This window comes from Larimichthys crocea, chromosome X (assembly GCF_000972845.2).
Source record: "Larimichthys crocea isolate SSNF chromosome X, L_crocea_2.0, whole genome shotgun sequence".
Lineage (NCBI taxonomy): Eukaryota > Metazoa > Chordata > Actinopteri > Sciaenidae > Larimichthys > Larimichthys crocea.
In genome coordinates, this window is record NC_040020.1 from 24,036,397 (window position 1) to 24,108,485 (window position 72,089).

The window sequence follows — 72,089 nt, forward strand, 5'->3', positions numbered from 1 at the left end:
TGTACTGATTAAACAAATTAGGTATCTTGTGTAGTGAAGTTTAAACATGCTGGAAGGTGCTTTGTTTTTACCTTTGGACAGAGCCAGGCTAGCTGTTTCCCTTTGCTTTCAGTCCTTATGCTAGGCTAAGCTGCTGTCTGTAGCTTCATATTTATAAATATTGATATTTTCATCTAACTTTCTACAAGAAGGCAGCATATACTTCCAAAATATTAAACTCATATACTCATTTAAGTCACATAATTGCAGATTCTATGAAAAATAAGTAATGTGGATGTGTAGCAACATCTCTAGTTGAATTTCAAGAGTTCAATCTAAATGTTGCAGAGTTGTCGTACGCTGTGATTGAATTTAGTGAATACAGTGATTAAAGTGACAAGACTGAGTAAAACTATACCGAACCCAAATCAATGTTATTGTAGATTTGACTAAAAGTCAAATGACGGAATTATTCAACTGTCACTTTTGTTTATTTACATGTCAACCATCAAATTAATCCCAGTCCTATGCTCCATAGATGGAAAATTGGCCAGTATTGTAACGCAAGATTTGCGAGCAGCTGTAATGAGTGCTCTGCTTCATCTTCTTTTGACAGCTAGTGGAACTTTTGGGGTCAATTAGGAAAAACAAATACTAAGAAAAGATAAAAGGGTTATATGTGGCCTTGACTGGCAGAACATTTCTGTGGAGCAGCAGGAATGCTAGAAAATAAATGAAAATCCAAACTTGAAGCCAAGATCTTAAATCTTTAAAAAAATCTTCTTTTTCCACTTTGTTTTTTCTCACCATTTCCCTCAAAAATGCTTCATCTTAGCTGGAATCGAAGCTTTGGAACAATAAAATCCAAAGTTTGAATTTTAATCAATTTCAGTCTTTGGTGAACCAGAATTAAAATGACTCAGTCCAATGTCCATTATTTCTGCTGCATCCCACTTTAAAGACCTAAAGAAATAACTCTTGAGTGCACTGTGAGCCAGTTCATTTTAGTTGGTTGCCATAGCTACAGTAAATTAGTGAAACACACAATACTATATCAAATGAAAAATCAACATGTCTGATGTTGTACACATCCCTCCTCCTTCTCCTCCTTTCCCCTCGATTTCTCCCCCCCCCTTTCCTTCCTGCCAGGTCATGTCAAAACCTGCTTCACATCTGGCCTGACAAACACCAATAAAACAGGGCCCTTTGTTACAGGGGTGGCACTTCAATAACTCAATTGGTATGAATCTGATGAGGGGAGGGGAAAAGCCCAGAGGCTTACAAGATATTTCCTGAGGCAGGAAGGGAGAGAAGTCATAAGAAGGGAGGGAGAGATAGCTCAGAATGAAAACTGATAGGTAAGAAAATGGATAAATGTTGATGCAACTGTAGCTGAAACGACTCTGTGAGCCTGAGAATGAGCAAGATTTAAAGAATGTCTCATGCAATTAAATAAAAACATACTGACTAGAATGACGTGAGTGAGAAAGAAAATTAAAAGCAGCTTAGAGGGAGACACAAAAAGGAGAACGATAGAAAGCAAGTAATTAAATCCGACAAGGAGATGGGAAGAGTTACTGAAAATAGCTAAACACTCCAAACACACCCTTTCTTGTTGCTATAAGTGAGCATAAAGAGGCCGGCCATGGCCTTTTCCTGCCAGCGGTCAAAGGTCACCTGTTGAGAGGTGAAAGGTCAAGGGGAACAAGCCCTGCAGCAGTTAAGTGTTTAGAGAGGAACTTTGTAAGATGGAAAGACTTTAGAAACATCATGAGAAGTTCTGAGGGCAACAGTTTGATGAACAATAAAGAAAAAACGAGTCAGACAAATCTGTCTATTGAGTATCAAGTACTTACCACGTGCAGGAGTGAAGGCAGCGCTGTCAAGTTTGAAGCTCACGAGCTTGTAGGTCAGGATGGTGGATGTTACATTCAGAAGATCAGAGTTCGCAACTGCAGTTAAGTAGTTTGCCTTTTTATTAACACTTAACCACAATCATTCCCTTTAACTTCAAACAAGTGTTTTTGTTGCCTAACCGTAATTAACCATAGTTTGTTTGCCAGAATCCTAAATTTTACCCCATCCTAACCCTAACCTAACCATGAAGGATATTATAGAAAGTGGCCAATGTGAATGAATGAATGAATGAATGAATGAATGAATGAATGAATGTCATTGAACATAACCCAGTGTTTGGTGGAAAGTTAATGACCTTGTGTGGCAGTATGACTGTATGAAGAGACAATAGTGTGACGTGGAAGGAAGTGGTTGTGTAATGGCTGTTTTACCACAAGCTCCAAGTTCCTAGGCCACTTAGTCTGCTGAATGTATCTTATTTTAACTCGTGTCCATAAACTTAATCCAGTATTCTTGTGAAAATCACGATGCAACATGTAAGGGAAACTTGAACCATGATTTTCTTAAACATTCATAAGTTACAACATCATAAAAGGTGATCCAAAATCAGTCTAAACACGTTCCATTAATGATCACAACTTCTTCTGTGTCCACATACACTTAAAACTGCCTTACGGCAACAAACTGTTTACAGTGACTCAAAACAAAACATCAGCAACTAGAAATGTAACCTTATCTTCAACCACTATTGAACATACACACATAGATAATATCAGGACATAAATAACATATCAGAACAACATTTTTTACCAAATGTGACTTAAGTGAGAAAAAAAATCTAAAAAAACATGCCAGCTTTCCTAGGCCTAAGAGAAGCACTAGTGTTTTCAACTTGGAAATAATATTATAAAGAGTACAGTCTAGACCTGCTCTGTAAGGAAAGTGTCACAAGATAACATTTGTTATGATATGGCACTATATAAATAAAACTGAATTGAATTGAACTTGGACAGCTAGCATTTTAGAGTTTTAGGTATTAAACATGGTTTAATTTGACCAACTTTTCTAAATCCATTGAATTAAAATCACCAAAAATGGAGTTCATGCATGTATGATTTTTGTCTCTTGCACATTGTATGCATGTTTGCAACATATGGTTTACAGACCTCATTGTGTTGTATTATTAGTCTCATCTGTTATGCTTTGCAGGGAAGGCCTGAAAAAGGTGCAAGTCTCTGCTCTGTGCAGTCATGTCATCTCCTATCACAACATGACCCTGCCTGGCCCTGAGGGTCTATTGTTGTGCTGCAAAAATACTGGAAACCCACAGCCAGTGCTCCAAGGGGCAGAGTTCACTGCAACAACACTCCTCCTCCCCTCAGATGCCGTTGTTCCTGGTTTCATCTTTTTTGCCCCTTGCTCTAGTTTTCTTCTTCCTCTTCTTCTTCTTCTTCTTCTTCTTCTTCTTCTTCTTCTTCTTCTCATACTGCAAACTTTTAGCAAATGATTTAGTTTATTTTTGAAAAGACGATGACTATTTCACCACAGACATGTTCAAATTCCTTTCCCTTCTGTTATCATTTCTGCTTTCTACATCATCACATTTCATTTCTCCCATTAGTTACAGTAGATCAAAAGATGGCAAGAACTCCAGTCCACATACTTTTGGAAAATGTTCCAAATCCCAAAATTTCAAAATGTTTGTATCAACAGTTTCAATGTTTAGAAAAATGTTGGTTGGTCCTACATTGTGCTGTGTTAAAAACTTTTTTTTTTCATTTAACTTAAAATTCTGCCTCAGAGAACATGGATGTCATTAAGGGCCATGGGTAAGAGGAGACTTTGAGCTCTATGGGCAAATGAATGGCAATTAAAGTAATTTAATTAAACCTTGTATTGCATTTCAGGGAGGAAAAGAGCCTTCCACAGCTTTATCCACTGTGTTTTTCTCATGAGAATAAGGAATATGAGCTCACAACCCAGACAGGCTGGAAAGCCATTTTAGAGAAACTACAAAGTGAGCCTGCACTGTGTCTTGATTCAGTTCACCTCTTTAGGTGATTAATTCTGTAAAAGCAGCAGTCACACTGACACTTACACTTACACAACACTTATGTGACCATTAGTGTTCCTGTTCAATATCAAAGGTAAGTTAAACTGGACATTTAGATACAGAAAGGTATTTTGCAAGACAGTTCTTTTGCTTTAATTCAGTCTCATCCAAAAGTTTTGGGTTATTCAAGACCAAAGTTAGTTGTTACATCTGTCAGAGCAAAAAAAGTAACAGTTTGTATTACTTCCATGAATAAAACCAAGTTATGTCTATTTTTCCAGATCAGAAATGCATTACTTCAATGCATTACTTCCAGACTTCTCTATGGCTCTTACCCCCAAACCCATGGTTCCTATTGAAGACCTTCACAGTGTGTAGTGTGTATATTTATAAGGATGTTTTCCTCAGAGTATAACAACCTGGAAATAAGGATTTTTATATTTTTGTTACCTTAGAATGAGCCTTTTATATCTACAGAGGGAGCAGGTCCTCTTACAAGTAGTCTGCCATGTTGAACGTCTTGTTTCTACAGAAGCCCAGAACAGACAAACCATAGTTTCACCATCACGCTTGGAATGGTAGGCTGGTAGGGTGAGGCGGAGGATTTCCACTCGGTTGCTGCAACTTCACAACTAGATGCCATGAAATTCTACACACTGGACCTTTTAAAGCAATAAAATAAAGAAACAAAACAGACAGCTCTTCATTTCCTGTATTTTTTTTGTTGGTGTTTGTTTGTTTTTTACCATGACTACGGTCATTCACTCTAACCTTTACCAGATATACTGTAACCATGACAACGAAGGAACCCAATCATTTTAACCCAAACCACAATGTTTCCTTAACCTTAACAAAGTACTTATTTTAACCCAAACCACCACTTTCCCTAAACCATAACCAAATCTTAACAATAGTGTTGTAATGTCATAAAACTGATTTATTTTATCAACAGAGATGAAAGATTTTCTGCTAATTAGGGCACAGCATCAGGAAATGCCTCTATGTGTCGTTGTAGATGTCATGGACAAACAGCATATTTTGTTTAATTAGGAGGACTTGTAGGAGGATTAACTGAGACTGGGCCAAAGATGAGACACCAGGACATAAAACTTTAGTTCAGAAACTCCTTTAAAGATTAGAAATGCATCCCGGAAAAGGTCCATAGATCTGTGCTATAAATGAATGCCAAAAGGTTTAGTGCAATCGTAAATGATTTTAAACACTCCGAAGTATGTGATTCTCTTTTAACTGAGACATCCAAACTCTTTGTGCCAGAATTTGCTCTTCAGAATAGATCAACGTCCAAAAGATATAAACCATGCTTTTCGTGTGCTAGCAGCTGTAGTAAACATACTTTCTCTATCTCTCGTTGGCCTTTATATATTACCCAGGTATGTCAGCATTAAAAGATATATTGCAGCACAAATCGGCTGCATATGGAGTTCATGGCTGTAATATGGTAAGTTAGGTACAGTATATACACAGAAGTATATATGCACACACACACACACACTGAGCCGGGGGGTTAAGAGGTTTGTAGGGTCCGTTTAAACCATTATCAAGTCCAACAATCTGTCTGCAGTCGGATTTCACCCCATTCACTCTTTCCTCCCCTCTCTTTTCTCCGCTCACTCCATCTATCCACCCCCAGCAAGCCCTGGCTGCTTTCATTACAACCAGATTGTTCAAATAAATCAAGCCTCTCCCCACTCCCATGCCTTTCTTTTTTCTCGCCGTCTCTTTCTTTTCTCTCAGCACCCTGCAGCAGTCCATGGAAGAAGGTCTTTAAATGAAAAGCACATTTTGGGGGTTAAGGAGGGTGATGGGCTGTGAAGTTGGGGTTTGTTGGACTCTTTGTTGTTCCATAAAGTATGTTGTGCATGTACTGACTGCCTGTATTGGCCAAGTTTTTTGGGTTTGTCGATCCAGTCCAAAACCTGAGATTTAAATAGAACAGTGTGTAGGATTTAATGTCATCTAGCTGCTAATTACAACCCTATTGCCTTACCTTCATCTTCCAGATATGAAAAAAATTAGTTATGGAATTTGTGAAAAGCCCTATTTAGAGCCAGTGTTTAGTTTATCCATTCTGGGCTACTGTAGAAACATGGCAGTTCAACAGGTAGACTGTGAAAGAGGAGCAGCGGTGTCTGTAGATATAAAAGACTCCAAGGCAACAAAAACATAATTAATTGTATTTTCAGGTGATTATACACCAACGAAACACATAGTTATGCATATTATATTCCATTTCTGCCATGTTCTGGAAAGAGACACCCCTAAATCTGACACACCGGACCTTTAAGCAAGTGAAAGCAACCACTAATTGAAGAACCATAGCTTAATGTACGACACCTTTAAGTGATGACCCAAGGTGACTAATAAGGACTATAGTGCTTATAAGTTGTCTACTTTTGTTTCTAAAGCTTGAAAAAAAAAACAGCAGTTTATTTATTTTTGTATCATCTGTAATCAGTTTCAATTTCAGTCAATTTCAGACAAAGCCTGTAACTTTGTTAGCCAAAGTCGCTGAGATTTTTATCTCTCACCAACTGTTATCTCAATGCGTAATATTCATCTATGCCTCTCCAGCCAATAAACAGAAAAGAAATTGTGCCATTTTTGATTTTACACAGGTGGTAATCCTTTAATTTTACTGTAATCCACTGATAAGCCACAAGTAGAGAGCTGTCCCTGGGAGGAGTTTGTGTCTTCAAATTTCTTTGAATTTTAAGAAATATTTAGATCGAAAGAGAGATGATGTCCTCTAAAAGTGCTTTCCCAGCTCATCATGTATCGTGCCTTTGACAGGTTCAGACAGCATGACATTGAATGGTATCATGTTACACTGATGTTTCTGAGGTAACACGCTCTTACGTGCACTGATTTATCACTGGTAAAATATGTTTGGCCTGGATAGCTTTTCAAGCATTGCCCATCAGGAATATACTGTTTTTTTTACAATTTTTTAAAAAAAGAGAACAATTCTATTTTATTCATTTCTTCTATCTATGATCAGCCCTAAGAGGCATGTGTTTATTCAGTGTTTTCATCAAGGTTTATTTGGCAGTCGAGAACCATGGGAAAGAAAGTCTCACTTATTTCTTTTACCAAGCAGTCAACCAAGAATGTTTCCTTTTATATCACTCTGTACTATTATGACATTTTATTAGGTTTATATTTACTTTTGTATTCACTACCCACTGTTTTTGCTGAATCCTTAAAAAAGAAATCTCCCTATCCTTACAGCCACAGTTATAGTATGCCATCTGAGGCCACACCCTTCGAAAGTGCTTCTTGTTTTAGCAAACGCACAAAACAACCAAACAAAAATGTTTACCCCCTAGTAATTTTCTGAGGAATTCACAACGATGATCTAAAAAACCCGCACTGTGAACCGCAGTGGCTGCTGTTGGTCCTGCAGTTCTTTAAAAAAATCTCCTTCATTTTAATCGCCTTTTCATTAGAAGCTTAAAGGGTGTAATCTGTGAATATATAATTAAGAATTTGTGTCAACTTTCTTGGTATGTTCAACTGGAAAACTGTGACGATTTAGACCTCAGTAGTGGGTTGTGTTTAATTAATTCTGGGTCTGATTAAATATATCTAAGCAACTTACTATTTTAATCAAGTTAAATTTGAGGAGGCTTTAGAGTAGAAGTACTGCTCTTTTTATCTGTGTCCAAATGCCATATTACCAACAAATACAAAATTTATTTCAATTCACTCTGACAAGCATTGACGCAACCATTGCTGTTGCCGTCATACCACGCACAAAATCAAGTGATTTTACTGTGTAACCGATGTATTGATTTAATTGATTTCACTGTGTGATACAGAGATATGTCAGGTCCCCCTTTGTCATTTTGCAATGTATATTTGTTCTGTATAGACATTTTATACATAGTTTTACTATGAAGAACTGAAGTAGCAAAAGTTAGCGGCACACAAGTCTTACGCTCAGTCAGCTGCAGGCTATGCTGAGGAGAGGTGTGCATGTGTAAACTTGGTCATGTGAAGTTGCTGTACTGTTTTTTTTTTGCGTTATACAAAGAATAAACCCCCACATTCTTCATGTCGCAGAGTTTAAAAAGAGTAGCGTCAAGCCAGACTGGCTAAAGATGCACAGGTGCAGTTTTACATATACGCCATCCACATACCACATAAAAAACAAAACATTCACAAATAAGGAAATGAGAATTGATAATGTAGACTAGGAAAGGTTAACCACACTGAGATGTGTATAGCAAACTTTGACTTGGCAGGAAAAGCACAAGTGTAATGAATAACATAATGGCAGCATGCTGTTGAGGCGTGTTGTTCCACAAGCATTCCCCTGGAATTTTTACATGATGCCTCACAGTCATGGGTCTGAGACACTTGAATGACATTTAGCCATAATTAATGTAATTAGTTACACCCGTGCTTTTCCCGCTTTGGCAAATCAAAAGGGCCATTAAATAAATTATTCTACCAGGGCAGGTCGATTTATTAGAAAGTCGGTCTGCACTGTATGTCAGAACAGACATAGCTGAGCAGTGAAGTCACTGTTATTTCTTTTGGTTTTCCATGGATACTGATCCAGGACTGTCCATTTCTTTATATCGGAATTAATAATCTAAACATTCACTTAAAGTAAAGATTTACCAAATGCTCAATAGAGGAATAATAATAGATTTCTACCCTTACCAGTTATATTTTGTTTTTGTATTTCTATTAATTTTGGACCATTGCACTGTTTTCATTGCAATTCACTGTGGGTATGTAAAAAATGCTGAGTCAATAGGAAAACAGCCAATAGCTAAAAGTAGTAAAGCCATGTAACGTCAGTTACTTGGAAACTGTTTTGTTTTGTAATATTTTCCACTGGCATCTGTTCTTGGCTATTAGCGGAAAATACAGAAAATGACCTTCATCCACAAACCAACATAACGTCATAAAGTAATTATGTTGTGGTTGAGGTTGTGTATGGGTGTAATGAGGTAGTGAGAGATACAAGCTGTGTGTAATCAACTTCTGTTGTTCCTGGAAATCCTCTCTCGGCTATAGATTTGTTCTATGACAAAACTCTTGTGCATTTAAAGCTAAACTTATCAAGGCCTCACTATTGAGCATGACTGCACCATTTTAAAACCATGAGTCTCTTAAATGAGGCACAGAATCACAGGCATTTAAACATTAAGTCAATTTAATACTGTTCTTTTTCTCAACATTGCTTCTCTGGCAAACACATATACAAAAAATGTAAATGACAAACATAAAACAATGAGAAAAAAAAAAAGAGAGACAAGTTTCCCCAAATAAACAGGGAAGGTTCTGTAGCATGTTGAAAATATTTCAAACATTTCCGGGCCCCTCTCACTGTCCAAAGCAATACAGAGAGTCTTCCAGTTGATATATTGAGGGAGAGCAGATATATGAGCATCTGTGTCTGTGTGTGTTTATACTGGAATATTGACAGAATGAAGAAAGTAGTGAAGCCAAAAAATGGTGAGTTGATTTTGGACAGTGGCTGGAGTGTAGTGCATGGAATCAGTTATAAAGCAGACAAACGTACTGTCGGAGTGGAAGAAAAAGGAAAAAACATAAAACAAGTACACACACCTGAACAAACTAAATGATAACACAGTTACCAAGCATTCAGCTTTAGATAACCAGAAACCAAGAAAGGTTTACTAAACTGATTACATTACATTTCATGTTTCTTCATTTTTCAGTTTGTAATGTAATATAACACAATGTCTTGTGAGGCAAAATAAAGACCCTTTTGTTCTTGAGCATGTAATATGACACTACAAGTTGTCAGTAAGGCTGTGCACCAATGTTGCTAAGGCATGTCTCTGTAAACCTATTTATACTTTGCGATTTAAGATTCGCTCCCATGAAAGAAAAAGACTTAAAAAACACTAAAAGCTTGTGACAAACTCAGCCCCAGACAAGAAAAAGAGAACAAATACATCAAAACGGTGCATTTAGCCTGTACATTTCACAGTCTGGTTGGCTGCAAACAAACAAAACACCAAACACACACGGCAAAAATCCTTGTCGACCAAAACACAATGGATGTTAAGAGTGGAGCAGATGAGAACCAACGAGAGAATGTGAGGGAACAAAAAGCTACAGGGGGACACCGTCTAGACTATATCTGAGAAACGATACGGTCAGCAGTGCCGAGAGGAAACTAGTGTCCAAAACTCACTGACAGCAAATTGCCATCAAGCTCTTTGAACTCGCTTTCTTTTCTCGGCACGTGTGTGCTGCTTTATAGGAGTGAGCTCTGTGGCAGAAAGGCCTTTGAACAAAGTTTTGGGCGGTCTGTGGTTTATCCTTATGTAGAGCTGGCAGACCTGGACACAGACAATAAAATGTCTGATACTTGACAATTACATTCACTTGGTGAGTTCCTCAGAGATATTTTCATGAACCTCATACAAATATATTCTGTACTTGATGTAAAGATTTTCAAATTAAAACGCTTAGTAGATATTTGATTAGCGTTGGTTGGTTTTGGTGCTGGTCTCAAGAACATAAGCTGGTATTTACTTCTGCACTCACTGCAAATAGCTCTGAAAGGTACTGGCTATTTGTAACCTAAAATACAAAATTACAAAATCCATGATGACTTGAGCAGGCTTTTTCAAGGGAGGACAATTAATAATGTTTCAACTGACATCAACAGCAATACTGAATGGACATTAACAGCAAAAAGCAGGATAAAAAATACAAAAAAACACAAAACAGAATATCATGATAAAAGCTTGACAAAACAGCCTTCCTGTCACAGCACATAGCAATACAGACAAAGTCCATTCTCAATGGCTCTTCATTCAGTCCATTTTTTCTTTCACAGCAAATTTATCTCCCACGGAGCAAAAAGCTTTGGGATCTGTGGAGAGAATTATGGTAGACAGCTGACACTGAAGAATCTAAAATCCACATGTGAAGAAACTTAAATTTTTCTTTTAGATTAGATCATGTCAACAGCAAAATATGACGTTTAGACAGCTTTTATGGTCATCAACCTACTTCTAGCGTACTTTTTCAAAGTTCTGTGTTATTGCATTTCCTTGTGTGACCATCAGTCTTGTGGCAGTTCATGACTGGGACACTGTAAAGGAAAAGAAATATTTCTTTTCAGTGCAAGTTCTTTTCATAATCCACATGAAGCAAATGGAGTTGGTTGAAAACCCATTTTGTACTATAAGTTGTGGTCGAGTCATCACACATCTGCGACCACTGTCACTTCCTCCAGTTCTGTAGCCCAAACGTTAGGGCATGTTTCTCCATACTCTCCCAAATCCAGCAACATGATTACAGCTCATTCACATAGTCTCTTTTATACAAACAAAGTGTTTTTTTTGTTGTTGTTTTATTATAAATGAGCCATCGATTATAGTTGTGTCAATGCAAAAAGGCACTTCCGTTTTCAGTCTGCTACTGAGACCCTTTTAGTCAATTGCACTTAGTCCACTTGGTCAGGTTTTATCATCATCAAACTCTGCAAGATGACTTTAAAACCACATCCTGATCATTGTCCCACAGTGGTTTAGCACATTTCCAATATGCTGTAATCTTAAATTCATCATTCAGCATCTCTTTATCAAAAGTAGATGATCCAGTCTGTAGTGTTATCATTTGGACAGCAAAGGATATTAAGTGCCACTTTTCAAATTGTGGATATCTGAAATTGGAATGAAAATTAGATTTTTACACACTATGTGAGCCATAGCAGGACCTCACAAGTCCACATGGGCAAGCCCACTCTCTGCAAATTCTTTCCAAGTGTTTGTATTTTATTGTATCTTAGAAATATGATGGCTTTAGAGATGCTAGATTGTTATTTGATGGACAGTGTCCTTGCATCAAAGGTACCTCATAGTCCAAACACCCATTTCGCTGTAAGGATGGAGGTGGCTGAGGAGTGTGACAGCGATCAATCTCAGGCTGTTTGTGGGGCAGTGTACCATTTCCCCCATTCTCCAGACAGGCCTTTATCCCCTCCAGTTCCATCGGATCTGGATCAGCCGGGCCCAGTTCCAAATCCTGCCTCCTCTTTCGCACACAAATGATTGTCCCAGCCACCACAACCAACCCCAACACAAGTGCCAGGGCAGCCAAGGCAGGGATGAGAGTGTATGTCAGAGGGCTTGGTGGGTCCACCCAGTGCCCTGGGAGTGTCTGTGCCACCCCTTCAGTGCGAGCCTCTGTACATGAACGCGTTTCTACAGAGCTGTTTGCCCTAGAATTGATTTTTTCACCCAGGGGACTGGCACAGATGGAGTAAGTACAGTTTGGTCTCAAACCACGTAAAGTGTACTCAGGGTAGGATGCCGGTACACTCAGGATAATGGGGCGACGGTCAGGCCCTGAAAGGTTACGATAGGTCAGCCTGATGCCACGGATGTGTGGGCGTGTCTCGATGAAGCGGTGCAGGTCAAGAAGGATAGATGTGGAGGTCACCTGCCGTGAGCTGATAGCATCAAGTTCAGCGGGAATCACAGGGGCAACTACTGAAACCTCTGTTGCTGAAGGTTTTGGTGGCTCCGGGACCTCATCCACATTTTCGCAGTACAGGCCAGAAGTTTCAGAGGGACACAGACAGCTGAGTTGACCCTGTGGATCAAAATTACAAGTGCCCCCATTGAGGCAGATGTTTGGTGGGCAGATGTGTGGCTCATATTCCCCACTGGTCGAGCTAGGGGAGACTGGAGGTTCTGGCGGAAGGGGATAGGAGGTTTTTGAGGGGACAGTTTCCTCACTAGGTGGAGGAGGAGGAGGAATAGCATTTGTATGGGTGGTTTCTGGAGATGTGGTGGGCATCTGGGGAACAAGAGTACTTCCAATGGGGGAGCCAATCAACACTGTTGTGGTAGGTGGACACCCAAAATCCTTTTGCTCCAGTGCTGAAAGCATCTTCCCAGCATTAACTAGAGGGAAGTGACATCTGGTTTCCTCAGGCCTCCCAAGAATCACTTCCTTCTCATTCAGCCAGACAGGGAACCAGGCTAATGGACACTTGCAGTTAAATGGGTTCTCAGCTGCTGTCAGTTGTGTCAACCTAGGGAAGGTCTGGAAAAAACTCTGGGGAAAACCCTGAAGATTAAGTCCACTAAGATCCAATTCTTGAAGTCCAGTCAGTTTCTGAAAGTCCTCGACTCTGAGCTCACCCAATGAGTTGGCAGCTAGGCTGAGCTTGATCAGCCCCTTGAGGGAGTCCTGCTTTAGAGCCTGGGGCACCTCGGTTAACTTGTTTGTGGAGATGTCGAGCTCATGGAGGTTCCCCAAAGAAGCTATGAGATCCTCATCAACAGAGGTAAGTCCCAGAGATGCCACCTTTAGGGCTTCCAGGTGGGGAGTCTGAAGGTCTGAGGGTCCTAGGGCTGGGATGTTGTTGTAGCTGAGGTCTAGAAGCAGAAGCCGGGGGAAATGAAGGGATGGTAGAGAAGTAAGCTGGTTTGCTTGGAGTTTGAGTTCTAGCAGCATCCCTAAACTTTCAAAAGCTTCAAAATGGATACTCTGAATGCGGTTCGCATGGAGATACAGCCTTTCCAGCTGGACCAGCCCAGAAAAACTGCCTTTGGTAATGTGGGTAATGTGGTTAGAAGACAGGTCTAAGTTCTTCAACTTTGACAGCATCTCAAACACACCGTCTGGAATCTCTTCCAGCTCATTCTGGCTCAGATCTAGCATCTCCAACTCTCCCAAGCCTTTGAAGTCATCTTGTGACAAATTGTCAATACCATTCTGGAAGATGTAGAGATTTTGGGTCGTGGTGGAGACACGGGGCACAGTGTTGGAGCGACGATTAATGCAGAAGATCGAGTCCCGGTTAGGGCAGCTACAGTCTGTCGGGCAGTCAGAGGATACCACCAGACCAGGTGAGAGGAAGACGAGCAGAAAGTAAGGCAGCATAGTGATGACAGTCCTCAAAGTCTGAAAGACATAAGATAGAGAAAATGACTCGTGTTAATCACCATTTGATAAGCTGGTCATAATTGAAGTGATACTTTGTGTGTGAAGCATTGCGAAGCTTTACAGAAATACACTGAGACATAAAACAAACTGTAAATAGACTTTTAATAGATGTAATTACTCAGGAATATATGTAAGTTATGTAAGAAGTCTTTTTCTTAATCTAATTCTAAAGCCTAATTTTATTTTCTCATCTTTATCTTCATCCACACTCAAAATTAAACATGCGAGCACACAGACTTACAGTATAGCACAATACCTTGGATACAACACACTTTAGGCCAAACAACAAACCTTAGCTTCCATACACACACATGCAAATAAACAAATAGTAACACTGACTGTGCCATCATAGTGAATTTGCTGTTATATACCCTTGATAAGCAGACACCCCAGGGATCAGAACCCACAGACCAAGGCAACAGCCCACCCAGGGTGACCCTTCCTAGGGTAAGTGAGAAACCCATTCAGCCTCTTTTCTGTGTTTATGACACAGTCCTTAGCCCGTGAAACCCAGTCTGCAGTAATGGAGCTGGACGGCTGCACCGCACGGCTACTACATACAAACATACCCAACGCAAATATGCAGTGAGTGTGATGGCATACCCACACACGTGCACACTCAATCACATCTTTTGACATATATCTGAATCATGTTACCAAAAACATGGGTGCCACACACAGGAATGCAGGAAATTGGGGGGTAATTTCAGTTTGGGAGTATGGATATGTATGTGTTAGACAGAGGGAGAATGAAGTTGGTTGACTTGCAGTGACAAACAATCCATCAACTTAAGAAATCTGATCTAATTTAGAAAATGAATGTGTGCATGTGTGAGTACTAAAAATTCAACTCTTGATATCACTCCTAAAGCAGGACTCAGCTAGTCAGCATCAAAACAATGAGATCACCTAAACAATGACAAGAATTGCTACAATGTAACTTTGAGTGCAGCACAAACTTTTAGCAACGAAACATTCAAACCTCAAAACTTCCCTGCCTCTTCTTCTCCAACTTCCTATCTTTTTATTATTACTATGATTTAGAGCCCTGGAGATACACAATACAGTAGGAGTAGTGCCTACTAAATATATCAAATGCTGTGATTCACTTCACTGTGCAAAAAGATTAAAGATTGTTTTCTATTTTAGCTGTAGCTTCTGGTAGAATTGGATGGGTGTTTAAATTATATAGATTATATAGAGATGAGAGTAAAGGCTGCTGTGTGTGGTCAGCGCAAATTATTTAGTAGCATCACAGGATCAAATCTGGAGACTGTGACCTTCAACTCCAGACCAGTTGGAGCCCAAAAAGACCAAGCCTTTTCCAGCTTGTTTGATTTCATCAGGCTTATTCTGGATAAGTTGTTGTAGTGCGAAACATTCCAACAGTCATAAAGACTGAAACTTGAGAGTGACCTGGCAACAATCAAAGGGTTCAACTCAAGGTGAAGTATTCAAACACTTGGATATTGTACCATCTATACCATGGAGTAAGAAAGTAACATATTTCTAAACTAAACTGTTCAGAAGAACAGGGAAATAGTGTAGTACTAGTGTACTACTAGTACAACTAGTGTACTCAGGCTGCATCTTTGACCTATTGTCCACCACCATCACTTGCACAAAATGCAATACATATCTCTGCACCACTTTTCATTCGTTATTATTTTGTGTTACTTGTGCACTCCTGCCTTTTCCAAGGCTCTTGAGGTGGAGTGAAGTTGTGTAGAAACCTAATATGTTTTTATTAAAGTCAGGAGTACACCTCCAGTCCAATGTCTCTGTTTCTGTTCTACCCTGTGTCTCCTCCATTTATCCCCCTCTCTCCTCATAACATACAAAGTCAGAGTCTGTCAGCTTGGAAGGAATTTGCAAAATTCCCTCATAATCTGTCTTTATTAAGCACAAAAGGAAGCGAGGGAAAGGAGAAGGAAAGAAAGTAGGAGAAGGGGGGGGGGCAAAGAGGTTAAAAGAAGTGACCGAAATAGCGGAGGAAAACACAAAATTTAAACACACACCAAAATCAGGACTTTGGGTGAAGCTAATATAAACCAGAAGCTTCCAAAGCTCACAATCTTGACATAGGGCATTAGTGGCACATTTGGGAACAATCAAACCGCTAATCTTCAAGTCACATAGTAGACAAAATAAGCCATGCTTTAATTGGTTAGTCTGAGAATACTCAGCATGTTTCAAGAGCTTTCTTTGTGTTTTATAGGAAGTACCTACAATATACTATATATATATATACTAACACATGGGTTGCAAAACAATGAGGTGGAACACAATGGGAGTGTGTAGGATAAATTTCTCTCAATATGCCTTGTCTTGTTGACGTCTGATCTTTGCCAGGCTCAGTTTTGTAAATCCGTTTACAATTACCATTTGGTTCCCGTTGTTACTTGTTGGTACAGTGTCATTTTGTCAGCGCCAAAACATAAAAATGACGAAAAAAACCAGATCCAAAAACAACAACAACAACAAAATTTTGCTACCAACTCCTGAAATATTTCACAGTTTAGGATTTATAAACCAATTCATACAGTGCTTTGAAAATGGTCACATTGTGGTTCTACCACATATACCTTAACTTTAAGACTGTAAAAAAATATAATAAAATAAAGTGTTTTTTTTATATTTCTTCAATATTTGAGATTTATACAAACTGCATTGCAAAACTGTAACAACCATTTGCTACAGTCTAGAAACAAATCCTAGTTAATTTTTAGTTTTAGTTTACACTAAAATACAACACTATTCCCTCAAAACATATTCTAAGACATAAAAATGTTTCTGCTATGAATAATAATTTGTGACTGATTCTTTCTTTCTCAACAAGTTAAATTACCTTGATAAGATTTCCTAAAATGATATCTCTTCCTTCTTACTCAGTGAAACATCCAGAATCTTTGGATGTGAAAATATTGCTTATGAAAAACTGATTTAAAAAGTCTATTGTTGGTGTGTGTGTGTGTGTGTGTGTGTGTGTGTGTGTGTGTGTGCGCGCTGGAAAATGTGCTTAAAATCATACTTGTACAAGTTGCATATTGGACTATGATTGGCTTCCAAACATGCAAATTCACAAAATCCTACACAGTGTGTATCAGAATGAAGAATCTCACACACACACACACACACACACACACACACACACACACACACACACACACACACACACAATGAAGATGTCTGCAAACCCACAGCGTGCTCCACTGATAACAAAGTATTAGTGGTATGACAAGACATATGACTGCTTTTGTCTGAGGTGCATGTCCAAGATACACTCTGCTCCAGATTTTTCTTTGTGTGCAGTCACTTAATGTTTATAGAACAGTAACAGGGTTATAATAAGAGCTTCTTGTCATTCCTTTAAGGGTGCTGCTGGCACACTGGCTAAGTGAATAATTTGATGACAGTGAAGGAGAGGAATGAATGGAATATGAATGAAAGAATAATTGTGTTTCAGAGAAAGGATCCCTGTAGGATGGCTTTTGACAATTAGTTTAATTCCTATTACTGTATATATATATATATACTCTGGATATAATTCTTCGTAAACTTGTCTGCAATTTTAAATCCCAAATAAACAGTGTATGTTTTGTTGTGGCTTGGCTGTGTCAGGACTTGCACTGCAGATGAATCCTCCAGACAGTATGTGTCAGCTTCAGCCTCTCTGCAAGTCTAATTCAAGGAAATCCACTGTCAGGCGCTACATGCAGCTTGGGTGGTGAAAGAGAAAACACCTTCAACCACAGAGGATAAGGATTAAACCTTCATGACAGCAAGCATCCGCCCTGCTGAAGCATCCTTGTTTAAGAAACTAAATACGTTCATGCTTCAGGGCTGCTTTGCAGCTGAACCTGACCTCTGACCTCTGTGTGCATAGGGGTGGGACAAAAGTTTTCATCAGAAATTGTTCCTAGTTTAGGGAATTTTAGTTTTGTCTTGGCAGAGGTGATAACATCTTCATGATGAAAATATCACCTGTGAATTCCTCTTCCAGCTGTGGCCACTGTCAGTGTAGCTTTATTGCAGCATTGTGTTGTTTAATATCTTATCGTATTTATATTTTTATGCCTTTTAGCTAATCATTCTTATGCTCTTGTGCTTTCTTGTTACTGCATTTGTCTTTTTGAATTATGTACCTTAACGCTATGTTCTTGATAAGTGCTTGTGAATTGTCTGCTGTTGTGTTTTTTTACAATATGTAGTGACATATCATTAATATATTGTCTATATACGACCATTTTTTCCACATTGTGGACAAATGATTATATTTTGCATGACTGAAGTTTAATATCTGGACTGGATTTAAATCTGTTAATGTAAAAAGTGCTTAATTTCAGATTAACACAGCTGATTTTGTCCAAGACTCTTACTCTTATTATTATAGTAACGTATGATAATTATTAGTAGAAATATTAGTAGAAGTGTATGCAACAGATTTGTGACTGCTAGTCTATATGTTATGCTTGTGACACCCTTGATGTTTGAGTTTTGACGGCTATTCAGTTGAGCCATGTAAAAGTCTAAAGCTGAGGGCAGAAAAAGTAGTTAATAATGAAACATTCACAGTGATAACTTCGATCACAGCTGCTTCATACACACCTCCTCTATTTTGAAATAGTCTCTGCTTTTCAAAGTAATAGCGAGAAAAGTGGGAGGGAAACAATGATGCAGGAAGAGATGAAGTGAAGAATGAATTACAGCTCAATCTGTGCCTGCTTTTTTTAAAAGTAATTCTCTTTTTGGCCCTCATCTTGGCCCTTTTCTGTTGTTTGATAAGGACCTGGTTACCCACATCACAATGCCAAGAATGTGCCAATGTACCATTTTAACCATAGCAGTCAAAACATGGGGAGCATTTTCCTCAGATATCTTATTCACATAACGCAGAGTTGCAAAACCAGTTCACCTCTCCTAAATTCATAATTAAATGTGACAGAGTTTTCTGCTTCTGTTAAGACTTCACTGCACGCAGTATATCCTCAGCTATTTGTATGAGCGAAGATAAGGGCGAATGATAAAAGCGAAACGTTGCTGTCAAAATGACATGAAACAGGTCAACACGCACCCAAGACCTGCAGAGCAGAGCGGAGGCACAGCACACAGCCACAAACACACACACACACATTCCTGCACATGTTCGCACCAGCAGACACACACACACACACACACAAACACAGCGTCTACAACACAGCTGGAGTCTGTTACCCACAATACACTGCAGTCATCTCTCACTGTGAGACAGAATGAAAGGCCCACATAAACCTTTGTCCTCCCCTGTGATAAGAGAAAGGTAGAGAGGCAAAAAAAAAAACAGAGACTAATAGATGACAAGTGTGAGAGGTAAACTCAGAGGGGAGAGTACACGAGAGAGAGAGAAAGAGAAATTTGGTGTCTTAATAGCTGGTAGCTGACGACTGCCTCCATTCATCCAAAATCTGCTGTAAACAAAGCCCAACTCTAAACTTAAAGTGCATGACAAAAGCCAGATATGACCGTGTTGTATATTCTAGCAAACTGAGGTGGAGGGAGTCCTACAAAATCCTGTAACAACTACAGTACTGCAACTTGACTAACTATTACTTAAGAAGAATATAAATAGAAATACAACTTGGATATTATTTTTGTAGGTTTCATCAGTGAAAAATATTCTAAAGCCAACTGGACGATGGACTATACTACAGCTGGATTATGGGAGAGGATTTGGCTTTTCAGGATCGTTATGTAATATTGTGGCTATCCACAGTCTTGTTAAACCGCCAGCCCCAGCTTCCAACATTATCTAGGGCGACCTGATCATGGGTTCAATAGTAACGGTTGTCAAGATGCTACTGGCATTGGTATTGACTGGTAACCAATTCAGTGGAAAAAATTAATACATACACTGTATTGCTTTTACAGTCATTGGTGTGTGTACAATTCATTTTTGAGGGATCTGTGAAGTAAGCCTGAAAACTACTTTTAAAAGCTAATGCTGAGCCCTGAAACATATTAAATTACTGTACTTATGTAGCAGCACCACATGAAACACTGTCCTTTTGCCCGTATTCATCGAAATGTTTTCCCTCGTTATTCATGTCAGGGGTAAGCACTGAGACATCAAAGGAAAGCAGTATCTTGCTAGGTGAGGAGGCTTGGTATTATTAATTTATTTATACTGTGTGCCAGCGGTGAAGATTAAAGAAGTCACAGAGGGAAACTGTAACTACTGATGACAAAAACAACCACAGTGTCTGCAATAAAAGAGCAACAAAGGGAGCTGTTGGATCTTTTGTACAGGTATAACCTTTCCCTATAGATTAAGTTCTGCCTTTTGGCCAATTTTCGCTGGGATTGGCTCTCCTGATACTCCTCAAAAGGTCAAAGTGGTTATAGATGATAAATAATGATTGATTCTCAGGAATAACATCAATTATTTAGTCTCTACTGCAGACAACAGTGGTTCTAACTTTAGTTTGCTTAGATTTTATACTATCTTTTCAACATTTCATGTCTGGTGTGTCTTTACTAAACATGTTAGAATGCACAAAAAGGGTCTGCTTTCTTTTTTCTCATTAAAAAAAAAAAAAAAATCCCAAGTATTAGAATTGACAATCTAATCACCATTTAAGCACCACTTACAGACTAACTATCAAAAGAAAATTAGATGTAAATGGTGTACTGTGTTGAGTGAAATCACCATGGCAATGACCTTTAATCACCCAAAGTCAACCAATAAAGATTTCCAGGATTACCACTTTAAGGAAAGGGGGTCAGGAAGGATTTAGAGGGATTGTGTGAGAGGTGAAGAAGGGAGGAGGAGGGACAGTAGAGTCAGGAATGAAGGTACAAAGAAGGAGAGAGGGAACATAAATTGTGTTACTTCATTCCCATGGAGAAAAAAAGGGGTTATGAGTTGGTGGTACAAAACTTACCTCGACTCCCACACCCCCCGAAACTCCCCAAAGTGGAATATCCTGTTACCCTGTGCCCGAGAGGCTTAACAGTAAAATCAATTCAACAACTTCAATCTTTCCTAAACCCTTAGCCTCGAAAGCTATTGTGTATACTGTGTATACATACTGTATACATACTGTTTTGCAAAGTGATGTGTCTGCACCTGCACAAACACATGAATCCTGAACACATGCAACAAAAAAATCTCAGTCTCAGATGTTGCTTTTACGCTTATTTTATACTTTCATTTGATGCAAATCGATTGATCTCTTCTAGTCACTTGGTTTATTCTTAGTTATGAAACCAAACTGTGAAAAATGAACTGCAGCAAATAAGTTAACAGACAGAGATAAACAATTTAAGTGTGGTTACATCCTGAGCAGCTTTGACAACTCTTGACCTTTAAACCCTGTGCACTCTGGCAAATCTGTCCATCACACACTGTTGTACTTAAACAAAGCAGTTCTTTGAGTAAAATGTGCTAACAATAATGCTTGAACATTTAGCAGGTTTACCATCTTTATGCATGTTAACATTTGCTATGTAGCATTAAAAACAAAGTACAGCTGCGGCAGGTGGGAATGCCACTAGCTTTGCAGGCATTTGGTCATGAACAAATATTGGACTGTACCGTAATGTACTGGATTCAGTATTGGATAAACAGAAATGATGGCCTGATGATGGCACTAGATAAACAGCTATGGGTTTTTACAGTTGTTAAGGTATTTCAACTGAAACCAATAATATAAACCTCATGGTGGTGTTAGAGGGAAATTCAGGACATCAAAGTCAATAAGATACATTGTCTGGGAACTGTGAAGTCTCTGTGGTGCCAATCCATGAAAAACATGTTGGAAACATTTTGACCTGATCGTGCCTAGAGATAAAAAGTCAGAATGTGAATGCGTGTACAACATTTATTTCCAATAACTGTCAAAAGCTTTGGTTTCATTGAAAGGAATGAGCAGGCTATTTTTATGCTATCGTTGTGGGTGACTCACTGATGATCAGGTCCTGTGGCTCAATTTACACAGTGCATACCTGTAAATGCCATAATGTCACGTGAATCCAGACAGCGAGTTAAAACATTCAAAGACGTCTCTGCAACACTTTCCATCAAGCAGTTTGGATCTAGTCAGTGACAATTGGAGAAAATAATGAAATAAAAGTTCAGCGGATGATTCCATATCTCAATCCAATAATCCAAAGAGCTGTTTAGTGTGAAACTTTTATGACGTGAAATAAACAGAGACCGATACAGTCCAACTGCAACAACAACTTCTATGCAGCAGTTAACACTTGGGTGATGACAACTGTTGTCTAGACTGGGCTAGTCTATATTAAGATGAAGAGAGAGGACCACGATTGGAAAACCAAAAGCGACACAAAGCTAAATGACTGATTTTAAATCATTCAAATAAGGCAGAAGGATCTGTGTTCAGAGCTTGTCACGGTCTTCACTCTAGACAGTGAACCGACTGCATGCCTGGAGCAAGGCTAACAAAGCTAAACCGCCTCTTGAGTCACAATAGGAAAGCATAAATATGTCACAATAAGCACAATGAACCATGTGGAAGAAATAACAAACACACACTAAGTATTAGCATAGAAGTTCAATACATACACAATCTCCCTCACTGTCCTTAATATCTCCTTCCGGCTGCACTGAAAGCTCGATCTCAACTCTTCTTCTTTGTGCTTTGATGTCTTTTTCTTAATATTGTTGTTCATTGTGGAAAAATGAATATACCCAACCATGTATTTACATACACACACAAAGGGAGCAAGACCAGTCACCTCTGGAACAAAATAATAACACGGTGTGTGACAGCCCATCTCCTCCTGTTATTTGAAACTACAGTACAGCTCCCAGGCTTTCATTGGCTGCTGGATTGTGATTAGATTTGAGACACGTCTATCACTACCTGCTGGATTTTTCTTCTTTTCAGACTGCTCCACCAGTCCTCCTTATTCCAATGACTTTGACTCTGGTCCCTCTTTCTGTCTCTGCTCACTCCCTACTTTTGTTGAGTTAACGAAAGAATAACTGACCACTTGCTGAACAGACAACTTCTTTGTCATAGCCAGAATTAGCTTCACATACAGTACAAAGCTTCTTTAGCTTTCATGTGGCAGTCAAAGGTCAGAGGTCAAAAGTCAGGGTTAGGGTAAGGATCCAGTGTCTGCTTCAAGAATGCTACACTCGTGTGGATGCTTGTTTATACAACAGCTTCACCTCAGAGCTTATAACTTACACCCGCACAACTTAATCAACCAGTTATTAGCAGAGGGATACTTAAATTTTAAAGACAATTCCAATTCTGTTTCAAACAAAAGTACAATCAGTCAGCATGTGTCGTGAACATGCAGAATCAAAACCTCAGCAAGCCATATATTTTGCCCTGACCTGGTTACCTACAGTACTTTCAGTCGTTCAGAGAGATTATCACATAAAATGACATGATTGCACCAAACAAAGAGACTACTGACTAGTAATTGATCACCATTTGACAGTAACCTTGGCCAGCTCCAGGTTTCTGTCCATGTAGTGACACCCTAGTGTTGTGCTGTCTGCTATGGCAGAGATGCAAGTTATGCTGCTGCTATGAAGAAAATGCAAAGTGACATTTAGGTGTGCTGTTGTTGCTTGTCAGACTTTAATGATTGACTGTAGGTTCAACCAGCAAAATACCAGATCCAGCCTTTTTTAAAACAGTATCTGTGTTTGTGGGCAAACGCCAGATGCTTTTAACGGAGTTCGGTTTCCTGCCGAAGTCGCTCAAAACAGAACTGCAGCGACAAGTACCTGATATTAGAGGAGAGTGTGTGCTTCTACATCTACTTCCTCTCTGAGTCATCAACAGACCTTTCTCTTAGCACAGATCTTGGCTTATGAGACACAGGTGTAACTAATCTCACTGATAATTGCTGCATTCCAGTTTTGTGTTTCTGTGCCAGGACTCTGTGCCTTCTGGCTCACTGACTTATTGCCTTACTGGCAAACTTAAATGTAACAGAGCCATCAATAAAGTTATTAATTGCACATGTGTTCAACAAGTTATAATGGGCATTGTTAGAAAACTGCATCAAACATGCATCAAACAAGCTGCATCAAAGAGAGGTTAAGTTGGAACTGCAGTAGTCAAACTACTGTGCAACTGTATCATGAGAGTGAGAGTGAAGGGGACCTGAAGGGCATGTTACGTTAAGGGACAGCAGTTAAGTCATGCTTGCATTTGCTGATTGATTACCAGCTGACTAGTAACATTCAATCATATTCAGACAGGTGTATTTTAACACTTCTTGCTGTGACTCTGCTGATTTCTTCATACCAATTGGTTTGTTTGTTTTGGTGTTGTTGATTTTGCAACTTTAACTGATTTAACTGAGAATGTACAAGTTTAATAAGCGGAGGTTAGCAACAAAACTCCCAGCAGAGTACTTGTTGCAGAGCATTTTTCACCACATGTAACCATTTACTACCACATAAATGCTAAATTCTGTGATAATTAATCTTTGAGTTAAAGACAGTTAGGTTTAAGTTCAATGTGTTCTTCTTCAAGTCACAATGTGTGTATCCTTAAGGCCTAACAAACCTGTTGCATGCAAACCTAATAAAACATTTGCTTTGAAAGCTCCTTTGTCAACATCGACTTGTGGTTTTCTTCTTCTCTTTTATTGACATATTGTTTCCTTTAATAGCTAAATACAGCTGCAAAGTGATAGCAGCCTTGAATGCAATATGTATCCGTTCAAATGCTTGCAGCATACATGTGTATCAGCAAGTTTATAGAGGTGCAACGCAAGATGCGCATCATCAAAACATTCTTCGAGTAGTAGTAACGCTACTACTACCAACATCTGTGCATACAGTGATAACACGTCTTTAAAAAGCTCTTTAAAACAAAACGACACATCTGACAAAATGCAATAGTGGCGCTCATACAGCTGTGTGCTTTGGTTTATTTCTACGGAAATCCAGTAAATATGAGACAGATGCATGCTGATGTAGATAAAAATGTGTCCATTGTCTACCTTTAATTCTGCACAAACAAGCATAAATGCACTAATCACTACTTTCCTAATGCCAGAGAAAACAGAACAGAGAGCAGAAAGACACAACAACTTTACCGTACTAGAAGACAAATTAACCAACATGATTTGGTAGTTACTTCTAGCACGGTTGGGCACACACCCTGACTCAGGAAGACTTTTGGTGACACCGGTTTATCCACAGAAAGTATGAATGCCAGCGACAAGGCACTGCTGCAGTGTCTCCAAAAAGTCGCGAATGTAAAGGTGCGTGTGTGCATGTGTCATCATTGGCTCCGAGCCCATGTCCTGTCTGTCAGCAGTTGAAAATAAGCCACCTTTTCACCTGTATTAACCTTCACACAGGTGTGCCAGGAGGCAACTGGGAGTGAAAACAAAACTCAAACTGTTTTCTTTTCCTTCTTATCTTATTACAAATACAAATTTGTTTAAACCTCCCTCCAACTTACATATCCTCCAGTTACTTACAGCACGTCTTTTCAGTGCATTTTAAAGTTTCTACAGTACTGACCTGAAATTAGAGTATTAAAAGCATCAAGTATTATATCTGCAGACAAAATCAATAAAATCTTCAATGGGTAAGTTAGAATCATCTGTTTATAAAAGCTCAAGATACAAAGTTCACAACGCTGAAGTTGATAGACTCAGTTTAAGTGCATAATGAACTTCTGTTTTGCATTAGCTTTTGGGGGGGAATTAAAGTCATGAAGCTACAATAAGGAAACATTTCACCTAGAAGCAGTGAAGTGTATTAGTGTATTACTGGTTCTCCCTCCTCCTTCTTGGATCTGTCAACTCCTGCCCTGTCATCACCTGTCACTCCTGTTTAATGAGCTGTTTAAATCAGGAAATGGCATCTAGCCTGATGCTGACAGGAGCCACAGAGGCAGTAAATATTTTTCAGCAAAAATGTTCACAGAAGTTTTAACTGGCCTTGCTTTCTATGCAGTAAACTTTCCTGTACTTTATTTTATTTTATGCATCCTGTCATTATTGTTGCACATCGCAGCTTCATACACCTTTACCTGTCACTCCTATTCATTCCTTCTAACTCCATCCTTCAGTTCCTCCTACTACCTCCAGGCCTGATTAGTGACTGATGATCACCTTTGGGACTCTTACCCAGTAGGGGCCCCTTCATGCTTGTTAGGCCCAGCTGTGAGTTACCAAAGTGAGGCCTCTGGCAAACACCTCCCCTCCAGTTTGTACAAGTCTAGACACCATCATACCATATACCTCCTTTCTAGCTGAAACTTAAGATGAGAACTAAAATAAAGCGAAAGAAAAAACATAGAGAGAGAGATAGTGAGACAGCGGGCAAGTAGAAAAGCAAAACTAAACAGAACTTAATTTAATTTGGTCTTTAAATAATTGGGGATACGTCAAAAATTAGAAATAGCAATGTAAATGTTTTGTATTGTATGTAACCTTCTGAGAATTTGACTCAAGCTTTATTGTCAAGACCACTGGGAAACCCTGAAGTACATTTGACCATGTTTGGTTTCCTTTTGTCCACTGACAACATTTTAAAGATATTTTACTGTGCCCGCTTAAGCTTTTGGACCATGATCGGGAAGCAGAGAAGAGAGTCTGTTTTCTGCACCAGGGCCAGAAGTTGTTGCTAACTTAGGGGGTCGAGGCAGTTGGCGAACAAATCTCAAAACTGCCACAGTTTTAAATTAACCCTATTCTACTCAAATCACCCACACCTGCCCGCTCTGGATGCAGTTACACCGTCACTCTCTCAGTCACAATTGCTCTGTACTTTCTGCATTGAGCTAAAGGAGAGGGGCAGCCTGTTAGAGAAACATGGCTGCCAAATGTGTATTCTGACAATTTACTCCCACATGAGTCTATGTGAATGGATTCCAACTCTTTTTTTTGTTTGTTTTAACTTTCAATCTTTAAGTTCACACACTTTTCCATTGATTTGCAATGTATGCAACTGTACTGCATACCTTTGCAGCATATTGCATTAGATTACTGGTATGTGAGGAATCACTTGCAAGCTGTGCCTGTGGATAAGCATCCAAATGACCTCAATACAAACATGTAAGAAATACATGCCAAAGCACTACATGTGCTAAAAAAAATGCTCACAACTTATTTAGGACTTCACTTCGCCTCAGAAATAAGCTACAAACTGCATGCTGGAGCACCTTTCTCCATGGATTAATATTATCATGGGACTTCTGTCTTCACCAAAACCTACTAAGACCAATTTGTGCTGGAAATTTTCAGACATGGCCGACTTGCACTGGAAAATCAGCAACAATCAGTGCTATTATTTACAATCACACGACTCCAGATCTGTCTCAAGATTTGTCTCAAGTACAAACACACCTTCACAGGATGAATGCTGCGTCTGCTGCATCCACTTAATTCCTTGACCAGATGCATATACACAGACACACCAACACATACACAAACTGAAACAGGCCCTCTTCCAACCATCCCCTGCTGCTGGATCACCTCATTAACCCGGTGTTAGGTCGGGCAGTGTGGACGGATTTACTGCTGAGAGAGACTTGTATAGGAACTGCCAATAAGGATACAGACACACACACACAAATATAATTGATTATAATTGGCAAATGGGTTCACCTTCAGAAAATTCTGAACATGAAAAATCACTAATGGGATGCACAAACAGTTAATGTGTGTGTGCATCCCTGATTTAGGATGTTTTGGCGTGTGTCTGTGTGAGTGTGTGTGTGGGATGGGTGTTTACTTTGTCACTTATATATTTACTTAAACTCCTGACAGAGCCTTTAAAGTAAACACACACACACACACACACACACACACACACACTCACTCATTCTTGTCTTTGCTGGACTGGGAATCAATTAGTGGAAACTAAGCTGCGTGTGTGTGTTTGTTTGGCTCGGTTAAAGCCAGTGACCTCTGCTAGTTCATGACCCAGAAACAAAGGCTGCATTTTACACAGGAACAGAAAATCCAATTTTTAACTCTTTGTGGTGCGCCATCAAGTTTACAAGACCAGACCTGATCCTTGCCATGATTTTCACAGTGTGAAAGCAGCTACAGACACGTAAAATGTGTCCTGTGAGGGCAACTCTGCTGAGAAAGCCTTTGTGTCTGCAAGAAAAGGAAAATATGGAACTAATTTCAGTTTGGACAAAGCTCATCCTGTGCTATTTGAGCAACATGTCGCGGCCAGAAAATCAGTTTTCATGCTGCATTTGTGTAGTTTGTTTAGTCCTTTTAACTTTTATTTAAAAAAAACTTGAAAGCATCAAAGAATTACAAACCATCACTGACTTGAATATATTATGAAATTATATGCTCACAGACCATTGATGACATCACGTGTACACACAAATATCAGAGCTCTTATCTCCTCAACATAATCAAGACAGAAACCAGGCTCGCTCTCTGTTTGCACTTGCCTCACTATCAGCAGAGACAAACATCAAACTTGTGAACATTCACCTCAAATAAAGGTCAACTTATTCAAAGTCCTGAGTAACTTGATTGTGAGTCCAACTGTACTGGTGCAAGAAAAGCAGCTAAAATTACCCTACACGTGATTCAGCTGAAAAGCGTCAAAGGTCACATTAACACTCCATCTTGCTCTTTGTGTTTGTTTTCTCTTTAGGATTTTTTTTTCTGCTCTTGGATTTCGAAACTTCTTGCTTTTTGTGAGAAGGACTTTTTCTTTTCTTTTTTTTCAATGACAAATGATGAGATTTCAAAAACAAGAGCTAGACCAGCAGTATAGAGTGGTGCTGGGATAATGTATTTTTGTAGGCTAAGCCAGTAGTTAGGATTTTCCCATTGGATTATTGCAGAAAATAAACTGTATGGTGAACAAAAGTTTATGATGCATGCAGGTTTTATTATAAGTAAGGTACTAAAAAGCTAACGTTAGGCTATAAACAAACAACGCCACAGTTGCATGACTTTTATGTTACCACCCCTAAACTTCGGATTTGTAATTAAATCGTGTAATTAAAATCTACAAGTTGCAAAGTTTGAGTTTAAGTAGTTTGTATGAGTGAGAGTATAGATAGTATAGTATACACTGAAAAATATGTACTTAGTAGTCAGTGGCAAGAGACAAATTTTATTATGAGATCGCGTTTGAATTATGTTCTATGAATTACACATAAACTTATCAATTTTAAGATTTTGCAAGTCAAGAAAGTCACAGTCTGTCGTAAAGATACTAAGAAAGAAAGAAACTAAAACTCTCATCTCAATATACCAACACCACCAAACAAGTGAATGTCTATAGACCTGAAAGACGTGTCAAGATGTATCACAAACTGTAGAAACTTCTCCACCACTGATCCATACGTTCTGTATGTTTCAAACCACAATAGAGCTACAGTAACCCACCTAGTTTTGTCCCAGTATCTGTTCCTCGTTGCTTTAAAGCTTTACAGACTACTACTACTTCCAGAGCCATGTCGGTGTTGTGTTACCAACACTTACATGGCTATCACCTTGGCACATTTCATTTCATCCTTGCAAAACAAGGAGAAAAGTATTTCAAGAGGTAAAAATCATTACTAAGTCTGGATTTTAGTTAGAGTTATTGGAATTAAATACTGTAGCCTGGAGGGGTCGGGACTTCACAGATCATCTCACACAGATAAAGATTAAGATGTTCCTTAGTCTTATTAAGCCACTTATTAGATTCAAAATTCATGAATAATCTCAATAAATCTCTAGTGCATTTGTTAATCACAGACCTTTTTCAGACATCTAACCAAAAACCCCAATTATTCTTTTAGACAAGGCAACCAGAGATGCAAAAATGCTAACTCATTTCCAGGCTTTAGGACTCATTCCTGCAGCACTCTATTGTGAAATTAGTTTTTACAATAACTGTATTCACAGAAGTATATACAAGCTGCCAAAACAGTTACATTGTGGTCCATGACAGGACGAAACATCATCACTTCATCACCGAAACATCAAGATTACATTCTAATAGGAAGTGCAGCACATGAATCAGTCCAGTAAACATAAAGTCCACAAGAAAATAAGTTAAATCCAAATATTATTCAGCGTTATCAACACATGAGCTAGCTCCAAATGAGCTTCACAGAGGAACTAAATCTACTAAATCACATATCAACAACCACAAAAGAGCTATAACAAAGTGAGTACCAACTGGCTGCTGGTGAGTACTGACAGTGTGTTCGTTTTAAAGTGCCAACACAAGTGAAAAGATTTAACAAACAAGAATACAGTATGAAGTGGCTCTAAAACCACTAAAAGCAAAAAAACTGACAACAGAGCTATTAACTGGACACTGTTGACCAACAGTAAATAAACTTGTAGCTGTTTAGCAATAGTGCAAATCGAATGTTTCTTTTTGTTGTTTTTTCAGTGTGTGACGCAGCCTGTGTCAGAGGCCAGTGCAATATCTTTGGGTGGGTTTTGTATTGTAAACAAATGTTATCTTGTGTGCAACTATTCTGCCGACTTCACCGCACTGCATGTAGATTAACTGGACTGTGAGGAAGTGAAATGTGAAGGAATTGCGACGCTCTGTTTCACTGCAGACCTGGTGCTGACACACGACTCTGAAAAAAAAGCCCAGAGGCTTGTAGGAATGTTTGGAGAGGGAATGGGGAGAATTTTTTCTCCCCATTCCCTCTCCAACATGTTGCGTTTGCGTGGATGGAGTGTGGATGTGTGTGTACACATACACACACATGCACTCTCATACACTTCTACAGAAGCCACAAGTGACCTCATTTAAATTTTGTGCTGATAGCACAAATAATACTTGCCTTGTTGAGACACTTTACTATTCAGGGTGTAAGATGACTTGACTGTTTTCAGTGCCGTTTGTTTGTTTGTCAGCAGCAATACTGAAGAAAGTACTGGCCTTAACATTTAGAGGTTTCTTCTATTTTTGAGTAATTTTTTAAAAATTGTTATTAAGATACATTTAAATCAACAAAAGAGCATGAAGAAACTATTGGATAATCAAAAACACTTGTAATAGCCACCAAAATTGTTGCCAAATTGTTTTTTAATCCTCACGAAAACAGTTGGATTTAATTTGAATGTTTGAAGTATTTTTGAACTTGAAATGAGTTTTTAAGGAGCTGAAGCGGTCCAGTGAAAGCGATGCCATGCTTCTTTTAGATTCCTTTGAAGATAATATCAATTTCATGGGAAGATTTGTGAGTTTTAACAAGTCGAAGAACATGCTGATGCTGAGCTGAACAACAAGCTGAAGAACCAAATGTTTCTCAGAAGGTGAGGTGAGGTTCGGCCGTGTTAATCACAATCTGTTAAGAGATGAAAAATCTGATAGATCTGAACTAATTTCCACGGATTAGCTTTTGTCAGCACAAACACAGCTTTGAGTCAACACACAGGTATGCATGCACAGAAGTGCAGATTTATGTGCATTATACACAATCCTTTAGTCACATGCATTTTTTTGTTCTGCCTGCCCTTTCACTGTACACAAAATGTGCAAATATTAAGTCCAAAGCGTCATGTCAGATCAGGACTACATCCAGTTTGAACACATAATAGTGAATTTCCCAGTGGGCCTTCTTGAGTTCATTTAAACTCTGCTTGTGGTAGTGTTGCCTTTTTGAGGGTTTGGTAATCATACAGTTACTGAAGACACAAGAGCATAGTAAACCACGGACATAGAAAACAATGAAGTGGTAACGTCTCTATAGGCTGAGCTCTTCTTTAAGCTGTCAGTTCTGAAAATACTGTAGATGACAGGCCGCACTCTGTATAATGTATAATGAAGCAGAGACAAAAGTACGAGGAAATCCATTTTACAACAACAAGTTAATGGTGCATTTGGTCTATCACCTTTAACAATTGGCAACTCCACTCCACTTTGTGGAGCGCCTCACATGTGCAGACACACAAACCTTTTCAACCCTTTGAATAATGACAGCAGTCAATTTTAATGAGCAGGGAGTTTAGAGAAGCCCAGGAGTCTCTGACAGACCAACAACTCAATCAAACACATGGACGTATTAAGTTCATTTTCTGCCATGTGGCTGTGAAATTGCTCCATCAATCTTTGCAGCCTCAGTTTGCTTAATACACCTCATTTGTTTTGATGAAAATCTAGTCTTATTTGGCCTAACAGGGGAACAGAACAACATTTCTGAGGCTGGCTGACCTGTTGACTGCTTGTCTTGGACTTGTATTGGTCTGTGTTTATAAAATGTCTTGGTTTAGCTCGCAGCCATCACTAATGCACCGGTAGATTACACGTAACAAAAACAAAAAAATAAATACCGTCTCCTCCTTAAAACTAATAGAGAAGCAGCAGGTATCAGAGTACAACTTTCTGATACCTAAAAGTATTAATTGATATCTTTATTTCATGTGTTTTCTTGATGTAAACAAAGTAAATGTAAAACAATGTAATTATCCAGTAAAAGGTTGAAGGTACTGTTGGCAGCCTATAACTAAAGCACATGTTTCTCATAATAAAACTGTAGGCCTTATTAAACCCGAGTGGCCCATTTATATTGTCCACAAGTTTGAGTGGTTATGTTAAGTGTCTTGTTGAATGAATGAGATATATTAGAGATAGATTTATTTGGCAGAATTTATTCAGTAATTTAAAGGCTGCTATCTCCTTGCTAACTGACCAATGTAACAACAACTCTAGTTTCAGTTCAGGGGCACACTTGCTTCTAAAATACAACACCCCACCCAGGCTCTATACTTTCCATAGTTTGTTGACTTTTACTTTGTATTATTCCTAACTTTTGAGCGTGCTGTCTGTGTTCTCCGTCCCTTTTGTAATATAAATAAACTCATATGCATGCACACGCAACAAATGTTTCCACTATTCACTCTTGCTGTAACGCTCGTGTTGCATTACAAGCTGCTGCAGCATAACTTTTGATCTGCTTGCCATCTCTTTGAAGTGGCTTTCAGTTCTCATCTGTGAACAAGATGTCCAAATTAAAAATACCACAGGTTCGCCCACAGCCACAGTTTGCAATGCTGGCTTCAGTGGGCAGAGGATGTGTAAAGTGCTGTGTCAAGTGCAAAGCAGTTTACACTGATGGTTCATCTGAGACAGCACTGACTTACAGAGCCAGAGGGAGTAGTAATAACTTGTAATGACCATTTTCTTTCACCAGATTTATCTATTGGTGTCCCTTCCTTTTGCACTTTTAACCCTATATGAACACGCTTCCCTACAAAGTTCAGACATTCAAGAAGTTCTACAAACATGCTACGTGCTATGATGAAGAAATAATGTGTGCCTTGTTGACTCAAAACAGCAGCTTTAAAGTTTTAATACTTAACATACTTTAACATTCACAACCGTTTGAAGTTTTTTGTGGATGTTGTTTGCTTTGTATTATTCTAAGCTTTCTGCATATTTTAATATTTACATTCCTGTTTTACAGCAAACCAAACATTGCAATGTCACCCACAAACACTAAAATACATAGCTTTTCCCTGCATTTGTTATTTTTTTATTAAAGCACCAGACAAAGCTGTTTAATTTACAGAAACACTTTCACGTCCATAGTAGTTTTATACGAATACTTAGTATTATATGGATCGTTTAGCTTTTCCCTTTGAACTTTTTTCTTCTATGATTTATTACGTTGTTTTTTTTTCTTTTCAACTTTCAGTAGCCTCGTTGTTGCAGTGAAGACAGATGTTGTCAGGCTCTAGAAGAAGAAAAAGATATATATTGTGTGTTAAAATGTGCACCTGGTCAGATAATTCCCAACAGAACGGAAACAAATACATCACATATTATGTGACCTAAAAATGACTATACTAAATCTTTACCTACATTAATAACAATGATTTTGACGAAGACATCTCTACTTTCAAAATGCCATAAACCAAACAAGATATGTGTCATCTGCAGCCAGACCGAGTGTTGAAATTGTGACCGGGTCTCATCATGATAAACAAGTGAGTAATAGTTGAAAATCTTGCACAAGCCTGAACGTGCTGGTTGTATCTGTTTGTCTTTCTCTGGTGGCCAAAGCATCATCAGACGATCGGCTTCAGGCCAATTAGAAACCACAAAACATACTCTCTTGTGTGGTACTTGCTCAGTAGGGCAAATTTGTTCCTATTGGGTAATCTGGATTGTATGTTTGACTCTAACTCAACACTCTTAGTACATCTCCCTCTCTTTGCCTGTGTTTCTTCTGCTACGTCAGTTTCTTGTTGAGGTCTGTGCGTTGACTGGTCCCCCCCTTTGACTCCTGACCTCTTAATCCCCTGCCAGCTGCAGTGAGGCCTCCAAGGAGGGCTCTGCGAGTGTGTGTGTGTTTGAATGCATGTGTGAATGTCTGTGTGTGTCTAGGCAAAAATCATTTTAAGACAATGAACAGTATGTACCTGTATTATTTGTCAAAAACAGTAATGAAGCTTGCTTTTTGTTGACATATTTTATTATGAATCTTTCAATCTTCACATGTGTGGACTGGTGAGCAGCGGTGTTGCTATAAGACTGTATGAAGGAGTATTACAAACTAACTGAATATGGCAAACACTATGTTTGTCTGATTTGCGGCTTAAAAGTGAAGTTAGTCACAATTTACCAGGTTGAATTTGTTCAGGAACAACCATAGTGCCACATCTGTACAGTAAATTTGGTTGATGTACTTGTACTGTAGCATAGCTCCTTCTAGGCCATTGGGTTCATTTACACATCTTGTCTCATCAAGCAGTGAATATAACACTCTGCAATCTGTAATTGACTTTAAATTCATCTTCTGACATTGACCATAAGAGGAATCCTCAAATTAAACACTCAACAGCCATGCCTGTGGTGACGATCTCTTAGCAGCTTCAGTTTCCTGGGAAACCAACTGGAGTCTTTAATTTCAATGATCTCATCCATCTTTTTGCCTTACCATTGATACTTATCCAAATAGTACTGAAATGTAAATAAGGTATAAACAACCTATGTCACAATGTTCAATAACTTGTTAGAATAGTCCAAGCCACTGTCACTCCCCTACTCTAATGGGAAAAGTAAGCACAGATCATGAGCGATTCCTTTGCCCCGTCGTCACTGAAGTAAATACTGGACACGTTTTTCACAGGCCGCATATTTTCTGAACACACTAAAATGACATTTTTCAGACTGATAAATTAACTTTGTTTCTGTCTCTGTCTCTGCCTGAGCATACCCCTGCACCTCTAGCAGAGAGACAGAGATGAACTCATCTCTCTCAGAGTGTTTCATAGTTAGTCATGTCATTTTCTGAACTCGTGACATTTCAGTCACTTCAAAATTGTTGTTTGATTGCTCTCGCTACTTGTCGATATTTTTAAATTCAGATTTGGCTAAGTGGTTAATAACACTGTCTTCTTTGGCCTGACTAACTCAGAACACATATTTATTCTTACTTTACACAGACTTCCAATTTAAACTTTCTGAACCATTTCTGGCACAACACAATCTGCTTTCATCATCCACACGACGTTTACGACATTTCCAAACAAGGTTTGGAGATCAGGGTTAAAAGAAACTACTTGGAAGATAGGAGGTATTTACCTTTTTATATCATTGTTGGAGATTGTAATGCATTATCTTCTGTAACAGAAAATCTTAACAGAATACATGTGTTGAATAAACTTGTGAACTGTGAATTGAATTATGGACTGAACTGAGCGGCTCTATTAATCTTCAATAACTCTTTACTGAGTGGAACATACTGTCCAAAATGTTAAGGCGGTATTCAAAGACACAATACAGCTAGCATGTAATTAGCTCACGAGCTACAGTAATTCATGAATTAGCCCTGTAATCGCCAAGCTTCTACAACACGGCCACGTATTTAGATGCAGATTTCTGCTGTGCCACTTCCTGGTGACTGTGCCTTTGTAAAGGTAAAGGTGACAATTTATTATGATGCAGGTTAATAGTATATCTATTATTTGACATGCTGACAGTCTCCTGCCAGGTTTCTATGACGTATCTTTGTATAAAATGTGCAAAGAGGTCAGCAGTTTTATGTGAAAACAAAATAACCACATATAAACCTAATATTTCTCCTCTGGGTCAGTTCATTGCCCAATCTTTCCATAGTTGTGCTCAGTGTGATACATTTTTTGCTCATTACCCTCTTCTCAAAATCAGCCAAACTAATCATATCATTTTTCTCTATAATACACTCGAGTATTTACATATTTCAAGTAAGCACTGATTGATTTCCAGGTCAAATGATGTCTAGACAAGACAAGTTTGGTTGTGTTGATGTGTTTTAATGGGTTTAATGTTAAAATCTGGTAATTTAACACTTTCTTAATAGTTACATATGTACTAGAAATCTACAATCTACCCGTTTTAATCATGTCCATGTTCAATGCATATACAACAAGGAGAGATGTAATTAGTTTTAGCAAATTACTATTTTCCACCCAGGCAGGTAGGTAAAATAATAAAGGATTACTCTAGGATCTAAATTAAAGTTAAACTGGCAAACGCAGACTTTTGGATGTCAACTGTACAACAAAAGGAGAGTAAACAGAACATAATACTACTACACATGCACTTGAATGTACAAAGACACACATAAGCACAAAACACATTCCCCTAAACTTAACGCCTGAAGCAATGTGGCTCAATAATCTTTCACACGGCATGCTACACACGAGCGTAGACTTCAGCGCACACGTCCACGGTAACCAACACTGTCAGCTAACTTCTGTTTGTCAAACGGCTTCTCTCTTCACCTGTTGTGCCTTCAAGTTGTTCAGACCATCATAGATCCAGACCTCCACCCTTTGAAGTGCTTTGTGAGGCCCTGCAACCCCCCAGGCCACTGTCTACTTTAGCCTGTGTGTGTGTCTGTGTGTGTGTGTGTGTGTGTGTGTGTGTGTGTGTGTGTGTGTGTGAGGGCTGTTGAATAGGAATGAAAGAGTGTGTGTGTGTGTGTGTCTACAACCAGACTATGTGCCCTCAGGAAAAATAGAGAGGCTCAGAAAAAGGGGGCTGTAGGATGGGGTTTTCCTAATCTAACACCACCCCCCGCACCAACTCACACTAAGGCACCTCCACTCGCCCTCAGGTAGTGGTGTGGCTGCTGTTGCTGATGGAGGCGGAGAGATGTGTTATCTTAAAGACTTCAGACAGATTAGGTGTCGAGTCAGAATATAAAAGCTTTCTTTATATACACTCCCCGCTTCTCTGGGTTTTCACACAGCACGAAATGTTTTGTTTACAAGTATGTAATTCATTTTCAGATTCAGAATTTTTTTTTAATATGTTTTTAATTCTTTATGGTATAATGTGTTGGATTTTCAGATCTTAGACACAATCAATGCAGGTTTCTCCAAACTAACAAAATAAAAAAAAAATAAAAAAAAGTGTCTGACTTAATCCAAAGATTCTCAAAGTCTTCTTTGTTAAACTCCTGAAACTATGCCTGGACATTATCAAATTAATTCATTAAGATTTTAGTCATTGCACAATTGTAAAATGATATTATATATATATATATATATATATATATATATATATATATATGTGCAGATTTCCTCTTACTTGGTGCCCTATCAGTTTCTTTCTGCATTTTGCAGAGAAAAAAAAATAAAATTAATATTGTGTCTAAATTTGGTTAAAAAGTTTTTGCAATACTTTGCATCAAGTATTGCTTTTCTTTTCTGATTGGCTGCTCTGTAGCTGGCACCTATAGTGATCACACCGCAGCATGTGTTTATGATAAAAACCAACATACCACAACTGCTCTAAATATATATTCTGCACACGATATATATTCTTCTTTTAACACTTTATTAAGGGATATAAACTGAGGGACAAACCACTGATACCAGGTTATCAAAAGGTTAATCATTCTCATAATCTAAACCTGGTATTTCTGCATACAGTAATCTGACCACAGAACTGCCATTGGAGGCATCTTTCTGTCCTGGTGCCTCCTGGTACCACAGAGGAATGTTACGAGGAGTCTATATGTGTCACGCTCTTTACCTTCCTACTAGACCACCGTGTTTATACAACACACTGCGTGGATTGGGGGGCGGGGTACTTAGAGACACGCTTCGTGGGTTAGTAAAAAAGTAGCAACCCCTAAACCCTCCCTGGGGGTGAAGGGGTGAAGGCAGGGGGTTGAGTTCTAGGAAAGGAGAGGTTCCCCTCTGGTGAGCATGTTAAGTCTCAGCCTGTTGTAGGTTTGAGTCTAGAATTCCTCTGGTGTCAAGGAGCCTTGTAAAGATGTAATCTGAGTCTTTTTATGTTCCTGAAAACAGAAACCAAATTTAGCAGAATGTCAGCAATAACTGCCATCATTTGAAGAACAGAATACTCTACAAGTTCATGAAAAAGTTGCTTTAGGCAAGATTTGGGTGTATAGGGTACAACAAAAACTCCATACTCCTGTAACTTAAACTGCAGGGTTTGACAAATATGTACAGTAAGTGGCCTATAAATACGTTGAAATTCAATTATTTAAAAACAATCAGTGAAACATACTCTATAACTGACTGTCTTTGGGTTATGGACTGTTGGTTGGACAAAACATGCAAACATCACCATCACATTGGTGTCTTTGGCATTTTTTCACTCATCAGGAGATTATAAAAGTCATCGTAGTAAACAAGGTTAGTTGGTACAGTATAATTTGAAATAAGCAGTTGCCAAATGCTTGAGCTAAAATGGAGCAACAGGGGAAGCGAACCATCGTCAGCATGTTATCAAAACAGCTTGTTACTGTAAATGGTTTCAGTATGGTGGCAGAGTTCCAGGTAGGCCTGTTCATGAGGAGGAAATCAGCCCTGAGCAGCATAATGACTGAACTGAGCAGAATGATTTATCAGCAGTCGGAGGCTTGATGCTGGACGTCCGCTCCATCTGCGTGGTCCCCGCTTTCTTAAACACTCCCAAATGAGCTGACGAGCAGCTCGGCCCACCCCACCTATACATCTGCACAACTGTAAGAGGAGGGGGAGATCAAGATTTCTACCCTCTTATTCTTATGTGCTTAACAACCCAATAATGGGCACACCAGAAATAAAAAGACGTTTTCAAGTCTGTAGTTTTTCTGGTTGACATTTTATGCCATTTGTTATATTATATCTTAACTTTATGACCACTTTCAATTAGCTTTGGTTCACCCATTCTAGCGGCTTGTTTTGCTGTCTTCTATAGTGTCATTATTGCTATTATAACTGGTGCCAAAGTAAGACATAGTTCGGCACATAGTGTCTTGAGTCTGCTTCTGCATTTCGTTCTTGTCTAATTCCTGACGGTGTAGATGAAGTATTGACATTTCACCACAGCTACATGCCTCTCGTTCCCTGAAATGCCCCCAAAAAACAAAGCATCAAGAATCTTATTAATTCTGTATATTATTTAGTTAGAGTGAAGTATTGCTTTTGATTACATGATGTTATTCCATTTGCTTCACAATAATCACAGAATAGCCGATTGCTGAGCAACATTTGGACAGAAACACAGGGGGGAAAAGATGATAAAGACCTGAATATCACCCAGTGTCCTTAGGAATTGTTTTCATATTGGGGGATTCTCTAGAAAACAATCCAATGCCAGTGCAGGATGTAATGTGCCCTTTAGCAAAGCACAAAGTAGGGATGTAGAGGTCAGAGTGGTTGATGTGCATTTAGCGTGTCTGACTTACATTTTCGGAGCCTGGATTTCAAGTCCTTTTATCCAACACTGAAAGTGTGATCTTTCCCTAACATCACCCGTGTGTTTCCTCACCATAATCATACCCTTTCCATCTCTATGATCTTTCCCATGAGCATACTCTATAAGGAAATGTTTTTTAAAACACTGGCTGTTAAAAGAATCAATGTCATTGAATCTAATCCCAGCTTCAATATCAGTGTTGTTTCTAGTGATGGTGTTGGGTATCATAAGGATTTGAGTGAAAATGATTGTGACACTCTGTTCCACATAAAAGAGAAAATATTAGACGAACGGCAGAAAAATCAAGATGGAAAACAGATTGAACAGAAACTAGAGCAAGAGAGGAGAAGGGTGAGGCTGGAAACAAGCCTCTCTGCGGTGGTAAAAATGTCACATCTGCACATGTGTCAAACACAGTGGATGTGGAGAACAGGAAAGTCATGACGGTCAAGACAAAAACAGGAGGGAAAAAGAGAGAACAGATTGGTACTTTAGAAGTAGTGCAAATTTAAAAGAGCAAAGAGCAGGAATTCAGTTATAAGTGAAGAAAGAAATAAGAACCAGCCAGGAAGTTGTGTCAGTGACTTTATTTCTCTATAAAAAAAACTACCCAACCAGTGGTACAGTGACCGAAATCTGACCCGAAGGGAGGGTGTGTGTGTGTGTGTGTGTGTGTGTGTGTGTGTGTGTGTGTGTGTGTGTGTAACATCAGAGCACCACAGGGCACACTTAAACCCCAGTAAGAGGAGGGGCTTTAAATTGAGGTGGCTGATAACAACTGAAATCTCATCAACACAGACAAACACACACACTACACAATCCACAGCTCCATCCTCTTCACCTTGTACCTCTTAACTTCCTTCATGGGGTTATTAACTCCCTGATTGGAGAGCTTTCCTTCAGGTTTGCCTCTATTTAGTTGTCATGGTGGCATGACCCGAACAGTTATTAGCTGACCCTTGGGATTAGTCCAAGCTGGAAACAGAGGGTGCGGGGGGTTAAGCCTTCACCTCAAGGTGCTTGATGCAGCATCTCACAAAAACCTTAATTAAATTGCTGAGACACCAAGTCAGGAATGTTTGCTTTGCTCTCGCTCTCTCCCGTACGTACCTCAGTCCATCCCTCTCGCTCCACCTTTCTTTACTTTTCCCATACTCATACTCCACGCTGGGTTTGTTTTTCTGCCTGCTCACCAACCAATATTAACTTGGAGAGTTGTTATTGTACTGAAACTCCTCATGTAGTCCACAGACAGTGAAGGCAAGTTGCAATGTAAGGCAAAGACAGGAGCGCATAGTCTAGATTTATTAGATTTCTCTGAACAGCTCAGCCATGCTTTACAAACTCTCATATAACAGATTGCTCATGCATTACCAATGTTTCACACAAACTGCATGTTTACACTGAGTCTAGACATGAATAAAGGTCACTTAGATGTGTTTATATCTTCTTTTCTACGTAATTTGATTTGAAAGATGATTTGATTTTCTGTAATTACCCAATTCGCCACTGTGAAGACAAACAAGGACTGCACATGCACATCCCACACCATTTTCTTTTTTCATTAATGATGAATCATCAATGATTTTTTCATTCCTTAAAATGTCGAAAAACTGTGACTAGTCCCCATCAGGAAAATTTCCAAACCTTCAGTTCCCTTGTTTTATCCGACCAACAGTCCAAAACCAGAAACACAAAATTCCTTGCATTTGACAAAGTAAAAATGTTTAGCATTTCATTCTTGATTCAAACTTTAAATACCTAATTTGGCAAAATTGCATTAATCAGAATCTAATCCTTTTGATTGTATAATAAGTGAATAGGTAAGTAATTGCTGCACTACATTGTAGGTTCCTAAGGGAACTATTATTTTAATTGCAGATTTACTTTATGATTATTTTTTGACAGAAAACAATAAAAAAAAATATTTTTGTGTGATCGACAGTCCAAAAAACAAAGATCGTTTAATATTTGCAAAACAGATGTCACTTGATTTTCTGTCAATTGGTTCATCACTGTTTGTTAGAGTTCTCTATATAGAGTTGAACATCATCTTTCAGTTACAATAAATAACATTTTGTGCATAAATACATCATCTAAATGCACATAGTGTGTACACTACACTATATAAGTCACCACATTAAACTCACACACAACCTATGTGTCCCCATGGGGAATATCTTTGATTTGTCTCTGGGGATCAGCAGCCAATCACAGAGATTAAAGTTTCCCATCTGAGGTGAAAACAAACAGTCAGAAGTGAGAGAAACCACGCAGGGGCAGATAACGACCTCTAATCCGACACATTCGACACAAACACGGCTTGAGCTAATCCTGTTTCCACGTATCTCTGTAGGAAAACACTACTTTCAGTGTCTCCTCTGTCCGTGCGTCTCTCTGAGCGCGTCTGGTCGGCAGATTCTGACCCGAGATAGTGACCCATGCGCCGGGAGAGGAATGCGAGGATATGCTGACAAAGTCATCGGCCACAAGGGAGGCTTTCACATGTGAAGCAGGCTGAGTAAAGACACTAAACGAAACTGAGGCTGGATCAATTATCAGAGCCTCTCAGAGTGTCAAAGTTAACAGAGTAACCGATTTACTGTGTGGTTTAAATCCATAACGCAGCATCTAAAAGACTTCAAACAGAGGGAGGGTTTCTCTGATATAATGCATGACGCACAAACAGGCACTTCTGAATTTAACTGCAAGTTTAAAAAAATCACAGTTAAAGTCACTATAAGAGAAGCGTAGGAGAAACGTACCTTAGTAAAGTAATCCAAAGTCCGCTGGAATGCGCTCAAGCAGCTTCTACCCAAACTTTTTATCCACTTTGTGAGCGTGTCTCTCTTGTGCAAAGCCCCCCCTCAAAAAAACTGTTCAAAAACACTTCTTGTTACGCGGTAGAGTTTGCGTCCACACGAAGTTCAAACCAAAAAGGTAGATCACTGCAGCGCACTCTGCTCCGCTCAGTCTGTCAGGGTTGAAGAGCCGAGTCCGCCAGAGCAGCAGACAGAGGCGTACAGACTTTTCAACAATCATTGAAGTGAAGGAGGTGTGCGCTTAAACAAGCTGATGGAAGTGGGAGGTAACGTGTGAAGCCGGAGCGCGCGGTGGTGCGCGTCCCCGAGGCGCACTGCACCTGCAAAATGTATTTACAGCAGGAGAACGATGGTATATTTGACATAGACGTCTGTAAATTACACAAACTTTTGCACTGATGTAAAGCCACTGAGATCTTCAGACTGCACTTCAAAATACTTTTATGACTTACCCATTTAGAACCAAAGTCAGATTTATTTCCAAGCAGGTTTTCACTTGGCGTAATTGGTGCATATTCAACATAAAGTAAATCTATAAGGAAGAAATCAGGTGTTAAAAAAAATATAAACAATACAAATATATATACACAATGTGTTTTAAAGTGCAGAATATTTTAAATGTGCAGGTATTTAACAAAACAAGGAAGTCCAAAAGATGGTAAATATAGGCTGAGCATTAATGTAACGCATAGGGTTTGTGGATACAATGCCAGTGTGACATGCAGGGACTGGGGTGGACGGTGAGAGTGGGCTCGGGACATTGATGATAAGGCCAGCAGCAGATGGGAAAAATGTTTTTGTAGGTTTTGTGTGTTGAGGGCTTGGCCCAGATGGACTGCAGCCTCCTGCCAGGAGCTACAATTATTTCACTACTGTTATTACTATTGTAACATGTCTTATCTACTCATATTACTTCCATAATGAACTGAATTGAATTTATGTTGCTTAATTTAATTAAGACATTATTACAAGGCATATTACTGCTACTATTAATTTGCAATCTTCCCATCTCCCCTATACAGCTTTATTTGTCTATTTAATTGTGGCTGTGTAACAGTTTTGTATGATTTTGCATTGATTCAGGGATTCAGTGTGTTGTATTCAAGGACACTTTGGAAGTGTTGACACCTTTATTTTGCAGCAGTTTATCAAAGTTCTGGAGCTACTCTTAAGAAACACTGACATGAATAAATAAATGGATAAATTAATAAATCCATAAATGGACTGTACTTATATAGCACCTTTTACACTACATCTTATTTCCTTGCCATTCAAGGTGCTAACTGTGCATCAGTTTGGGAGCTAATCATACACATTCACACACTGATGGCACACTCACAGCCTTCAATATCAATTTGGGGTTCAGTATCTTGCCCAAGGACACTTCGACATGCAGAATGAAGGAGCCAGGGATCGAACTACTGATCATCTGATAATTACACACAGCCAACCGACACAGAACAACATTCACGTTTATTTAGAGTTGTGTTTCTGGTGAATACAAGTTTAACCCTCTGGTTTGGACTCCACCAACTCCTGAGGGAAATATCTGACACTTTAGCAGCTAAATGTTCACCACCAATTTTGTTTTTTGTTGTTGTTGTTTAGTGCTGGTCTAGTAGGATATAGTGGGTTTATCAGAGCTTTTTTTTGCCTGCTGCATCTGAAAACCATGCTCATGACAGTCGAGAAGTGAACCAAAATAGTAAAGTTGTGGGCCATAAAAACAAGACAATGAAAATGTTGATTAGAGCAGGTTGAAGTTTGGTTTATTTTGCCAGGTGAGAGCGCTGCATTTCAACCCATGTGGTAGCAGATGAAAGATGCCTGAAAATACAATTCTGTCTCCCCTCAAGCTCACTGTAGAGAGATTTGTTAAGAGTGGGAATCTCTAATCAACAGCAGGAAATGACCTATAACACAAGGGTTTATGGGTATAAAGAGACGGATGTTGAGGTCTGAAAGCCAGTAGTCCAATTACACTTGGAAACCTGAGCAGAGACAAATGAAGCTTCGTTTTTCTTCATTCCTAACCAATATGAACACCAAGAAAGGTCAATTACAAAAACTGAGAGCCATCTGTGTCTAATTTACTCTTCAAATGCTTACAAGTCCTTACTGGTAGATAGCCACAATGAATCCAATAAAGCAAAAACCTTTTTGACTGATTAAAAGTATAAAATTGAATTCTTCTGTAGATTCGAAATTAACTAAATCTGTTGCGAAGACAGCGATATAGCCATGATATAATAAAGTACTAAAAAGCTAAGTGTCAGTGTTGTAAAGGCTTGTTGAGATGACGCTCATTGGTAGTTGTTCAAAAAAATATGTCTATATGTCTTAACAGTTTTAACTCACGAGCCATACACAATCAACAACGCATCAGAACAGCTAGCTAAAGTCAACAAATACACCAACACAATGAGGCACAAGTAACAATGACATTCTCTATGACCTATAGTTTTATAAAATATCTAAACTACCGGTACAAATATTACAACATCTTTTGGCATATTAAGGCCACCACAGCTTCTCCTGTGCACTTGGAATAAGAAGGGTAAGCAGGGGATCGTTGAGTTGATTGCAATCTGCAATCTCACCATTAGATGTCACTAAATCTTACACCCTGTACCTTTAAGAAAATGCCCATGTCAACTTTGTCACAAAAGTTCACCAACCCATTATGTTTCTTTTTATTTACAGTTCTATCTCCGAGTTTGCACTTCCATTTTAAGCTTGTGTATTTATACACAGTCTTGGGAAAGTTACTGCAGGTGCACCACAAACCAAATACTTCACCTAAGCTGTAAATGAACTGTGGACAGGGCTGTGCTGAAACCTGAAACTCTGATCGTTTTCACCAGCCCTCAGCCTGGCAAAATGAGTTTAACAGCATCACTGATAGTGAAGACGTAACCACACACACATACACACACAGAGACATTAATGATCTACTAAAAGAGAAAAAACACACATCTGTAAATACATAGTATTGAAGTGTGTGTGTGTGTGTGTGTGTGTGTGTGTGTGTGTGTGTGTGTGTGTGTGAGAGAGAGAGAGAGAGAGAGAGAGACGTCTACACACACACACACATAAACACTCTGAGACATCTGAGAGTCTAAAACGAGTGGGTCAGTCAGACAAGTCAGAACATGCATGACCACTGTCCGTTTCCATCTACATGACTCACACACAATAAAAACACAAAGCAAAGCAACAAGCTCACAGCTAGCCAGGAGGTGGTGTGTCTAATTTCGTAGGGAAAAATATTATTGTCTACTAGAACTGTTTTTAAAAAAGCATTAAACTGGACATGAACCCAGAAGAACAAAGCAAATTATTTTTCTTTATATTTTATCTGGATTGCAGTTTGAGGAATCAAATCAACAAACCAAGTCAGTTAAAACAATATTAGTACATTTGGTACTTTTAATAGTTTGAGTCTGGACTGACAGCGGTTTGAAATTTTGATTTATTGTGTTTTTACAGGAAGTACATCTTAGAGAGTATAAATAAAAATGTATGTATGTATATATATATATATATATATATACAATGTCATCCACAGGTTTCTGAAGAGCTGAAGCTCGTGCTCCGGCCACCTTGGCAGTCGTGCCTCTGCCGCCTCCCGGCTGATATAAAAATGGGCAACAGGAAAACTGAAGCCTGATTGCTCAAACAAACCACCTGTAACAGCACCCAGCTGTCAGTAAAAGTGGCCACACTCTTAATTATGCATAACTTTAAGCCTTCATTTCATTTGAATGGTTGAATTATGAAATTTCAGCCACAGTACAGTTTTTTTGTACCAGGCTGTAAACATGTTTATTTCTACTGTGACGTTCTGAAGCCAGCCTCAAGTGGTCGTTTAAGGAACTGCAGTTTCTGTTTTCACTTCACACTTCACAGTGTGTTTTTAACTGTTTACCAGCATAACATTGTAAAAACATGATCAGTTAGTTTACACAACTTTGTTAGGGCTTCATATTTTGATATTCATCCATATCAATTAATCATGCATAAAGTAGTCCCATCCACTGCGAGAAAAGAAAGATGGTGAGAAGAATTGGGGACCTGGGAGGGTCGAAAGATAAGAACATTACGTGTAGAGTAGACATTACGTGCCCAAGACCCTTAAAATTCTGATTAACAGTTAAGTAAGCAGTGATACATGCTGTTGGCAGTTTAGGACAAATAAACAAGAAAGGCAAGCACAATACCTTTCTTGTTTACCCCCCCACCCCCAATCCTGACATTGGATCTGCACCCCTGCCCGTAGACAACTACCTTAGACTATTTGTACAGTCTTTGTGTGGTTTACGTTCACTTTCACTGTAGCAGGTTTACAGTGGAGATGCCATCATATATGTGCGTTACTGAAAAGGAGAAGATAATTGTTGGGTCTGTAAATAATACTATAAAAAGTACAGTACTAGTGTCCTTAGAAAACTTCTCTTGAGCTGAATTGAACAACTGACTGACAGTTAGCTCCAAGGGCACACTATAACAAAATCAGGGAATGTAGGTTTGTTATTGGATGATTATTTAATCCCCAGTCTTCATGTCTACTGTCAGTGACCTTAACCCCTTAACAAGGCCAGCTGAACTATGAGGTCAGTCCCATTGAAGAGCTGCTTTGTGTGTTGTGTGTTTGTTATGTGGGCCTGCGTGTGTGTGTGTGTGTGTTTGCATGAGTGTACTTGCAAGGTTGAGAAAGAGGAACAGATTTTGAGAGGAGTGCGAGAAAAACAAACACGACAACCTCGTGTTTGATCTGCTGCTATACAATGAAACACTAACTGCAGGATTTTCTCATGGGAAGAAATCAATACTGTAAATTGATGATTGACCATTCAAAGGAAGATTCAGGGTTTCATTGTTTGTTAATCAATGTTTTCAGTGTACCAAACCTTACACTGAAGTCAGATAAATAATAAAGAAATTAAATAGGTGGTTGGTGTTTTGTTGTTTTTTTTTAAAAAGCATTAAACTGAAATCAGCGTGGGCTTTTTGAGATGCCAATGTCGGTCAGCCAGTTCACCATCCAGACTGAAATCCAACTATTGAATTTTTTTCTCTAGCGCCACCATCAGGCCAAAGTATCTCCATTTTTTTTGCTTTTGATCAAATAATGATTTACCTATCAGCCTCAGCTGTACTTTAACAAGTCCTAACATGCTTAACTACTGTTAGATGGTGAACATGGTAAATATTATAGTTGCTTAACATTAGCGTGTTAGCACCATGCCTAAGTTCAGCCTAATGGATTCAGTAGCAAAGCTGTAGACTTTTAACCTTCTTAACACCTGATACAGAAATTTAAATTTTGAGGAAGAAGAGCTGGATGCTCCAAAAAGTTTCAGAAAAGAGTTTGTGTGTTTTATCAAATAGCATCAAATATAATGTATTTAGGAATAGAGCACTTTCAACAGTGGAGCTACTGTTAAGGACACTAAAATCACATTGTATGGTACTATTTCTAGGCTCCTTATAAAATAACAAAAATGTAAATATTCTCATTTTCAGTTCATAACACACTATGAAAACATAGTTATAGACATTGTATATTATTTTTATATTAACCTTTAAAATGGCACTCCAGCTCAATAAAACTGGACATTCAAAGGCGCACTCTATCAATTTCACACATAAAAGTCAGTTTACTCATCATGGGGAGTGCTACTCAGACTGTGAAAGCAGCTGTGTAATGGCTTCTGTGGCTATGGATTAAGTTTTGTGAAGTCTGGGAAAAATTAACCCTTGTGAATATTTGACAGAAAACACGCCTAATGAACTGGGATGATGGAGGTAATTTACCAAATGGAAATTGGATTTTGTTTTTAGGTGGTGAAAGTTGGTTGTACCTGGTCTTTTCCATCCACTTCTTCATCCATAAAGTGTCCAAAATCCTGTGAGTGAATATTCAAGACATACAACAACATTTCCATGCTAAAACTATTTGTACAGTACAAAGTGGCGTGTAAAAGACTAAGTGTGGCTCCTGCAGCGCAAGCACCAGAGGAGGGCTGCAGTCGGGTACGAAGTGGGAGTGTTTCAGTCTGAGTGTTTATGTGATTCACACAGCCGAGGCTGGGGAAGGCTTGACCCTTCACAGACCTCCCCAACACAGCGGAAATGACTTTTGACAATGTAAGACCCTCAGTTTTCTTCTAAAGTCCAGCCCAAACCCCCCAAACCCCCAGACTCCTCAACTTGTTGCTGTACATGAATGTAAACAAGACAGGAAAACAGAGGAAGTGTTAAACTTTTCTAGTGTACTTCAGGGTGCATGCTTATATATCTTTAAGCGTTTGCATGCAAGCCTGTCTGCATACACTTAGCTGCTTATATAGTGTGTTTTACAGCATTGCAGACATTGGCCCACCAACCCACATGTGTAGGTACACAGTCTGTGTTTCAGAGAAGTCTCTACAGCAAAGAGGAAAACATGAAATAACACAAAGGAATTCAAGCCTGGTGTTACTCTCCCCAGGGGAGTCAGTCAGACTTGCTGCTTGGTCCTGAGCCAGAAACACTAAAAGAAGACGAGAACAGCGCCCATGTCTTTTTTTATTCATGTTTCTCTGTCCCTTAACTGCTCTTTGTGTCTGCCTCTCTCTGCCTTTGCTGAAGCAGTTGGTCTTATTATAATGATATAGTCTCTCTTTCCTCTTTAATGCACTGTTTTCTTTTTCCATATCGCTGTGTCATCTTTCATCACTCTCTCTCTCTCTCTCTCTCAGACTCTGGTATATTAATAGAACTTCTGATGATGAAGTTGCCACCTGTACCCTGTTGCAACAACACACACACACACACACACACACACACACACACACACACAAATACACATAACGATGCAGGAAAACATACACCACACCAGAGAGGGCACAGGCAGAGTGGTAATCTGTGTCTGCAGTGCATTATGGGAGTGGCAGTTCTCCAGTAATATGACCTAAGGAGTATTTCAGGTCATTGCAAATCAGCCAATACATTTAATTTATCTTAGAAGTGCATTAGAGTTGACTCCATAAAAGTGGGATTTGTTTTACTTTTTACACTCTTGATTACCTTTACATCAGTATTGTGTCCCATTCTAAAACTCTCAAATATGAACTTTATAATTTGCCTCATCTGCACACACTCACACGTGATGACAGAGAAGCTACCATTAAAGGTGCTGTCTTGTTCAAGGAAACTTTGATGTGTATGTGGGAGGATTGAACCACAAACCCAGCATTTAAAGTATTCTCATGTTCATGTGATTTTCTAAAAAACAAAGGTGCACTCTTACTATTTTTCTGTGAACAGGTGCCATCTGGAGGACTTTATATGTGCAAAAGTAAAGAGTAGAACAGACAGCTAGGAGATATAAATGCAACAAAATGCAAAATTATTGTATTCCAGTATGTTGTAAACCTTTTTTTTTTTTATCTCTGACTGAGAAGAGAGTGTTGATGCTTTGAGAGAAGAAAGTGAAAGTGGGGGAGGAGAAGCAAGAAAGAAAAGAGGCAGAGGGAGTGAGGACAGAGAAGAGATAATAGAAATACGGACGGAGGGTGAGAAAAAATGTGAGGAAGCAAAGGGAGTGAGGGAACAAGAAAGAAAGCAAAGAGGGTGGCAGAGAAAAATGTTTAAGAAAAAGGAAGAGAAGGTGAGATTATTGATGGACTATCGAGTGGGAAGAAGGGAGGAAGAAAAACAGCAGGGGAGGGGGGGTGACAGAGGGTGGAGCGAGTGGGGCTGACACAGCCATGGGAACTCACGTTTGGTCAACGCTTCAGACTCTGCAGTTGTTGTCGTCAGTGTTGTTGTTTTGTTTTCACATGGCCTTCAACCTCGCAGCGTGGACCACAAACAGATGTTAATGACGTTTCTCACAGCAGTTTCTGCTCAAAGTCATCAGCGCTGCTAATGAGCTGTGGTGAGACGTTTTGTGAGGATGGACGCCATTGAAAAAGTATTAAAAGCTCTAAAAAAAACTGCAGTGGCAGAAACACAGTGCTCCAAAACAGGACAGAATAATATCATAAGGACAGTCGAGGGTGTCGCGCAGCATGACAAAAATCAATCTGTGTATTTCTGATGTTAGCTTTAGAGTAATAGTTGCATTAAAATACCACATATGTCAAGAGCACAAGTTCCAGGCCATACTTGTGAAATATTTTTACCACACCCTTAAAAAGTTACAGCTGATAGCCTGTGTGGTAACAGGTGTGGTTGAATTCTATTAAACCCATCTATAGTAACAATTATCTTAAAAAGAAACAAACAAACATGTAATTAGCTGCAGCTAAACTGTACATTACATATAGTACATTATAATTATAAGTGGGTAACAAATTAAAGAAAAATTCAACATCAAGTAAGGTGTTGGGTCACCACAAGGAGCCACAGTGGCTTTAACGCTGAATTCTCAGTCTGTGAAAGTGTACTGCAGTAGACAGTCGGATGTTTCTGCTCCCTTCTGCAAAAGATGTTTCTTCATTCCTTCGATGTTTAGATGATGGAGGCGGAGAGCGTGTGGTGTTCAGCTGGGTTTACTGTGAAGTTTATAACGTGATTCACATAATTTTCATACTCACCAAACCATTCATGACCCCTTGTGCCCTGTGTGGAAGCATTTGTTATGTTGTCTGCTCTTTTATTTAGATTTTTCCTTTTATTTGCAAAACCAAGACATAAAACGTAAAAAACAGATGTGTTTTTTCAGCAATGAGCACTCAAAAGCTTGTTACAAATATTACATTTAATAAATGTGGCTTGTAGTCATAGTGTTGCATTAGTGAGATGCATTGACTTCAGAAGCCATGCACCTATACAGTGGTGTGTTTGCTTTATGTATTAATAAAAAAATAAATGGTTGGAGGTTGTGGTGCATGAGAGAAACCAACATTCAGTCTCAGAGGTTGTAAAACAAAGATCCAGACTTTAAAATAAAAGTGCAGCACAAGTAGCCACATTTATAGTCTTGTGTTAAGAGGCTACAACATAGTTCGCACGTACTGTAGCTGCAGTAGCTATGCTGGAGCTGAGGAGGAACCCATTAAAAAATGTTAACTACACAATGGGGAAGAGTGGGTCGACACAAATGTAAATCCATACTACCACTACTACCTCTACTGCTGGTATGTTACTCTTACGGCTACAAATATTACTCCTGAATTACTACTTCATTGTTGCTTCTGTAAAGACATCATAACTATAATTCAAAGCACATTCAAATCTGATGTTAGCATCCATAGCAGAGCAGCTTCAACAGCTGTGTTTGTTTTAAGAGAGGATAGAGGAGGATAGAGAGAAAGCTGGCCGAAGAGTCCACGTGCTCCATTATGTCCGCTTGTTTTGTTCTGTGTATATACAACATACGTTGACTTGTGACATGTTTGTGTGTCTTTTTGTTTGTGTCTGTGAGTGTGCGTCGGGGGAACGGACCACGGCATGAGGTCTCCAGCAGCCAGGGCTGCTGGTGGTTCTCACAGCCTCCAGAGTGACTCTCCGACAGGGATCGTGAGAACCTGAATGGCAGGGGTCCTTGTGGTTAGGAGGAATTTGGCAAAATGTAAAGAGAAGAAAATCAGCAGTGTTCATGAACATCAATGAGTGGAAGGAAAACATTTGATGAGGCTGCTCAAGCGACTATTTTTGGATCAAGGAAGGTTGAAAAGAATCCATGAAAGAATCTTGTTACACCTATAGGAACATATTTTACTAGTTAGACTCATGGCCAGTGGAGCAACAAAATAGTTGATAATGAAAAGAATTATGTACTTAAAAAATTAAAAGTAAAAGTCCTAACTTTTCCACGCTAAGGTACTGCCAAAAGCATTAGCTTATGGCTTCAGATCAAAGCCCAGACAGTTTTTACTATAGTATATACTATAATATGCTATGCTATGCTATGCAGAACACCCTGATGGAAGGCACAGAGCTATTTTCAGATCATAGCTGATAGTTTATGTGATTTTATTTTATAGATAATAATAATGCACATTTGATTTTATTTTTTATCTTTTCATTTTAAAAGATTTTATTTGGACTTTCCAAGCTTTATTTGGCAAAGATAGCTAAAGAGTGTTGGGAAAGTGAGGAATGAGAGAGGGGGACGACATGCAGCAAAGAGCCACAGTTTCTGGCAGCCCCTACTTTGAGAAAAACTCGATTACCTTTTTATTATTTGTGTATGAATGTAAAAGCTGCTGTGATTTAAAAAAATGTTTATGTATTTTCCGTCAATCTACAAATATAACAAAGCAGCATGTTTTGCATCCTCTTTGTACATTATTTGTGTAAAAGTCTTGATTCGTAAAGTAAATAAAACTGTCAAATAATTGTAGTGAAGTAAAAAGTACTATATTAACAACAGCAGCAGAACAAAGTAGTATAAAAAGAAAATATAAGTGCCTCAAATTTGTGCTTTACTCATTACATTACACCGCTGACAGTCACAACATTATAATCAGAGTTTCACAAAAGTTTTAGCACTTGAAATACTAAAATATATTCTTCTATGATTTTTCTCCACAACATGTGTCTCAGTCCTATCTTTTCGTGAAAGTTGATCCAGCAGGACTCAGTATTAAACCCAGAAGTGGAACTAGCAGAACATCTGGATTTCAAACTCTTCCGACACCTGTCTTTCTTTTCTCATCTCTCTGCTCTCTTGCTGTTTCTCTCTGTTCATCAAATGAACCCATCTCCTCTAACCCAGGCAGAAAGCCTACGTCCATCTCAAACTGCAGCTTCCCTTGTGTCACTGTGAGGCTGTGTGTGTGTGTGTGTGTGTGTGTGTGTGTGTGTGTGTGTGTGTGTGTGTGTGTGTGTGTGTGTGTGTATGTGTGTGTTATTTATGGGCTGGTGAATGGAGAGAGATAGTCTGAGACCCAGAGCTTGGCCTCTACCCTTCCACTGTCTGCTCCCCTAAATCACCATTGCGTCTGGCTTACTTTCACAGTAATGGCTTGTTCTTGTGTGTGTGAGAGCAGGGTATAGACAGAGAGAGAGAGAGAGAGAGAGAGAGAGAGAGAGAGAGAAGAAAATTGATAGAGTTAGTTAACACAGGTTTTCTCTCATTGTTATAGTTCCAGTATGTAAGATTTGAGAAGCTCTATTTGCAGCACATGGCAGACATGGAATATCATATTAATAAGTATGCTTATGCTTAATTTGATGGGATGCATATCTAAGATAGATGTTTGAGGTGGTGATATATATATATGTGTGTGTGTGCGTGCGTGCGTGTGTGCGCGCATATGTCTGCCTGTGACCAAACCAGGACCAGCTGAAGTTTATGACCCTGCAGTGCTCTATGTTTTCTCAGCGTGACAGAGAGGACAGCCAGTCTGCAGGGGGTGGAGGGTACATTACAGCAACACCTGGTCTAAACAAGTAAAACTAGAGAGTATTGAAGGTGGATGGTATTAGTTCATTTGTTTTATTTTATGTTTGAGATCAAGAGTTGAGATTTTTGGGTAATTTGGCAAAGACAGATTAAGATTAGAATAGACCTGTCTTCATATGCCACTATCTTAACTATTTGTGTTAATATCTTATCTTGGATAAAATTCTTTGAAGACATTCTGTAAAAAAAGGTATTTCTGTGATAAATATGGATAGCTGTACATGTGTATTTGTTATGATTTAGACCTGTTTTACAAACTTTCCGCCTTCCTGGTGAGAAAAGCAAAGGAATATAAATAAGATCCCATCCTTAAGCCTCACACACAGACACACACACACACAGATATCACATGCAGTAAATAATACAGGAATCCGACAACTCAATCATGTCTGAGAATATCAAAGGAAGAGAAGAAGATTAGCAATTTCCTCTGTGGCTCTATGTATGTACAAATTGGAGGGTCTGCGTAATTTCTGTGCGGGTTGTTTGTACCTGAAATAGAAAGACAATAAAGGGGCCTGGTAACACAGAGGCAGCAGACACACAACTAAATAAACTGTCTGGTGGGCACAGACAGGAAGCAGAAGAGGAAATATACTATATGTCTGAAAGAGGAAGAGGAATAAGAATGAACGTCTGCATAACAGTTCTTGATGATAGAATTGTGCTAAAACAAGGAACTAAACTCTGAACTATTTTCTAGGTGTAACATGACACTTTTTCACAGTGGATAGTGCCAACTGTGATTCAATATGTAATGCCAACCACTGAGGAGGTTATCTGACTTTAGATAATAAATGATGTGTGTATCCAGGGTTTGGGTTTTCAGCATCTGTGTGATATATACAGACTGTAGCAGTCAGCAGGAAAAGGGAGAGCAGGGCCTTTGAATGTCAGGATCCTTCCTTATTTGACAGCGGGAGAACAGATCATAGACAGCTGGAGATGACTGAGAACACAGGCCAGTGACTGACTGTCACTTTTTCTTTTTTAAGTTAAGACCCTGCTTATAACCCAGTATAGTGTAAAACAAATGTGTTTAATGAGACTTTGGATGTGCTTTGTCACTGTGAGCTGCATGATTTTGTTATTTTTGTTGTTTTTTTTTCCCCACAGCACTGTATGGTACGCTCTTTGGCGGCAAAGCACCTACTGTGGATGAGATTCGCCCTGAAATGCTGAAGGCTTTGGACATTGTTGGGTTGTCTTGGCTGACACGCCTTTTCAATGGGAGTATCTAGTCTACATGTGTTTTGTGGATTTGGAAAAGGCCTATGACTGTCCATGCTGGAAAACTGTGGAATGATTTCTCCAGGTTAGGAGCTAGTTGATGCCCCCAAGGAGTTCAGATAGGGGTGTCGTGCACAAGTGATGGGAAAATGTCGTGTGAGACTGGCAGATTGGTTATGGGGAAGAGGGACCTTAGCTAGAAGGCAAAGCTCTTGATTGGCCGGGCTCAGCGTAACAAGCTCTGATATCCAGGGGGAGTTCGGAGTAGAGACGTTGCTCCTTTGCATGCCAGTTGAGGTGGTTTGGACATCTGATCAGGATGCCACCTGGGTGCTTCCTTTGGATTTATTCTGGGCACATCCAACTAGAAAGAGACCCAAGAGAGCCAGAACTCGCTGGAGAGACTGCATAGACCATAGACCATCTAGCCTGGGAATACCCCAGGATCCCCCAGGAGAAACTGGGGATGGATGGATGGATGGATGGATGGATGGATGGATGGATGGATGGAGGATGAATGAAAGTGCCATGTAGACAAAAATCTTCACAGTGGTTCCTCTCATCAGGGAATAGTTATCTATTCCCTTTTATCCCTTTTCTGTAAGGGGCTGGGCAAGAGGTTGGCCACTCTGGAAGTCATCACAGGGCTTAGGACTGCCATGAGACTGACCATTCCTAAAGCAACATTAATCAATTTTGTAAGATCTTCAGCTGAAATACTCAAACTCAAACTTTGTACAACTCATAAAATGATCATTCTTTAAAGATGTTATTATTTGTAGGCTAGTACAAATGTACACATTATTCATGCACGATCTAAATCTTAAACATTTAAACATTTTAAGATTATGGATTAAGGAAACTCAGAAAGCATGCACATAAAAATTGCCATCCATTCAAATTTGAGCCTGTAGATCTGTTTTATTTGATGTTAGTCTGCCCTCTGCTGAAAAAAGGATCAACTACAAGTCCACAGAGGCTTCAGTCAAGTAAAGAGAAGCAATAGCCACTCACCATGAAAATGCCATGATGAAACTGGTTCTTGTGGCGATAATATTAGAATATTATCCATTACATTATTAAATGTTTAATTATATCTTGTTTTGAATTTTTCTCTAATCTGTGTATTTTCCTTTGAGAAAGTGACTACAGTGACTACAGCTTTTCTTCTCCTGCAGCTGTGACCCATTACAAGGGTCAATTGTGAATAACGTGTAATGTGTTAATAATGTGTTATTTCATAAGGTTCTCTATCTCTATTTATGAGAACAACCTGTGAGAAGTTTTTGTTGATAAGCTTCATGGCTAAAATAAAGTCAGATTAGTCATTATGGGAAGACTTCAGAGAGCTAACTGAACTTCCCCCTGGTTATGCCAGTTGCAGGGCAAGATCTGTCTAAAATGTATAATATTTCTTGCACTCTTTGTCAGAGTCTGAACCACTTTGACTTTTGACTTGCTAATCTCTTTCCAGATCACTGGAGATTTCCTCTTCAGTCCCCATTAGGCCTCCCCCAGGAAAGGAAAACCAGGAGTTACATCTGCTGCAGAGGATAAGTTAAGTACAGTTAAAAGCCTCAGAAATAACCAGTCCACATCTTAACATCAACAGTTCAGATGATGCTGTGTGAATCGGGCCTTTATGGTTGATTTGCTGCAAAGAAACCACTAGTGAGGGAGACCAACAAGAAGAAGTGTGGTAGGAAACTGTTGTTGTTTTTTTTTGTTCCAATCATTTTATTCTTCTGAAAGAAAGTGAATGAATTGGAATGCATTTACTGTACAGGAACTTGTTCAAGACTGTTGGAAAGTTATTTTAGGTGACCACTGCAGGTTTTTTCCTTATCTTCTTGCCACTGTCAATAAGTTAAGTTGCAGTCCTTCAGTTTGACCAATTTTTTAGCTACATCTAGACATCCATAAATACTCTGCTCTCCTTTCTTTTCTCTCGTTTCTTTGTCACTTCACTCTGCAGACTCCTATGCAGTCTGTATGACTGCTGACCTTTCCAAAGAATAAAACTATTCAAAGGAAGTTTAATTGAAATAAAAGTTTTTATTTCAGTCTCACACCATTCAATAAGAACTACCACCACACTATCTCAAAGCTGATGATAAAATAATGTCAAGAGTGTGTAAAGCTGTCATCAAATCTAAATATAAAATACTGTATAAAACATATTTTACTTCTTACTCCACTTTTTGTTTACCACATAATCCCATATGTGTTATTTCATAGTTTTGATGTCTTCAGTGTGAACCTAAAATGTAGTAAGTAATAATAAAAAATATAGAAAAGTCATTTAATGTGAGATAACTGAAGTGTCTCCAAACTTCTGAAGTGTAATATGAATTAAATTAACTTGAACCAAGATTTCAACTCAAGGTCCTGTAATTTCTTAGTGCATTTAGTGCATATACACTACTAACAAGCACATTAATTCTTCTTATTAGGACCCAGGAGATGTTCTGATCTCTCTGGGTGCCAATACAACTCGGGAAGTTCTTATAGCTCAGCTGGCCAAAAGGCACATTTGATAACAAAGTGGTTTTGGGTTTAAATCCTTACCTAGATTTTGTGTTTTACATAAAAGTACATTTTCAGTCCAATCAAGTGCTACTTGTGGTGTTTCAAAGTTTCCTGAAAACATTACAAATACGCTTCATTTTAATTTATTTAAAATGTAGCTTTATTACTACTTTAATAAACTTATTTGTTTAATTAAAGTACTCATTGAGACACCACTCGGTAATCTGGGAACGCAGACTAAATCTAGAATTGCGGATCATTTCGATGATCTAAATCATGAGCTCTCAATAGATTGATCCAGAACTAGATCTAACAACCGTATCCGACATCAACTTTCAGTCAATTTAAATGGAATACTTAATTTCTTGCTCTGTTGCCTGTGGTCAGCAAAAATTGGGAAGTGAGTTCTGACCATTACCAGCCCCAATATTAATATATTATGCATATTAGTATATCTTTTTAGTATAACGCTGCAGCTTCCAAATAGGGATCATAGGTGTCGATGCCAAGTGTGAAAAGTGTCAAGTGTTTGCTCAAGAAAACAGAAAAGAATGCTATCCAAACCAGAAGAAATTCATAAGATGATAGATCTTGACCTTTTGGTCTTCAAAGACACCCACCTTCAGTAGGGATGGGAATTGATAAGATTTTTACAATTCCGATTCCATTATCGATTCTGCTTAACGATTCGATTATTTATCGATTCTCTTATCGATTCTCATTTGGGGAAAAAAAGGAGAACAAAAAGTTTGATCAGCATCATCTAGAGCAGTGATAATCAACTGGTGGGTCGCGACCCAAAAGTGGGTCGCGGACCCGTTCTCAGTGGGTCGCGGGCCTTTGCCTGGGAAAAAAATGTTAAGAACAAAATCCTGTGCTTTTATTTTGAAGTGGATTTTTTATGCCGCGGAGTGCCGTCTATTCACAATCGCCACAGTAGGTGGCGATAAAGCCTTGTAATGTTAATAGACACCCACCAAACTGCACCATCTTTTCATTAAATTAATTTGAGAAGTTGAAAATTTTACTCAATTTGGGTCACGGCTTGTCCTTTAGGGGTGATGGTGGGTCCCGAAGCCAGACCAGTTGAGAACCACTGATCTAGAGGAGGTAGTGAACTCGAGCGAGTACTAGTACAGCTGCCAGCGTCTGAGCCAGCCAGACTCTCTCTCTCGTCATGATCATCAAAGGCATTTGTTTAATGTTAACTGATATAGCATGTATTACAAAGCAGCACATCGCGCTAACATGGTAGGCAGTGTGTTATTTATCTTCCGTACTAACCGCAGAGGTGGTCATAGCCTGGCTGCTGCCGCTGCTGCTAGGTTGAGATTCATCTCCAGTCCAAAGCGTGTCAAAAACACGACATTCATTTAAAAATATTGCATGTTGTGTGCGCAAATGTTTCTGCATGTTCGTCGTGTTCCCTCCCGACGCTGTTATCTCCACTTTGCAATGATTGCAAGTCGAGCTGTTGCCATCTGTTTTGGTAAAATGCAGCCGAACTTTGGAGCGCTTGAACCGAGTGGGTGACATTGTTTACTACTAATTGCACTGCACATGCATAAGTAACATGGCGTAATTTGTCGTGCTTTCTGGAATCGATAAGAGAATCGTTAGATAAACTGATTCTCAACAAGAACTGGTTCTCGATTCCCATCCCTAAACTTCAGTCAATGAGGCCAACATAGAAGTGGTGTAGCTATCATTACACAAATATTTTCAGATTATTTTGTCAGATTCAGTACCAATTAATTCAGTGCTTACTGAATATATGTCCATAACCTCGTTTCCATACATATATTATAAATATATGAAAGAGCCCACCACCAAAAAGTCTAAAGTTCAGCATTTAGCCTGTTTGCTTCTCTTCCAGTAGCTCGTAATCTGTGATATGCTCGTTGTTGTCACTGCAATCACTTTTGAAATACTGCAGTCGCTCAGAGGATGTGTGGTCTTGACTACAAACATAGTATTTTCAGGAGGGTCAATGGGGGAAATGCCCAGGCGTGTTAGGCAAAGTCCCAGGTAGACGTCTTCAATGTACAAAGGTTTAATCTGAGGGGAGACTCCAAGGATCTTCCCAGGCAGATCTAAGGACATAACATAGGCCATGCCCAGAGGATATGGGGGGTACTCTGGCTCAGCAATCACCGCTTCTGGCATGTAGAACTTGTTAGATGGGTTTCTTAAAACCGGGCTGTGCCACCATACCAAACCTGACATGTAGTTTTGTTTGGCTGTGTTAGGATTCAGCAACAGTTTAACCAAATTGTAGACGTGCACAAAAATATCTGAGTCAACCTTCATGATATAGGAAGCCTTGACACAATGTGCAACCAGCCACTCCAGCATCATCATAGTCTTGATGGTCAGATTGCGGTAGCTGTCCTGGAAGTCACTCTGGATGAGGTCATGGTGCTGCAGGTTCTCCTGTTTGAGTCTCTCCTGCTGCTGCTCTGCATCAGCCCCTCCAGGTAGGCCCAGTATGAAGAGAGTCTCCACCAACTGACCTAGAACCAGTTTCTCATTTCCCCATGTCTTTCGGATGGCATCCCGAGCTGCTATGTTGCTGGGCGCAACTGGAACCATCAGGACCAGGAAAGGAGTTTTGCTATTACATGTCGGTGTGTCCTCCATGATGAATTTGTAGTTTCGTGGATAGGCTACGTGATACGGCCCGGGATCCTCCCATTGTTGTTCTGTTGCTACTGTTTCCGCTGCTACTACTGATGATGATGTTGATGATGATGATGATGATGATGATGATGATGATGATGATAATGATGATGATGATGATGATGCTGATGCTGGTGCTGGTGCTGGTCTCTTGAAAGCTAAAGAATTCAGGTTCCCTGACTGTCCTTCAAAGCAGACATATATAAGAAGCACTATCAATGCTGCCAGGATGCAGTTCAAGATGTATTTATAGCGTTTCCTCAATGTCTCCATTTAAACTGCACAGAAAAGAAAAGTCATATTATTACATGGCAACAGCAATTTTATATAACTTAGACAAACAACAACAGACAATTTAACAATCTATCATATTTGAGAAAACAAACATGATTTAATGCTTTAAAACTGAAATTACAAAAACTGCAAGAAAATGGTGTTCCTCAATATCGGTATGATTTAAAATGTTTTGATACAAGTCTCAATATGATATCTTAGTTTGACTACCAATACCAATAGTATATTTTTTCAATATGTTACTGTAACAGTAATTTTTAGTCTGGCTTGTTACCTGATCACCACTTGGTGATGAATTGGATCAGATGGAGGGGGAGAATGCCAAATAAGTGGTACCAACTGGAGTACCACTTATTTCTCCATCACACAAATTTCTATTTGAAACAGAGGCTGCCGCTACCCCAGCTCTTCTGATCTTAATAATCAAGGGCTCACATTCATGTGCCTCTGTCAAGGTTACTGTGAAGCTCCAACTATTTATAATGAGGCAGTCACTCACAGAACCAGTGCAGCTCACTGAAGGCACAGCTCTCTAGACTATTTTTTGGCTTGCAGCCCAACACATGAGCAGTGTGAGAAAGACACTGTCAAACTGCTAAAACATTTAGCTGCAGAAAGACCTGTGACATTTTTGCATCACGTGATCACAGCAGAGGGCAATTCCCTCTCATCCAAGTGCATTGAAGCAATCCAAAACTGGCTGTAAACAAAGGTCTCTCTCTCTTTTTTTGAGTAAGTAGTACTTAGTACTCTTACTGTACGAAATTCGTCCCAAACACGGTCCCAGTGCATTTTGGGAAGCACTACTTAGTGTTTTCATTCACAGAGCTGCCAACTTTTCAAAAAACCTTGGAGTGAGATTCTGTAAGGGATGGCCAAAACCGCGGTTCTGGCTACATTTGCGCCCTGGGCGAACAACCCCCCCCCCATCTAAAAAAGAGAAAAGACAATTTGATTTGTTTTTTAAATGAATTTTCTAAATCTGCATATGTCACCATACATTGTGTATGATTTCAGCATCACTTTATTAGAAAATGGTACAGTAAAAGAACTTGAAATTCACCCCAGAAGTAGCCGGGAACATGTAGAACAAGAATCAGGTGGGGTTCTCAGAAAACAATTTGATTTGTTTATTCAATGAATTTTCTAAATCTGCATATGTATCTTAGAAAAGAGATTATTATTTGATTTCTGAGTTTAGGAGGTACACTTGAAGGCACCATGAAGCCGTCTTGTAATTACGAGATCAGGTGTCTAATTTTTTTATTTATCCAGTGAATGCAATGCTTCTCGTGTCTCTGCCCAGATTGGATTTTTTTGGGAGGCGTAAGAAATTGGATGTGTGGCGTGAGAGTGTGTGAAGGCAGGCAAAAACGTGTGAGTTGGCAGCTCTGCATTCACACGGACACCAGAAACAGAGCATGTTACTGTACTTTACATGTTACTTTATTTGAAGAGTACTTTGAGTTTTTACTGTCATTTTTAGGAAGGGTGCGGGACTTATGACCTGTAGCCACTATAGCCAGCCACAAGGGGGCTCACTTTGACTGATCTGTCATTTTCGCGGGTATAGGATCTTCTACACCGACCTGCCACCCATAAAGTTTCTCCAAACGTGTTTTTTATTCTAGGTAGTTGTTATCACGATAATCCATGTCCAAGAGTCAATTTCCCCGGATAAGATGGGTTTTATTCGTTATTTGCCACTATAAACACACTCTGACCTCCTGACCTTATTTTGGTACTTGGTACTTTTTTCTCCACTTTTTTTTGTGTGAAAGCTGCACGTGATTGGTGACAAGATGTATTATTTATTACATTATTGCATTATTTGAGTGATAAATTAATTAAATAGTTAATACGTTTTATTTATATAGCACATTTTTACACCGCATGCACTGACCAAAGTGCTTTACAATGTCAAAAATGAAATAAAATATAATAACATTTAAAGATATAAAATAATAATAACAGCAATAATAACAAAATAATAATAAATAGTAATTAATAAAACAATTAATAAAATGTGAGGAGCCGGCTCCTTATAGTATGCAGAGCCAAAAGAACTGGCTCTCCAAAAAGAGCCGAAATTCCCATCACTAATTTGAATTTGCATATTAGCAAATATTTAACTTCACCCGAAACATTTGCGTGCAGGTGAGAGAGCGCGCGTCTGGGTGACTCAGGTGTATGAAGTAATAAAATAATTTAAAATTATATTATGTTAAGGCCACTAAAAAGACCTTTATATACAGCATAAGGAAAAGATAAACCGCATATAAATGATGGTTTATTTCCGGTTACTTACCTTTCAGTTGCTCGCATTGCTCTGTATTACACTTCCTGGAGCCGTTGTTCTTGATCGCAATGAAGTTAGTTTTAAGTTGGATATTGCATATTGGACAGACGTACCAAGCCACTCCAACATTTCAAGTGCACCCGTATTACAATATACAGTACACACGGCGATAGAAGACGGCTACAGGTGTACCTACTTCTTCTTCAACAACATGAAGGAGGTATGGCAGGGTGTAAGAAACCTTACAGAGTGTGGAGCGAAGGAGGGCTGGTGTATGTCTAGAGGAAACCAGTTGAACCAGTTTTAGGCGGTGTGAATTTGCACTTGTTGTGCTGCAAACACAAACCAGACTAGGTTGCCTATGGGTGAAATTAGTTGCATGACATGATGTCAATTCTAATAGTTGCTAGTTCAGCAAAACTAAAAACGACCAAATACAGTCATCTTCTGTGGCTAATAGCAATATATTGGCAAGAGACACCGGTATGTCAAGTTTTGTTTTTGTTCTGTCTCCATGTTTGTTTTGTGACTTCCCGTTTTATTTTGGAGTGTATCTTGTCATTCGTCTAGAGTAGACCCACCAGTAGTATCTCGTTTTCGCCCTCGATTCGAGAGTTTTGTGTTGGCTTTTTGCCATTTAATTTTCATAGTAATAGTTAGAGTTTGGACTTCTTCCCAGTTTGTGTTTTTTTTTCTTCCCTCCTCTGAGGCGTTTTCTGTTTTCATCGGTTTTTGTTTTTTCCCCTAGACATTAGTATTTTGTTTAGTAATTTTTGATAGCCATCCCTCCTGTTCGAGGCACTTTCTGTTCATTCCCCTTATTTTGGTGTGCTTAATAAGGCCTTCTATTCAGCTCTGCATCTGAGTCCTACCTCTGTGTCCCAAGCTTGTCACAGCCTATAGCTGCTGTCCCTCACGTCACTCACAGAAATCTGCATACCTTTATCTTTGGCCCGTTTCTCCTCTTCTTCTTTTCTTCCCTGCCTCTTCTGATAAAATGTCACTGGCAGTATCTATTGCCAATGTTAAGAACAAACAGACTCACAAGAGCTTTACTACATTGGTAGGTGGAGGTACAACCGCAGTGAAGTTAGTTATTTGACAGACTGTCGTGACTCCAACATTTCAAGTGCACCCGTATTGCAGACTTTACAGTTAAGGCTACAGGTCTTCTTGTTTTCTAAATAAAAATGTTGGATATTTAAAGCAGAGATATTATGTTTAAAGCTATTGGGAACCTATTGAGCTAAAATGCTAATATTTACATATAAAAATGATGAACAGATTTAAAATGTAAAAACAAGAAGTGTATCTCATGCAGCCAATGTAGTAACATGATCCAACACTGATTTTGAGTCAATTGATCACATGACCTGGAAGCTATTGAGCTAAAATGCTAATATTTACATTTAAAAATTAATAAGAAATATTTAGAGATTTCAAATGTAAAAATGATAGGTGTGTAAAATACATGTGTATCTTAACCAGTAACTGGACTAATATGTTTTTGAGTCATTAGGTGCGCAATGGGAAATGTCTACACTTTTATAGGACTTGAAATGATTGTCCAGAGGATAAGATAAAATAATATAAGATAAGATAAGATAAGATAAGATAAGACAAAGGGAAATTAAGTTAAGTCAGTGAGCTCATATATTTATCAAAGAGTTACACAGTCTGATGGTTGTGGGTAAGAAAGATCTTGTATATCTCTGTCATGCAATGAAGAGAGAGTTTATCACCACCTACTTAAGATGGTCCATCCCTCACAGAGCCAGCGTTCTTAACATGCTTATCCAGCCTCCTTGCCTGCTTTTTTATTCAACACTTCCTCCCTAGCAGACAGCAGCATAAAATAAAACACTTGCCATCATAGACTGATAAAACATCTTACTACAGATGTTTAAAGATTTGAGCTTCTTCAAGAACAAGAGGCCGCTCTGCCACTTTTTGTAGAGTGCCTCTGTGCCTGTGCCCAGTGAGGGAGGTGCAGGGCCGGTTTTTGCTATGGGCAATGTGGGCGACCGCCCAGGGCGCAATCTCATTTCCACGTCAAGTTAGTGGAGCGGGCGCCCTCATTGTCACGTCAACTTACTGCTGAGAGTCATACAGTGTGTGTGTGTGTGTGTGTGTGTGTGTGTGTGTGTGTGTATGGTATGCAGATTTCTGTGAGTGACGTGAGGGACAGCAGTTATAGGCTGATGCGGATCATCAGGACTTACTTTACCACTCTCGTGTCCGGTGGTTAAGTTTGGGCAAAGTGTTTCAACGCGTGTGGGACCTGAAAGAGGAGATCAGTGCATTTTTGGAGTTCGTGGAGAAATCTAACGAATTTCCTGAGCTAAGCGACCAGAACTGGCTTTGTGATTTTGCGTTTGCTGTGGATGTATTTTCACACTTGAATGACTTGAATGTGAAACTGCAGGGGAAAGATCAGTTTGTGCACGACATGTACAAACATGTTACAGTGTTCAAATCTTGCAAACGCATCTTTCACTCATTTCACCACACTTGGCACACAGAAAGAGGCAACGCAATATGCAAAGAAATACAGCAAATCACTGGATGACCTGCACAGAGAATTCAGTCGCCGGTTCTCTGATTTTGAAAACATTGAAAAGTCACTTCAGCTCATGTCCTGTCCCCTCTCACAAGACCCTGAAACAGTACCACATGAGGTGCAATTGGAACTGATCGATCTTCAGTCTGACTCCATCTTGAAGGAAAAGTTCAACACTTTTAAACTTGACGACTTTTATGCTTCACTGAACGAAGCCACGTTTCCAAACCTCCAGAGGACGGCACAGAAGATGCTGGCCTTGTTTGGCTCGACCTACGTATGTGAGCAGACATTCAGTGTTATGAACATAAACAAAGCCCGTCACAGATCCAGAATAACTAACCAACACCTCGGATCTATCCTGAGAATCGCCACCACAAAACTTACTCCAGACTTTGATGCACTGGCAAAACAGGGAGATCAACAACACTGTTCCCACTGAAACTGAAGGTGTGTTTTCCTGCTGTGTTTATTCAACTGAAATTTAATTAAATTAATCATTAATCATTAACAGGTCAAATCCTGTATGTAATTTATAGTAACACTCCATCCATCTGTTCTTGGCCCGGCCCCTCTGTCAAATTTTAGAACTCATTGTGGCCCTTGAGTCAAAAAGTTTGCCCACCCCTGGTCTAGACAAATGACAAGACACACTGGCACAGGACAAAGGGAGACACAGACTATATGAACACATGGAGGTAATGGGGAACAGGTGGACACAATCAGGAATCAGTGAAGACAATCAGACTGGTGACACATGAGGAAGGGCAAGTGACCTGAAACGGGAGGAGAGTTAATTTCCAAAACAAAACTGGAAGTCACAAAACAAACATGGAGACAGGACAAAAACAAAACTTGACATACCGGTGTGACAGGCTGTTTATTAGCCTCTTGCCATATATTGAGAATATATTGCTATTAGCCACAGAAGATGACTGTATTTGGTGGTATTTAGTTTTGCTGAACTAGCAACTATTAGAATTGACATCATGTCATGCAACTAATTTCACCCATAGGCAACCTAGTCTGGTTTGTGTTTGCAACACAACAAGTGCAAAAAACGCAACCCACACAGTTTCCAAACTGTTCACAGCAAAGCATTACAGATGTTTGAAACTCTTGGTCTAACACCAATTTCATCTCCACGTCACCATAAGCCACCTCAGCGCTTTACCGGCTCTGCTCCTGCATATGTGCATGCATCCCCGTCAGAGTACTACAGAGGAGAGTACTACAAAGTCCTTGATGTTGTGGATGTGCAGATTAGAGAACGGTTTGAGCAGGAAGGAATGAGAATGATCAGAAATCTGGAGCAAGTCCTCATAACTGGAGAAATACACAATGATGTACAGAAGTATCCAGAGCTCAAACTAGAAAACCTGAAGCTGCAACTTGCAATGTTCAGAAGCAAGTATAAGTTCCACTCCAGCAGTGATGTTGTTTGTATTCTTCAGGGGATGTGTCCAGAGGTCCGTGGCCTCTTTGATCAAGTTGAAACACTTGTGAGACTGCTTATTGTTACCCCAGTGTCATCAGCTGAGGCGGAGAGAAGCTTCAGTGGGCTCCGAAGGCTGAAGACGTGGCTTAGGAGTACCATGACACAAACACGCCTGAACAGTGTGGCTGTGTGCCATATTCACAAGGAAAAGCTTGACATGTTAAACAGGAAGGCAATTGCAGGCAATTTGAGTAGGGGTTGGGAGTAAACAGATTCCTCCCCTGGCCTGAGCCCCATCCCTCCACAAAGTTTGGTGCATCTCTGTTCTGTTGGTTTTGTGTAATCCTGCTCACAGCCACACTGCACCAAAACATGACCTCATTGGTGAATAGTTGGTGGACAGTGTTTAATTTTTCTGTCTTGTGGTGGGTTTTCAATATTCGCTTAATTTCTGTCAGATGTTTTTTAGTTTGTGAAGCACTTTGTATTGCATTCTTTATTTGTATTGTGTTGTGCTATATAAATAAAGATTGAGTTAGATGTTGGGGAGTTCTTTGACAGAAAATTGAAGACTCAAATCCTGCTTCCAAACTACCATCACCAGTGATAGCAAGTAAGCAAGTAGCAAGTAAATGTTTCTTCCACTTTTTGTTGCCAGGCTGGCAACAGGCCTTCAGCTGTTAGCCATAACTTGCCAAAGTTGATTGAGTGGTCAGAGCATTTTAATTATTTCTAGTTATACATATATATGGTTAATTTTCCCGATAATCAATGCAGATAATTTCGCTCATGTGCCACCCCTAGAACACCCCCACTTTTTAAAGCGCTGTGACGCCCCTGTTATTTAGTATTAAATCTAGCTAGTGAGGTTTTTCTTTCTCGTTTTGGTTTTCAACTTAGAATATTATAGGCTCTGTTTAGAGCTGTCTTTTTGTTATATTTGGTTGTTCTTTTAAACAGCACTCGCTCGCCCTTTGTTCCCTTTTGCCTCACTTCCCTCTGTTAAAACAATTTTAACTTTCATTTATTTGCCTCACTTCCCTCTGTTAAAACAATTTTAACTTTCATTTATAAAACTCCTTTGTTCATTAACTCTAACATCTGGTTTTATGTTCCTTCTTCATACCCCGATATCTGGTCGTAACAAATTAATCAAAAGCAGGATCGGCTCATGGACTATTTATAAGAAAGGGTATGACCATAATAATGTTTTTTTTGTTAGTTTTTTGTTTTTTTTATGAAATGTGCATCATGCTGATATGAGATATGAAACCTAAACCATTAATTGAACCATTGATTGAATAATCTACTCTGATTCATATATTTGTAAATCTGATTCTGATGGAGTCAGTGATTCACCAGTCATGAACCTCACCGCACGTTACTGGATGCCGCCCACATTCAACACCAGATCGACACTCCCCCCGAGACCCTCCCCTCAAAGGATGTGCGATATCAACATTAGTTATAACATTAGTTTATGGTTCTTTTTCATCAATACTCGATACTTTTTGTAGATTGCATAATTTCACAGTGTTCAATATTGCAAGGGCAATATGAAATATGAAGTCATGAACATAAACATTTGAAAGAAAGTATTATATTTTTTATTTGTTTTTCCATTCATTTATTTAATGGCACCATGTACAGTATTAAATATAAATGATTACATTTGATGTACTGCACCAGAGTTAGCTTACAGCTACTTTTCATCTGCAGTCCCTTCACAGACACAATTAAACATATTACAGCACAACAACAAACAGTACAAATCAAAAAACACACAGGACACATAATACAAAATACAAAGTTACACACAATAGCACATAACATACACCCACAATCTCAGTGGCTACAGAGCTGAGTATCCTTTAGCAGACTTTTTAATTTGGTTTTAAATGATGGAACTGCAGCTCTTTATATCATCAGGTAGGGCATCCCACTGAGTTGCGGCTTTCCCAGAGAAGGCTGATTGCCCAAATGCAGAGCGACAAAATAGTATGGTACAATCGTGTACAGATAACAGATAAACAGATAAAACTCTGCTTTCGCCTTTTTGATTAGAGAAGAGCATTTGTTTCTCAATTGTCTAAAAACAAGCCAGTCAGTCTTTCTGAGTCACTCAGTAAACAGATCCAGATCTTACAAATAATTTGTCAGTATATCCATAGGCATTGAGGAAGTGATGCTGACTGCGAGTTTGAGAATATAATACGGTCACCTCAAGCAGGGCTGGTCTTAGCTATGGGCAATGTGGGCGGCCGCCCAGGGCGCATTCTCCGAAAAAAGAAAAAAACCTTGCGAATTTTCGATACCGCTGAGGGCGCAAATGTGGCCAGGACCGGCGCTGACCTCAAGGTGGCTCACCTCACAGTACTTGTCAGACCAGTCGGTCAGAACAATTGAGGCTTGTTGTTCAAGATGCAAGTGGAATGTAACCTAGCAAGCATTGTGTTATGCCCCAGTCTAGGGGCCTAGAGCATAACAAGAAAAAGGTGTCAGAATCTTCCCCGAGTCCCAAGTAGCCACTTACAAGTGTTATGTACGAAAGAAAATGGTTTATTTACAAAACTCAAAAGATCCAACAACTATAACTAAGGAATCATCTTCAGGGTGGACCCAGGCCAAAACAACAACCAAAACAAACTATCTAGAAAATAAATCTCTTTCCTCAGAAAATCAAAATCACAATAAACTTACCTGCCTAAACTAACAAAAAACAGGAGAAAACATGATCAAAACAAAATGGCAGTCCACCCCTACTCTTCAAACAAAAAGCTAATTCCAATTTCACACAACGGTTTTCACAATAGGACATGTGGCTAGTTGGGAGAGGAGGAGGATGAAGAAGTGCCTGACGGCCGCCATCTTGACTCCTTATATATCAGGTGGAGCCAGTAAGGACAGGAAACCCCTCCACCAATCGCCTCCTGGGGATGGCACATCCTATTATAAAGCAACGGACCAACCTGCTCAATGAGGCGTCTATGTATATATGTCTATGGAAGTAACAGCGGTAAGAACGGTAAATAGGAATTCCAGTCCAACACCATTTGTGTCGCGAAAATACTACGTCACTGACATTACCTCGGGAAAAATAATAAAACAGCTGTTTATATATTTTGGGAGTGAACGGAGTTGTCAGAATGCTGGTTTGTATTCTATTAATAAAGTTTGATTGACCTATCTGACTGTTTTGTTGACATTCCCTTTAGCACAGCTCAATCTAGTGGATGCATAACGCAACCCCAGCCACTACTGTAGCTTCTATTCTATGCGCCTTATAATGCGGTGCGCCCTATATATGAAAACAGTTTTAAAATAGGCCATTCATTGAAGGTGCGATGCGCCTTATAGTGCGGAAAATACGGTACTGAATAAAAAGTGCATGTTATATTCCTCATCTAATGTTTTATTGTACCAGTTGGGATACGGTACAGATATAGCATTTAACCAAAATAAATTCTGCACAGAAAATTGAAATACATAAAAAAAATAATTGTGCACTGGCTCACCTGTTGCATGTGAAACATTAAGCAACATAAAATATTTTTTAAAGCTATACAATATGGGCTTAGCCTACACAATATTAAGCCTACATGCAATTATCTGCTAAAGTACTTAGATGAAAAACTTGAAACATTAGCAGCACCAGTTATAACCTCCCTTGTTCTGAGAAAGGTAACAGTAAGATTACTAGTCCTGGAAACTTACAGTAACATGTAGGACTGAACACAACTTAAATCATCCCTGAGAAAGGTGACAGTAAAATTAGAGGGCCTCTATTAAACAACTAGAAAAATTCCCGTAGAAATTTTGAGAGTGGGCTGTTGCCCGGGGGTGACGCACTAGCAATTAGCATTAGCATGTATTTCATTCTTAGTGGCTAACGTTAATTGCTAGCGCATCAGCACGTCAACACGGCTGCACGCAGGTTTTGAAGGTGGTTTACAACCGTTTACATCCCTAGGTGCCACTATATGAATTTGTCTTGTACTGAGAGACTGTTTATTAGACATCTCTCCACGTTTTTTTATTACCTTTATCGTGTCCAGAGCAGCCAAAATCCAGCGAGGTAGCGAGGGAGAAAAGAGAGGCGGAGTCTGCAGGTCTTCAACAGCCGTTTTCGAATAGACCGCCAATGGACCGCCCCCCTCGAGGCGGGCTTTTCAAATTCCGGCTGATAAAACATAATGTTTGGTTATCTAACATAACCTCAGTTCTTCTTCATAATATTCACTCGGTGTCTCGCTATGGGATGCAGCCTCCTGCAGCCCTGATAGAAGCATTTATCTCAATCCGCCAATCCTGATTGGCCGGTGAATGTGTTCAATTTCAATTGAATGTTTCAATTAAGAGTTATTGATCCCGGAAGTGCCAATATCTTTCTAACTTTACCGAAGTGCAGTGGCCAATAAGGCACCTTTCCCTATCTCGTAATTACAAGATCAGGTGTCTAATTTATTTTTTTCAAGTGAATGCAATACGCTTCTGTACTTCTTCTTCTTCGCTCACATAAAAAACTACAGGTGCACCGGCAATAATAGTCCCCGGTAATTCACTTCCGTTGTGGAGTTTTTTGTTTGCAGCGCTGTTTCTTTTATTTGCAGCAGCGTTTCTTTCTTTTATTTGCAGCGCTGTTTCTTTTTGTTTGCAGAGTTTCTTTTATTTGCAGCATTGAGGGTTCCCGGCCACCGTAGTTTTTTGATATAGCACTTGTACTTCTACTCGACTCCTTTAATCCAGTACTTTATACATCTCTGCTTCTTGGGACAATTAAACTATCAGTGGTAACAGATAAAACTCAGCTTTCGCCTTTTTGATTAGAGAAGAGCATTTGTTTCTCAATTGTCTAAAAACAAGCCAGTCAGTCTTTCTGAGTCACTCAGTAAACAGATCCAGATCTTACAAATCATTTGAGTCAGTATATCCATAGGCATTGAGGAAGTGATGCTGACTGCGAGTTCTGAGAATATAATACGGTCACCTCAAGGTGGCTCAGCTCACAGTACTTGTCAGACCAGTCGGTCAGAACAATTGAGGCTTGTTATTCAAGATGCAAGTGGAATGTAACCTAGCAAGCATTGTGTTATTGCCCAGTCTAGGGGCCTAGAGCATAACAAGAAAAAGGTGTCAGAATCTTCCCCGAGTCCCAAGTAGCCACTTACAAGTGTTATGTACGAAAGAAAATGGTTTATTTACAAAACTCAAAAGATCCAACAACTATAACTAAGAAATCATCTTCAGGGTGGACCCAGGCCAAAACAACAACCCAAACAAACTATCTAGAGAAAAAAAAAAAGTCTGTTGGATTTACATAAAAAAAATTATGGACATCGGTTG

At 39.2% G+C, this 72,089-nt stretch overlaps 2 protein-coding genes across 2 annotated transcripts; both read right to left on the reverse strand.

The window, feature by feature from the left end:
- Positions 1 to 11,464: 11,464 nt before the first annotated feature.
- LOC104936734 (vasorin) lies at positions 11,465 to 42,522 on the reverse strand. Its single transcript, XM_010752817.3, has 2 exons — positions 42,260 to 42,522; positions 11,465 to 13,822 (listed from the first exon to the last, which is right to left on the reverse strand). The coding sequence occupies exon 2, from the start codon at positions 13,799 to 13,801 to the stop codon at positions 11,693 to 11,695; it is 2,109 nt and encodes a 702-aa protein (XP_010751119.3). The 5' UTR covers positions 13,802 to 13,822; positions 42,260 to 42,522; the 3' UTR covers positions 11,465 to 11,692.
- Positions 42,523 to 58,951: 16,429 nt separating this feature from the next.
- LOC104936733 (beta-1,3-galactosyltransferase 5-like) lies at positions 58,952 to 63,004 on the reverse strand. Its single transcript, XM_010752816.3, has 2 exons — positions 62,758 to 63,004; positions 58,952 to 60,433 (listed from the first exon to the last, which is right to left on the reverse strand). The coding sequence occupies exon 2, from the start codon at positions 60,426 to 60,428 to the stop codon at positions 59,322 to 59,324; it is 1,107 nt and encodes a 368-aa protein (XP_010751118.3). The 5' UTR covers positions 60,429 to 60,433; positions 62,758 to 63,004; the 3' UTR covers positions 58,952 to 59,321.
- Positions 63,005 to 72,089: the final 9,085 nt, after the last annotated feature.

What these genes read in the sequence shown, in the direction of transcription:
- LOC104936733 (XM_010752816.3), bottom strand. Translation starts at nt 60,428, where the DNA reads ATGGAGACATTGAGGAAACGCTATAAATACATCTTGAACTGCATCCTG.
- LOC104936734 (XM_010752817.3), bottom strand. Translation starts at nt 13,801, where the DNA reads ATGCTGCCTTACTTTCTGCTCGTCTTCCTCTCACCTGGTCTGGTGGTA.